The following is a 70,508-nucleotide window of genomic DNA, read 5'->3' on the forward strand; positions in this document are numbered from 1 at the left end:
GCAGATGCAAGCTCCATTCTCTTTGAACAGGTTCTTGATTGCTACTGTGATTCCCTGAGGACATCGTTCCCTGGCTCCTTCACTCTTCCAAAGTGGACTCTGCCAATGAGTCTCCAAGGAGTTCCCAGAAGTCTTTGGTCTCAGATCGGGGCAGCTCCGTTGATCCCTCTTGTTCTGGGGCTTCCGCCTCTTGGACTGCACAGCTACTGGTTCCTCCAGCTCTCCAGCCTGCAGGACGGCCACTTGGACTACCCAGCTCTTGGTCGTGTAAGACAATCTAATAAATCCCCCTTTTTAAATCATGCTTCCTGTTGATTCTGTTCCTCTAGGGAACCCTGAATAACACACCAACCTCATTCGCACACATTTTTTGCAAACTGCTGCAAATCCTGTAGCAGAGCTCCTGATTGCTTGACGGCGTCAGAGCCTTAATCTTCTGATAGCACGAGCATCCCAAACCCCGATAAACGTTGAGAAAAGTGGCAGTAACATTCACAGATGACTCTTAAAGAAAGCCTCTGAGCCCGGGGGTGCTGTGTCTGTCACAGACTCCCAAAGCTCACCTCCGGCCCGTGGGCCAGAGAACAAGGCTGAATAAGAACTCATTGAAATTGCAAAGCATCTGGGTTGTTTGAAAGTCTACTCAGCCTTACTATATGTCTCCTCTTCAATCTAGGCAAATGAGGCAAAAACCAATGATCTTGAGAGTAATAATTCAAGTATAAAAATTTATTAGGCCAAAAAAAAAAAAAAAAAGATTGTGGAGATGAGTAATGCTTGAACACATTCCAGAATCTTCTGTCCAAAGCAAACCCAGACTAGTGTGCAAGGTGATGATGGCATTGGCACAGTGAATGTCACAGGCCTTGGTATCGGAAGCTGACATCATTGCGTCTTTGTCCCCATGGGGCAGCACGGTGGCAGCTGGCTCACCCTGGCTGATAATCGTCATCCCCAGCAACCTGGATGGCCTCCCACTGGAGCTCAGTCCTGTCACAGTCTAACTGTGACCCCGGTTGCAGCTCAGGGTTCGGGCCTGTTGTGGCCTTACACCAAAATAAATTGAGAAAATAATAAAATAAAAATTAAAAATGACACAGCTTGAGTCTGCTTTTCAAACCCTCTGTCAGGGGGAGAGAAATGGCCCTTTGAAATTGTGGGAAAAAAGAGAATGTCCAGCCACCTGTGTTCTCAGAGTGGAGAGAAGCTTCCCTCTCCACCCACCAGAGACCCCCAAGGGGGTCACCCCTGCCACACTGGGCTTCCTGAGCATTATTTTAAATGGTATCACTAATTCCATGGTGGGGACATGAAGATGGAGGACTCGGGGCCAGCCTTTCCCAAGGGCCTAGTGGCCAGAACCTTCGACTGTGATGGAGATTTCCCAGCCCCTAACCCCTTTCTTTCCTTCTTTACTCAAAAAGCCTGTGTTGGTCCCCTACAAGGTAGTGGGTTCCATGCTTGGTGCATGCCCTACCAACTTGAGGGGGCAGCTCAGGTGCTATGGGTCTCAAAAGACTGAAGGGAAACCAAGGCGGGGGAACCCTGTGCACCTCAGGGCTTAGACTGGGCAGTGTGAGCACCCCAAGGAACTGAAACAGGCATTTCACTTGCACCCATCCTTTGGTTGCTGAGTAAAGTCTTTCTGAAAGTTGGCTCTTTAATTCCTAATATAATAATTTTATATAGCTTGCATTTGCATACATATATTTTTTTTTTTGATACCTAGGATTGAACTCAGGGACACTTGACCACTGAGCCACATCCCAGCCCTATTTTGTATTTTATTTAGAGACAGGGTCTCACTGAGTCGCTTAGCACCTTATTTTTACTGAGGCTGGCTTTGAACTCCTGATCCTCCTGCCCCAGCCTCCTGAGCCACGGGGACTACAGGCATGCATATTCATTTCAAGAAAGTTCTATCAGTACTTCTGTGGTTCCTCCTTTCCTTCCTCCCTTTCTTCTTTCTTCTTTTTCTTCCTTCCTCTCTTCCTCTTTCCCTTTCTTTCTTTTTTCCTTTTTTCTTTCATCTTTGTCTGTCTTTGAGTCTCTCTTTCATTTCATAACAAAAGTAGAAGAGATAATATGCCAAAAAAATCTCCTGACTGAGCCTCTGCCCGCTTGGATCTGGAATAAGGTGGGGTTTCCCTGAACCCGCCTCTCATCACCCATAGTCGAAATGGTTCCTCTCGGTGGTCCTCCCCGTCTCTTCACTCTCCTCCTGACTTCCGGGTGTGGCCTGACTTGAAGCCCTCAGGGGTGAGTTCATCCCTTTCCGTAGCTGTGTGCAGAGGACGTGGGGTTTCCCCGCTTCAAAGCCAGCCTCCACCCTGCCGGGTTTGAGAACAGGGCACGGTTCCCACCACACTTCTCCCAGCCTCCTCCCAACCTTGGTGTCCCCTCTTCTCCTTTTCCCTGACCTCGATGGTCACAGCACAGGGTCGCAACTGCCCACTTTGGGGTAAGCACGTCCTCTTCACTGCATCCGCTGAGTCCTGATGCCTGTGCGTGACCGCACAGCATGTTTTCACCCTCTGCAGTCTTGGGCTGGGTGTGTGGCTCAGCAGAGAGCTTGCCTAGCAGAGTGAAGCCATAGGCCAGCTGCCCAGCGCCGAGTGGGGTGGGCGCGGGCCACCATCCATAGCTGTACTCTTTCTTTTTAAGTCAATCGAGTCCCATTCTTGCAAACAAAACCCAACTATTTGCAGAACTCTGAATAAATCCAAAGCCATTTTTTCCATCTGGAGAGCTTTATGCTTTTATGCTTGAGGTACAATAGTTATATTAGCTAATATTTTTGAATACTTCTGTTATGGTTTGGATACAAGGCGTCCCCCAAAGCTCCTATGTTTCTGCAGGAATATTTAGAGTTGGAACGACTGGGTGGCAACTGTAGGCAGGTGGGGCCTGGCTGCGGGGGATGGGTCTCTGGGGTGTGGCCTGGAGGGTTTCATCTTCCCTGTGGCCCCTTCCCCTTCCTCTCTGCTCCCCGGCTGCCATGAACCGAGAAGCAAATCCGCCCTGCCTTTCCGCCATGATGTTCTGCCTCACCTTGGTCCCAGAGTGAGGGACTCAGCTGACCAGGAACTAAACAAACCTCAGGAACCACAAGCCAAAGTACGCTTTTCCTCCTCTCTGTTGTTCTGGTGGGGCACTGTGGTCACAGTGATGAAAAGCTAACAGAGCTCACTGTCTTTGGGTGTCTCCGACGGCTGGTAAATCATCTCTAGGTCGTCCTATGTGGGGATGGTAAGAGTTTGGGGGATCTGCCCACAGTCCAGCTGGAGAAGGGAACATGCGGATGGAGGGCCCATTGAGAGGGGGAAAGATACCTGGAAGGTGCTTTTATTTCCTTCCCACTCGACTCCTAGGGTGGAGAAGACTTCTGATGGGCGTCTTGCTCTTCAGAGTCTCAGGTGAGCTGTTGAGAGCTAGACAGTCACTACTGCCAACCTTGACCTTAGCTTGACCCCCAGGGAAAGCAGAGGAACTCAAAGACCCCTGGGCTGAAGAATGTCAATTTTATGAAGAAACCCTCGATTCCTATGATAGAAGATTTTGGGGGATTTGATTCTAGCAAAGAATGATCACATTTTCCTCAGATACTTTTTTAAATTATTAAACACAATGACTGAATTGTGAAAATTCAGTAAAGCACATGGTTGGAAATTTTTTTAAAAAATTCTTGTTTATGTAAAGTCCAGTAAAGTCAAATCTAATTTTTTACAGAACAAATGGGACCCAAGTTCTTCTATAAAAATAGATTTTCAGGGAACATGGGAAATTAACAATTTCCCTAAGAAATGTCTATTAAGAAGTCATCTTTTCCATTTGAATAATGACAAGAGATCAGGCATTCCTGTATTCTTTCTTTTTTCCCTTTATTAATGAATTAGAATACACAATTGATTTAGAATTAAATAAAATTCTCATAAGCATCATTCACATCTTCATTACCAGTCACTTGCACTTTGTAAAACTGGATTTCCATTTAAATGGCTTCATGTCAAAATGGGAGTTGACTGTGGCGGTGGGGAGCCCAGCTGGGGAGCAGCCTGACCTGGTCCAGCCTGGAGCCCGGCAGCGCGTGCAGCCAGCTGCGGGGTGATCACAGCCAGACTGTGGCAGTGGTTGATGGGCACGAACAGAAACTGAGGGACACACCAGCTGGACCAGGGAGAGAGTGAGGCACCCACCTGGCTCCCCAATCACGGCCTCCTGAGAGATTGCATCTAAGACCCTGGCTTCTTGCATTACTCACGCATCCCTGCATGTAAGGAGTCTTTTAAAATGTCAGGCTGTCCTCAGTGGATCATCTCCTGGTGTCTTCTGGCTTCTGTCCAGATTCACAGGGGATCCTCAGGACAATTGGGACCATAGACATAGCTTTCCACTCCCCGGGCAATCTGAGAATTCTTTCTCAGGCAGAAGGCAGGGGCTTTGGCTCAGACTAGGGCTCCGGGATGACCATTTTAAGGGATGTTTTGCTTCCTGATTCACTGGTTGCATTGAAAATGTGAGAACACAATGTTACCCGATTAATTTTTTCTTTTCTAATTCTGATACTGGTTGCAAGAAGTGACAGATTTCAGAATAACTAAATAATTTCTAGTGTCATTTTTTTTTCTCCCAATATTATTATCACATGTGAAACCTGATATTTTGAGACTTTTCATCACCCATCTGGTTCTCTAGGAATCTTTAAAAAGTGAAAGTACTTTTAAGAGACAGGAGAAAGACAGAGAAAGCAAGAGGAAGAATGTTTTAAGTGTTTGTTGATGTCCATCTTGCTTATTTTTTAGTATTATCCGTAGGCTGTAATTAACTTTGCATTATTATCCAGTCTTAATGACTTAGAAAATAAGTTAAATATTTTAACATAATTGGTGTCTCCATGCAGTGCTTAGATTGGGGATTGATTCTTTGCTGTAGATTGTTGGAAAGTCTTGGTGAAACCACATTTACACTGGAATCAAGTAAGCCTGTGTGGTTCAGAACTGGGAGAAGAGGAAATCCTCACTGGCTTGATAAGAGCTGATCTTAACTTCTGCTTCCTGCTTGTGTTCCATCCTTAGATGCTAGAGAATCATGTGGTCACAGTGGCCCTGATGGTTCTTGGGGACAGATATGGTTGTAAGAGTTTCCTCGGGTACTACTTTCTCCTTAGAACTAGTGGTCACATGACCTTGAGAGGCCACTCCAGACTTTCTTCTGTGATTTTGTACTTTTGGCTCTAAAGGAATAGTTTTACCCTTTCATCTTCTTATCCAAGTCAAGCTCCGAATGAATACACTATCTCTACGAGCCATTCTGTGAGCTGGGGTGGAGTTTTAAGTTTTCCCACAAAGTTTTTAAAATGTTTTTCTATTATAAATTTGCATGGGAATAGGAGTTCTGAATCTGTTTTCTTTTTCCTTCTCTATCTCAGTTTCACTACTAGGGATGCTCTTATTCCAAAGTGTACTCACTAGTGACAGTCCCAGACTGAACCATTTATGAGCAAATGCCTGCATGCACGGGTACTCGTGCATACTGCTACAAAGATGCTGACGGATATTAGCAAACAGATATGGCAGTGCATTTTTAAAAAAGACCATGTAGTACAGTGGTGCATGCCTTAATCCCCATGGCTCCAGAGACTGAGGCAGAAGGATTATGAGTTCAAAGCCAGCCTCAAAAACAGCAAGACGCTAAGCAACTCAGTGAGACCCTGTCTCTAAATAAAAAACAAAATAAGGTTGGGGATGTGGCTCAGTGGCCGAGTGTCCCTGAGTTCAATCCCCAGTATCAAAAACAAAACAAACAAAGAAATAAAAAACCATGTGGGATTCACTCCAGAAAGCAACAGTAATGCAATATGAAGAAATCTATTCATATACACGACCGCTTTAATAAATTAATCACCAAGCATCTGTTAATCTGAATAAATGCTGGAATGTGTCTTAATAAAGATAATACTGACATCTGATATTCCTATAATGGACCTAGAGCTATATATCCTTAACATGACAAAACCATACCCCACACAAAAGCACACATGCAAACTCACATATTCTTTTTGTTGTCAGTATTATAATATTAGATTTTGTAGAAAAATCCTAAAATAAAAATTTCTACTAGAGTCAATAGTAAGTCCTGGGTCCCTGTTATTGTCAATGTTATCTAAAATATTCTAGAAATACTAGTCAAAAGGAATTAAACTGAAAGAGGCAAAAATTATTATGACTTGCAGATGATATAGCTTTATTGCACCTCAGGGAAACTCCACAAGATCGAATGTGACCTTAGTTAAAGCTACAAAAAAGGAAAAAAAAAAAGTTACTAAAAAATAGCAACACCCAACACCCTACTTATTTATTCAACAACCCTTTTGTGTGTGTGTGTGGCATGAGGAATTGAACCAGGGCCATTTTAGCCCTGAGCCATATCCCCAGCACACACACATCCACTTTTTTTTTTTTTTAATTTAGAGACAAGATCTCACTAAGTTGCTCAGAGCCGCACTAAGTTGCTGAGGCTGGCTCTGAACTTGCGATCCCCCTGCCTCAGACTCCTGAGTTGCTGGATTACGGGCATACACCACGGCACCAGCCTTCGACAATCTTTTTGAGAGGTTCCTTTGTGCTGAACAGTGGGGACATAACTATAATGGGATGAGGTCATTGTTTTCCAATTACTTGCTTTGTAATCAAAAGACATAAACAATATACGAACAAGCAAGTGCATAAGTAGACAGATTCTCAGGCAGCGGTCAGTGCTGTGAGGGAATTCAGGACAATAATGCATTGGGGTGATGGACGCGGACAGATCAGGGCAGGCGGTGGGGAGATTCCTGCAGTACCCCGTCTGCGGGAAGGACTCTCTTAGCATGTAGAATGTGAGATAAGACATGAGGGATGGAAGTAGGCGGTCAGCAGAGAGCCAGGGGAGGGGATAAAGAGGGAAGCTCAAGGACAAGAGTGTGGCACCTAGAGCGACAGTGACAAGCCAGTGTGCAGGGGAAGGTGCTCTGGACCAAGCAGGACAGCTTGGATCTTATTTTGGCACAGTTGGATTCCACCAAAGGGCTTTAAAGGAATGTCACTGGTATGACCTCATGGGCTGCCGAGAAAGCTAACCCTGGAGGATATGTGGAGAGGGGACCTTGGGTGGAAACCAAGTGACCCATGGTCCAGACGAGGGGAGATGGCAGCGGAGCAGCTTTGGGAAGGCGCGAATAAGTAAGACGAGCATTTGAGATGTAGGAAGAACTACCAGTACTTGCTAACAGATTGATGCAGGGAATGAGTAGGAGGAGAATCAGGGTGTAATTCAAAGATTCCATTCACAATAGAAAACAAATAAAAACACGAAACCGCTAAGAATAAATCATATAGGAAACGTCCAAAATCTTTGTGAAGAAAACTCTGAAATCCTGCTGGATTTAAAGAAAAAGGAAAAAAAAAAAAAAAGATTTGTACAATGGAAACAACTTTGCTCTTACAGAGCTAATATCGACAGTTTGGAAAAAAAGCAGAGTTCACAAGACAATCCCAGCAGGACTTGGGGTTCTTGTGGTGGTGGTTGTTGTTGTTGGTGTTTAGTTTTTGAAATGACACAAATTATGATAAGGTTCATCTGGAAGAATAAACATCTTTTGGGGACTAGCTAGGATAGTAATTTGGGTTGAAAAAAAAAAAGCAACAACAGAAAATAGTCTCTACCAACTATTAAAATGTAAAATAAAGTCATAGAAATAGAAACTTGGAGTTGCTGTATAGGAGCAGGAATAGATAAGCAGATTAATTGACCGAATAGATAATTCAGAAATCGAACCCAATGTTGACTTATTTGTACACTACGAAAAGTGGCATATCTATGCAAAAGAGTTGTATTATTACATGTATATTGTTGGGTACTCCTTTTTTAAAAACATAAAGCTGTATACTATTTTACTCGTTCCTCATCAAAACAAATTCAAATGGGTCACAGACATAAAGGGGAAAATGAATAATTTTGTAATCTTAGACTGAGGAAGACCTTTCCATGCATAATATAATAATTAGAAACCTGTGAGAAGTGATTGCCAACTCAAACGACATAAATATGGAAAACTTATTTGTATGCCAAGAAGCCAACAAGCAAATACAAACCTCGAAGTTAAAATATAATTGAACTATCAAATTCGGGGGGTTTAAATTTCATCTCTATGTTCATGACTAGCTCCAGCCAAATATTTGAGTGGCTGAACTGTGTCCCCCTCCAAAGATATGTTCACATCCTAATCCCCAGAACCTGAGAATGAGATGGTATTTGAAAACAGGGTCTTTGCAGATATAATGGAGTCGAGGTCCAGTCATCCTGGATTGGGGTGGGCCCTAATCCAGCAACAATTCTTATAAGAAGAGAAAAATTTGGACATGGATGCACACAGAGGGAAGAAGACCTTGTGAAGAGGAAAGTAGAAATTAGAATAATGAAACTACAAGCTAAGGATTGCTGGAAGCCACCAGAAGCCAGGAAAAAATGCATTGAACAAATCCTTCCTTAGGATCTCAGAGGCATGGCTCTGCCAATACCTTGATTTAGGATTTCTGGCCTCTGCAACGGTGGGAAGAGGTATTTCTGCTGTTTGGGGCCACCCAGTTTGTGGTAATTTGCTACAGCAGCATCAGGAAAAGAGTATGCATATTAATATCTAATAGGAATATTGAATTTTGCCAAACAAATCTCTTCTTTAGTTCCATATTAATACATACATAAATAAAAGCCAACCTAACATAAATTGGTTATAGTAGTTAAGTCTGGAGAGTGAGAATAAAGGGCTTCTGCTTTCAACATGTCTGTACAGTGTGGTTATTTTCAAAAGCTGTATGTTTCACCCTTATAAGAGAATGTACTCTTAAAAGAAAGAAAATGCACACTGAAGGTCTGCTAGCATGCCACGAGTGGAATCCAACAAACTCAATTGTGTAAAATGCAAGGTCGTGTTATTGGAGGACGAATATGAGCAGCTAGCCAGCTCGGAGTCCCGGGGTCCAGATGCTCATTTTCAAATCCATCGTGGTCCCAGCTGGGCCTTGTTGCCATGGTGGTGGTTGTCAGTGCTGGTTAAATATCCATGGGGTTGATTTCTGGGTCCTGAGTCCGGCTGGGATTTGGGGATAATGACTCTATTCCTGACATTTCCCAGTTAGTTAGCACCTATTTTGTGGCTTCCACTGGAGGGGCTGGCTTGCAGAATTCATGAGAACCAGGGACCCAGCCTCTCTCTTCCCAAGACTACGTGGCCTGGCATTACCCACCATCCCTCCACATTCTTCTCTGGAACCCGTGGTGCCATAGTCTTGGGCCCTCCAACCCGTCCCCTCTGAGAACTTGGATGTCTAAAGGACAGGAACCAGTAGCCACTCAGCATACATCTGAGTTTGCCTTTCTGTAAGAGGTGCTAAGGAAGTCTGTGTGCCATTTTATAGATCACACCACAACTAGGATAAGGAGTACTTTAAAAGAATAAATCGTACTACTGTAATATGATTCAAAGTTTTAGTTCAACTCGTATAATTTTTTAATATTCCTGTCCTAGACTTGTTTTTCATAGATAACTGGTTATTAACTTGGTTAGTTCTACCCTATTGTCATGTGCCTTATAGGATCATTAGTAATTTACCACTCAATATTTTGGCCAATTTTTATACCGCAATCTCTACTTACCTGCTGTTTCGATTTACTTTTGTCCAACAATATTAAATGATAAATTCCAGAAAAAAGCAATTCACAAGTTTTAAATTGTGCATGGATCTGAATAGTGTGAAGATATCTCACATCCCACTTTGTCTCAGCTGGGACATGAATCATCCCTTTGTCCAGTGTATCCACACTATATATGCTACCTGCCGGTTAGTCATTTATTAGCTGTCTGGGTTATCAGATTGACTGTCAGGGTACGACAAGGCTCGTGTTGGAGCTGTCAATATGCAGTAGCCTTAAGTCACTTCTCCACCACAATACCTCTCTCATTCACCTTATTTCATCTCCTTACATAGGCATATGGGTACAAAAAGATATTTTGAGAGAGAGAGAGAGAGAAACCACATTTACAAACATTTTATTACAATATGTTGTTATAACTGACTTTATTGTTATTATTGTTGTTGATCTCTTGTTGTGCCTAATTTATAAATTAAGCTTTATGACATGTATGTATATATGGAAAAAAAGTTGTATATTTAGGATTTGGTACTGTTTGTGGTTTCAGGCATCCACTGAGGGTCCTGGAAAGCATCTCCTGAGGATAAGGGGAGACCTGCTATATATAAATATAATTCATTTTTCAGGATGGTTTTTCTTTACCTTTTTTAATCCTGGGTTCCGTCTGCCTCATAAATGGCCCTCTCAGTAGTGCTGCTAGGACAGAATAGGTGTACCTGAACTGAGGGTATATAAATTGATCACCTAGCAGGGTTTTAATGGATAACTCTATGATTATTAACTGACCCTCCAATGATCCCTCAACAGCAACAGAGGAAAGGTGTCCCTTTAACACGCCACTTTGGATCTAAAATATTGACAACTCCAACTGCTAACAACTCGCTTTTCTGATAAAAATATCAGCTTTGTAGAGCTTTGTAAATGCTTCCTTCCCCATGGTACTCCACCAACTTCTATCTCGTCCATGACCAAGCCCTCCAGAATCTTCTCCATCCCAGAAAGCTAAGGCCATTCCATAGCATTAGGCCTGAACCCTTCCTTCAATTTTCAATCATTCCAACTCACCAAAACCTGTGCTTGAATCAGAGGGACCCAGTAGCACCGACTCCACCTTCCCCAGATCAGCTGAGCATCAGAGCAAAGTCCAACTCTTAGCGCGGCCCATCTAGGTACAAGCCAAAGAACGGGAAGCCCTCCAGCCCCCAACAGACAGACATCCCTCTAGCAGGAAGGTCACAGGAAGGAGAGGCTGAACGCATCCACTGTCTCCTTGGCCTGCTGCTGCCCGACGTCCTTCGGGCTCACCAGACGATATTTAGGCGCCAGACACATACGCGTGGTGCCATTTGTGTGTCTGTGTTAAAGTTGACTTAATTAGGAGATTTTACCTCAAATGCACGCTTAAATGAATTCTCTTAGTGGTGAAACATTTTTGTCTGCTGCCTATCGCTGTCCTGAAAAAGAACAGAACACAAATCGCGCAGCAGCTCTGAAGTCATGTTTACACGCATTGATGTGCAGTAGGAAAAGAAACCGGGACTGGGGTCGAGTGAACTCCTGTAGGATAAATAGAGATAAATAATTCAGATTCTCATTATAATAGAGGCATATAGCTCCGGTGCATGGGAGCTGTCTGCCTTTGTGAGAATTGGTATGCCGGGGGAGTTCAGAGGCTATAGCATGTAATCTAGCATTAATATTAACATAAATCAGAGGCAGGAATTAGCAATATTTCTAAAGTCTTATAGGATAACTGAATTCACACTATATTGTCAAGTCCTCCTGGGCATTTTAGTAATCGGGTAATAGAAATGTTGAAGTAGTTGAGATGTTCTTTATATTACTCTATGAAAAGATCTTTAACACAATGTCTTTAGTAGACAGTTTTGATAGAACACGTTGAACAAAAAGAAATATGCCTATTTTGGTAATATGGGTATGTTTCATTAGCTCAGCCTGCAGCGATATGACATTACATTCTAAAAGGAATACAATTAATAACAATGAGAGATTTTTAGCTCTCAGAGTGTAGCTGGAGGAACGGAGCAGGATGTCAGGGCAATTAAGCAGACGCACCGCATTACCTTTGTCTGCACACCTTTAACATCACCCTGTCTCAATGTGTTGAATAGTTATTTCTTTAGTGGAGAATTTGTAATTTATTTTGATGTTTCCCATAATTCAGACCACTATTATAAAAAATGATTTTCCCTCTCTCTCTTTTTTTTTGCAGGTAAGAAAAAAAAATCTTTTAAAATAACTAGCTAGTAGAAATTAACATTTCTTTGGATTGGCATAGCTTCCATTTTTTTCTAGAAGGGGATAAATGACTGCGAGGGAGAAGCACACAATGACTGTAGGGATGAAAAGGATCAGAAGCGTCCTACTGGCGTGGCAGGAAAAGTACACAGCCACCCCGGAGCACGTGGACTCCGTGCATTCTGCGAGAACAATCCAGGGGAAAAAGTTGTACTTTGAGACTATTCAAGTAATCAGGCAGGATCGTAGTTTATTGAGTGTTAACCTTTATGTTTTATGTTAAGTGATAGTGAAGGTTCTGGAACATGGTGATTCCCCAGTCTGGGTAGCAAGACCTCCTTTATCTGTAAAGAGGCTTCGGTCCACTCCACAACTCCAAAACTGCCCTTGGCTCCACTCACTGGTCAGTTTTTTGTTTTTGTTTTTAATGGTAGGTGGACACAACTTTATTATGCTTATTTTTTAGCGGCGCTGAGGATGGAACCCAGTGCCTCAAGCATGCCAGGCAAGGGCCCTACCACTGAGCCACAATTGCAGCCCCGACACTGGTCAGTTTTAACAGCAACACAAGATAAAATGTGTTGCAACATGAAAATGCTGGTTTTTAGAACAGATGAGGAGGAGGCCAGTCCAATATTCCATTTTGGGGCTTCAAACTTTCAGACTCTAGCTGTTTGGTCCAAGTGGGGGAGTCTTTAGGTAACAGGAGGGAGAGAGAAGCAAGAGAGAGAGAGAAGAGAGGGATGGAGGGGTGGCGGGGGACAGGAGAGACCCACTCATCAGTCTGCTGGCCCGAATTTCCCCTGCTGGCTTTCCCTGGTGAACATCCACAGTGGGTAAGCAGGAGCCCCGGAGTCCTGGCGAGCCTGAGGCCTGGGGGCATTCATACGAACTCCATTTCCACTCATGAGTAATGTATTAAAATGTTGTAGCTAATAAATTGTTAATCTGAGAAGCTCCAGGTTATTTCTTCCTGGCACAGCGACTCAGTTAATGTAACACCAACCCGGCCGTCGCTCTGGCCGCCTGTTATTTTCTGGGCTCTGTTTCTCAAGGCTTCCACAGGCAGCCAGCTCCCTCTGCCCGGGACCCCTGCTTAGTTCCTGCATATATGCAGACGCACACACCTCTTCAGACAATTAAATCACACCGCACTGCCCAGGGACGGGAGACCTGCGAGTGTTGTGTGAGCGGCGCCCCACCCCCGCTAAGTATTATTGACGAATCCATCAAGAGCAGTGATGCATCGGCTTCCCCCTTACCTAGAAGGACACTAGGGCAACGGTGACATGCTGTCACCGTGGTAACTGCGGCTGAAGTGAACAGCCTGTTAGGATAGGTGACCTCTGTTGGCAGTGCGCCTGGAGATGTCGCACTCGCCCGGCTGCCATGTCATGGGGACCCCAAGGAGTGGCCCAGTGCCCTCAAATTGATTCATTAGGCCCTAAACGTATCGATCGCTCCAATTTGCAGGAATTTATTATATTGATATTGGACTGATTAACATTTTGTGCCAGACTGGTTCGATATGTGCTTGTAACAGCTTTTAATGATTAATTGACTTTTATGATTCCATCTCAGGGCTGTCAGTGAGCTGTGAACTGTGGGCAGGCTCGCTCCTGGGCTGTCTCTCCAGTGGCACTGGGCAGTGATTGAATACCTAGGAAATTAGTGTCCTTGCTGTCTCATTTTATGAAAGATAAATGCTATGACATTTAATGCAGACCTTAATTTAGAACAGAACTAAGCAGATCATTTTGCAATTTAATCATAAACAGGTAAATATCAAAACTTGTTTAGCATTTTACAAGTTAAGCACACAGAAAACAGAGGCAAAGTGGACCAGGCGACCAGGGAGCCCGCAATAGGTAAAATAAAATAATACGGGTTGGAACTGTGCAGCATTTTAATAATCACGTAATTTATTAGGGCCAACATCTGAGCCCGTTTTTCAGCCCAGAATATACTGCTCTCATTCACTCGGCGGTGAGCTGAGGGCGTGGCGCCTGTCCCAAGCTGAACGGATAGCATTTACCGTCCTGGCCTAGGTGGCCCCGTAATATTGCCTGGTGAGTTGCGGAAAATACATTGACTGATTTGCCACAAGAGTAAATAGCAGGATAAGGGACAGGCTCTAGTTTAATATGTGCCCCTGACATGTAATAAGGGGAATATCACATTGAGCATGGTTTATGTGTTACCTAAAACAACCATAAACATTATGAAAAGACGGCAGGAGGAAGACGAGATTTTATTGTGCTCGCTAACAACAGAGAAAGAGGAGTCGGGAGGCTGGGGGCTGTCAACTCACACCTCTTGCATTCATATTTAAAGCATATTTCCTTCCTTTCATTTTAATTAAAAGACTTAAGTTAGGGGGAAACTGTCTAAACATCATGTCAAATTATTCATGTTTGTACATATAAGGAATAAAATGAAATGGTTCTGTGCGCGGTTCTTCTTTCTTCTTTACTGTTCCATATTCTCTCTCTCTATTTGTGCCGAGTGAGGACACCTTTATTTGATGTGCAGTTGTCACTTGCTAATGTGTAACCTAACCATATGCAGTGTACATATTTTATGGCCCTAGTCGGAGGTATGTGTGCTCATTCCGCAGCGTCTTTATTTTCTGCAGTCCTCAGGGGTGAAAAGCATTGGGTGCTACCCAATCCCATAGCAGAGACAGAAGCCATCTTGCTGCCTCGCTTGGTATTGATAGGCAGGGGGTCTTAGGCCATCTCCCTTCCTCGATTTGTGGGCAAACTACCTTATATGATTTCTACTTGTGTTTGCAATGACGGTTTTGTTTTTGCGATTCTTATATCTGATGCAAATGAGGGATTGACTGGGCTCCTGGGTAGAGATGCACACACAGGCCCATCTTGGAAGAGATGCTGTCTCACCTGTGTAGACCGGAGGACCTTGAGCTCACTGGCTGTCCCAGATGATGAGTCCCGCTGGGCACTGGTAGTCCTTGGCTAGGCATGGCATGGTGATCCCCTGCCCCTGTTGAGTACAGGAAGCACTGGAACAAGAGCTTCTAGGACAAGGACACTGGAAAAGTTCAGAGTGCCTCCCTCCTTGGAAACCAAGAAAGCACAGACATCCCTGCTTTAGTCCCATCACGATCCCCAACAGCAAGAATTTTCCATATTCTCCCTGCCTTTGATGGGCTTCCCATCTTCTCTCTTGCTGGCCAGTCTTCAGTATTCTGTGTGATATCCATTCCTGACAAATCTTTTCCAAGCCAATATTTTCATATGCTGAAGGGTGACTGGGATTTGGGGTATTTAATTGAATCCAGCCCCACACAAACCCACAATAGCATGTGACACACTACGTATAAACCAGTTCTGTAGGGACCTGTGTTTCTTGCTTAGGGACCTGATTTCTCCATTGTGCCAAAAAACCCTATCTCCAAGCTCAGAGGGGAGAAATGGGTCTTTTTCCAATTGCTCCCTTTATTGGTGGAAAAGGGAAAAGAGAAATGAGGGGCTGTCCCAAGTCTCTGCTCTGGGCTCCTTCTGCTGAGCGGCAGTGGTGGAGTATCCTGTGTGTCTCACACACACACACACACACACACACACACACACACACACGCACATACACACACACAGTCACACACACACCAATACCACCCATCCATTGACTATGTGTTTGTTCTGCCAAATTCTCCCTTCAAGGAGCACCCCCACACTTTGGAGTGTCTTTCCCACATCACCTGCTCACTCTGCTCCTCAGAGTAGAACCTGGATTTCTTGACTTGGTCAAAACTCATTGTTTTTATCTCTCCTGCATTCATTCGGAGGGGAGAATTTTCAGGATTCACTGAATACTCTCCTGCCTAATTCTTTCCAATTGCTAATGGAATAGCTTTCTGTATCTATTTTATCTTCTGGTTCTGCTGTCAGATACCTGTCATGCTATTAGCAGGAAACCCATGAAAAATTTAACAGGAAAAAAAAAATGTTGATTTCCCCAAGTGGACTGCTAGAATACATTCTCCCTATATCCTGTATTAGCCTTCAAAATCCTTACCTCTTAGTAAGCACTTTAACTCAGAGAAAGGTACAGAAAGGGTTAGAAAGGATGTTATTCCAAATCTAGCACCTAAGGAAAATATTCAAAAGTTTAAACAAACAAAATCCAAAGTTTCTTATTTAAAAAAAATATTTTTGCTTTATACATTTTCCTCCAGATAATTTTCTTCTGTATTTGTAAGGCCTACCAAAGGACCATTATGTTATATTCTTTACTTCATAATCCTAAATATACAAAAGACCTGTATTAAACTATTTATAAATACTAAAAATCCTAGTATCAAACATTTTATATTTTTGACACTAGAAGTTCTATTATATATTGAAATTTTACTGAATTATCACTTCTAAAATTGATGACATCATCTGTCACTGATGTGAAATTTTATTTTATTTTGTAATCATAGGTGTATGCCTCTGATCTAAACGATAATGTCCCCAGGGGGAAAAAACATCCCTTCATGTAGTGTCTTGGGCTCTTCTAACAACTAGGTGACTTATGGACAATGGGAAATTATTTCCAGAGACTGCAGAGTCCAGAGTCCAGAGACTGTAGTTCCAAGATCAGGAGGCAGGCATGGCTGGGTTCTGGTGAGGGTCCTCTGAGTTGCAGTCTGCTGACTTCCCATATCCTTACACAGTGGAAAGGTTTGGAGCTAGTTCTCTGGTCTCTTCTTCGAGGACACAAACCCTTTCCCCTTCAAGCTCCACCTTGACATTAATCATCTCCCAAAGTCTCCACCTCCAAAAACCATCACATGGGAAATAAGATTTCAACATATGTATTTTGGGGAGGACACGAATATTGAGTCCATAACACTTAGGAAAACATATTTTTTCCCAGCTATTTCAAGTAGCCACATAAGTTGTGTTTTTAAAACTAGCCAAGTCTATCTCCTTATCTATCTTTATAAGGTCTCAGAAAGGAAGCGTTTATTGGCTTCTATGTTTTGGTCTTTGAAAAGATACTGAAATGTCAGTACATATTTAGTGTTTCCAAATATCTAAACTTGGTGGAAATGCCTAGAAAACATCTGGCTTGAAGTGATGTCTCATGTTTTATCTAAATGTTTCAGCAGCGTGCAGACAAAAAATAAAAAACTGGTTCTTTTTTCCCCAAATTCTTCATTCCTATCCGGCGCCAACGATTCCTTTGCCTGAGACCAGGGGGCAGCTTGGTAGTTGCGTTGATGTTTCAGTGGGGCCAGCCCCGCCTGGCTCGGGGGCAGTCTGTGCTTTTCTACGGAGGGTGTATTGCACAGTATGCAGGGGTTTTGAGCTGACAGGTAGTGCTCCCGGGGATGGCTTGGCAGGGTGAATGGTGGCTCCTGTCCTTACACTCCTCCCTCCCCTCTTCTCCCTGTTCCAATAGGAAGATAAAACCAGGTAAGTGAAGGGAAGCTCCTTTTTCCTCTCTCCCAGGTGTGCCTCTACCAAAATGAATAATTTGTAAGCACCTGCTAGGCTTGGGGAACAGAGGCCTCAGGTCCCCAGTTTGGGGTGAAGAGGTAGCTAGCAGCTCCTCTAGGAATAAAGGCTTAGTACAGTTCAGGATCTGGGTTTTCACTCTGATTCTGAGTAACTGGGATCACCCTATGTTGCTAGATTTCTCTCCTCTCCTCTCCTCTCCCCTCCCCTCCCCTCCCCTCCCCTCCCCTCCCCTCCCCTCCCCTCTCCTCTCCTCTCCTCTCCTCTCCTCTCCTCTCCTCTCCTCTCCTCTCCTTTCTTCCCTTCCCTTCCTCTTCTCTTCTCTTCTTATCTCTTCTCTTCTCTTCTCTTCTCTTCTCTTCTCTTCTCTTCTCTTCTCTTCTCTTCTCTTCTCTTCTCTTCTCTTCTCTTCCCTTCTTTTCAAACAACATACAAAATAGACAAATTCTTTTCTAAAAGGAAAAGCCCCAGAATTTCTGAGAAGGGATTGGCACCGGGTGATACCGAATCAGAGAGCATAAGAGAAACACCTGTGGGGTGATAACATACATCTTGGTCTGAGTGGTAGTGACAGATGCCGTAGAGTGAGGTCCTTCCACCTCCCCCAAGGAAAGCCTACAACCCTGTGGTCTCTCTCCTACGCTGGCGTTAGGCCCCACCCTGCTCTGAGCTTCCACTCTAGGATCATCAGGCCTTTCTGACACAGCTGTGCTGGGATTTTAATGATGAGCTTGTTCAAAGGCAGGAGAACATTTAGGGCAGGGGCTCCAAAGTGCAATGCAGGTTCCGAGAGCTCTTCCTGCAGATGAGTTCCAAGTTCTGGTCGCTCTGGGGACTAATGAATGCTGCACCCACACCAAGGGGCCCAACTTGGTGACCCAGGTGAGACATACGGATCCCGTGGGTGAAAGCTGTGCCTGCCGTCAAGCGAGAGGCCATGGTGTTCTACAGAAGCCCATCTTAGTTGGAACAGGCGTCTCCAGCAGGTGTGGGACAGAGGTCGACAGGGGACTTCACCCAGGTTCAAGAAGGGGTGAGGTAGGGAGAGGCGGGGCACAGCACCCCAAGGTGATTAAGCAAAGGGGTAGCCCCAGCTGTAAGCCAGGTTCTAAGACAGTGACGCAGGCTCACCATTTCCCAAGGGGGTGATTCGTGTGCCACCGATGGACGAGGTGATGAGGAAAAAACTAAGTAACACACAGGAAATGAAAAGCGTGGGGTGTTTTGCCAAGGACTGAGTTTTGGAAGATACCACAATATCTCATGTGACCTCCAACCCAAGCCACTGGGAATTGGTGGTCTTCACTTGGGCTCTTACTTCAGCTGAAATCTGACCTCCATCTGGCCTCAAGTCCCCGACCTTTGGACTGTGCCAGGTTGGCTGGGTGTGTAGGTGACTGGGACCATCGTTGCCCTGGATGCAGGGCTGAGGGCAACAGAACAAATGCAGGGACCCCTTCTCACCCAGGTTTGGATCTAACTGACCTGAGGATTTGGAGGGCTGAGAAACACAGAGCTGGGAATTTCTGAGTCTTGCGGCTGCCTAGGAAGGGGAGGAAGCCCCTGGCAGAGCATCCCCTTGCTTGTTCCTGTCTTACTCTTAGATACTAGACTCTGGTCTCTGCTGTTGAGGTCCTGCCCGCAGTGGCCAGGCTTCTGAGTGCTGACGGCCCTACCTACCATGCCCTGCTCTGCCTCCCTAGTAAGGTGCCCCAGCTACCTACCTGCCACGATACACTGATTCACCACCTGCAGGTCAGAGCTGACCCTCCTTGGAGACTGTTCTAGAAGCTTACTAGAGAGGTGTCCACTTTCCCCAGGCTGGTCTGGCCTCGAACCCCACGGCCTCTCAGGTCTGACACTTCATTGTTTGAGGATGCTCATTTCAGACACAGCCAACGCTATGTGGTCATAAGAACACGCACAACCTCCTTAATTAACCAGCTTCCTTCCCGTTTCTTTATCCAATGGACTCATCCATTACCTCTGAGGTTATAAAGAAAACCAGGCAGAGGAATTGGAGAGCAAGGTAAATGGTGGCAGGAACAGGGTGGTGGGATCTCTCGCCTGGGCTCATTTGTCTCCTGGCTCCTGTTTCTCCATGTGTTTCAATACCTGGCAATGAATTCTTCAAATCGTGCATTAACTATCACAAGTGCATCTTCCGCTGTATCAGACATTTTCAGGAAATATTACAGTTATAATTTCTAGATCAATAAAAGTTGATCTGGTTGACATAATTTACTCCACTTTGCATAGAGCTTCTGATAAGGTCCTTCCAAAAAGACTCTGAAGGAAAATAAACATCCTTAAGGTAGAGGGCATCCCACGGAGCTGAACCAAGTTAAAGAGATTCATGGTGGCCTGGTTGTATTTGGTTATTTACCTAAAATAGATGGGCAATTGGTAGTGAAGAATTTTTTTTAAAGTACTCTTTGATGTGACTGTGTCACTGTAGTGTGCTGATTTTAATTCCTTTGGGATTAAAATCCCAAGGCATGGGATAGCTGGGTCAAATGGTGGTTCCATTTCAAGTTTTCTGAGGAATCTCCATACTGCTTTCCAAAGGGGAGGTGGGGAGGGAAGAGGAGGGTGGGGGGAGAAGAGGGGGGAGTAGAGAGAAGGGGAGGGGCGGATGGGAAGGACAGTAGAATGAGACAGACTTTATTACCCTGTATACATGTATGATTACACTACTGGTGTGACTCAGCACCATGTACAGCCAGACGAATGAGAAGTTGTGCTCCATTTGTGTACAATGTGTCAAAATGCATTCTACTATCATGTGTAACTAACTAGAGCAAACATTAAAAATTTTAAAACGTACCCCTTGAGTTTCCACCCAATGTGATCGGCTTTGAAATTGTCAGACCCTGTAGAGATATATACAAAACAGGGACTCTGTTCAGTACTTTCAGAGTACTGAGCGTGTGAAGTTTGGGAGACACTTGAGTAAGGCCAGCAAAAAAACACATACCCACATGCATGTGCGTACACACAATACAAACACAGGCGCGCGCACACACACACACACACACACACACATACACAAACACACGTCTGAATACACTTGAGATCAGGCTGCTAAGTCTAATATATTAAAATTCTTTTGTAAAGCTCTAAAGAATTTTACAAAAATTCTTTTGTAAAGGTCCCCAAGGAAAACAGTGCTTTGGGGGAAAAGATGTGCACTTGCACAACACACAGACACTTCAGGTCCACGGAAGGACCAAGCAGTCCTAGGAGACACATGGAGCCCCCAGCTTGCCCACTGCCCCTGAAAGGTGGGAGAAGAACTGAGGCTAATTCTCTAAGACAAACCGAGAGGAGGACTGGTCCCCTCAGCCTGTCTACCTGTGTAGGTAGAACGAGGTCTAATCAGAGTTCTCAGGCAGTCTGCTTCTTCCGGAAATGGCCAGAGGCCTTCACTGAAGGGACTCTCGTGCCTTCTGTCCTGGGGGCCACACACAACTAAGCTACCCTGTGAGCTTCTTGGGGTGTCTCTCTGTGTCTTGAGGGGAGCAAGGAGGTACTAAGGTGGTCTAGGTACCTCTTCTGCCCCCTGGTGGAAGCCAAGCCAGTGGGGCCAGGCAGGGTGTAGGCCAGGGTGAGGGGACAGGGTCTGACCTCCACAGGCCTGAACAATATGCCCCCACCTGTCACCCTGTGCTCACTGATCAGGAAACTCTCTAGAACTTACCTTCTTGATTTTTTCTCCTGTAAGTGGAAATTCTTGCCCTATGTATTTTACAAAAATCATGGTGGGGAGAAAAAGAAATCTTTTCTTATAAAGATTCACAAGCAGTTTTGAAAATGAGTTCGTTAATAAAAGCAACGTGAACTGATAGTAGATGCAGAGAAGGGCAGTAAGCTAAGTAGTCCCTCCGAGGTTGAATGGCCTAACTGGGTGGCAACTGTGGGCAGGGGATGTGTGACTGGAGGAGGTGGGTCCCGTCTAGGGTGCACCCTAGAAGGATCCATCTTTCCTGCAGCCCCTTCCCCTCACTCCTTCTGACTCCTGGCCGCCATGAGCAGAGCGGTGCTTCTCCACTTCTTCCACCATGACGTTCTGCCTCACCTCAGACCCAGAGCGATGGAGTCAGCTGATCATGGACCGAATCTCTGGAACAGTCTCAAGTAAAACTTTTCCTCCTCTAAATTTTCTTATCAGGTATTTTGAGCACAGTGGCAAAAAGTTGACTAATATATTCAACTTCTATCATCTCAACCTGTTGTGATTTGGATCTTACTTTCTCCAAAGGCTCACCTGTTAAAGACTTAGTCACCAGAAGTGGTACTATGGGGAGGTGGTGTGAGCTCTAAGAGGTGAGGTTGCGTGGGAAGATGTGGGGTCGTGGGGGTATGCCCTTGAAGCAAATACTGGGTTCCTTCCTCTCCCTCTATTTGCTTCTAGGCATCATGGAGTGAGAAGCTTTGCTCCATCATGTGCTCCCCTGATGATGTTCTGCCTCACCCTAGGTCCAAGGCAATGGGGCCAAGTGACTATAAAGTGAAACTTCTAAAACCTTGAGCTAAAAACAAACCTTTCCTCCTTTAAGTTTATTTTCTCGGGTATTTGGTCACAGTAATGGGCAGCTGATTGACTCACAGCATAAAGTGTGAATCTCTTTAAATGGCAAGTCTTCACAACTGAGATTATTAAATACTAAAATGACTCTAATTGCTCAGAAGCCGCAGCGCCTCACTAATTCATACACTAACTAAATGAATGAGACTGAGACAGTCACCTGGAGTGTGATACAGTTGGTGTTCTTGTCTCATATGAAGGCATGAGGTCTTCCTAAGTTCTCGCTCTCCCAGCTATGGGCCATCTTCACCCAGAACAAAATGATAAGATGCTAGAGTTAGAAAGAATGCCTCTCTCCACCATTTGACAGGGAAGGAGTCAATGGTCCAGAAATGGAGAGAAGACTCTTGGTACAGTGGAGCATTAGGTCCAGGTCACTGTCACAGACTCTGGGTTCAGATGCAACTTACATGAGGATTTGAACTGAGCACAAGTGCAGGCTCAGTTCACCTGATGGAAAATTTTGCTGCTAATATTTCCTTCTTAGTACCACAGGCAGGCTATTCTTTCAGTGAGCTCTGAGCATGATGTGCTTTAGGCTGTGTCTAAGTGATGTATTTCTTCATCCAAAAAGTGAAAACTCAGATGGCTTGCACCATATTTTTGGAAACAGCTGGTTGATTGACTTGATTTTTAATTTTTCACAGGAATGTTTGATGTTGGGGAGACTGTACTGCTAAAGTCCTCTGAGGAAAGAAAAGATGTATATAAAATTTTTCCATAAATATTTCATATTTCACTTTAATGACTAGGAACAGAAATCCAGTGACTGAAGAGATGATCCTATTTCCCTACACACCAACTGAAAAGTCCATTTTCCAAACTCTTGGCAATCCTCTATGGGAATCGGATCACCTAAATTCTTCAGAATTCAGCTTTCTCCAAACTCTTCTGCCACATTTTCAAGGGGACTTCCAATTAATCTGTGATATGCTGCTACTGCCATTTTGAATAAATATACCTGAATATTTGGTCAAAATACTTAAATCACCTAAATGGCAATGAATAGGCCAATGATCTTTATGCTTCACACATAACAGAATACACAACATGTATTCATTAGGTATTATTTAATCAATATTAAATATTCATTATTTTAATATAGTAAAATATTAACATATGATCACTGTATGTATGTTATATAGTAATAAGATATTGATGTAAATTAATGAATAATAACTAACAAAATATATTAAATTGAATTGAATGATATTTCTCAAGGCTACCATATCTGAGTAAGTAAAGTTATTCAAAGAGCTCCAAGACACTGAATGAAAAGAAATTAACATCTACTGCATATGTAGTAGATGTTAGGCATGGTCCCAGATGCTTCCTAAGTGATCTCCCTTAATTTTTACAGCAATCTAATGGTAGAATCTACTTTCTATAGCTTGCGGATAGGGGGAATTAAGGCTCAGAGAAGTGAAGGAACAGCTCAAAAGTGCACAGGTAATAGCCAGAGGATCCTGACAGTTAACTTGAGAGTTTGATTCCAAAGGCTGTGTCTCTATCCCCTTAGGCTCCCTTGAGCTAGCCTCTCATGGGTCTGCAGGAGTGTCTCCCACCAGGCTCTCCCAAGTTCACAGTGAAGATGCATCCATGTCGAGCACAGGTAATTAGGTGCAGCTAAAGACATTGACCAGGAATCTCTCTGCCTCTCCCTCACTAACTCCAGAAGAACACATTGGATGGGTTTTCTGTCCCCTCACAACCAAACACAATGGATTTGCCACTTGGTGAGGACAAAGCTGATAATCACAACCAGGAGTTAAAAGAGTAAGGAAAGGCGTATTACTTGCAGCGTGTAAGAAGTTCACTGGAGGGACATCTCAAAGTACTGGTTTCCTGAACAAAGAAAGCAAGGGACCATTATTGGGGAGACTTCATGCATATTCATGTATTCATATAGAGTCATCAGCACACCTGGAGTTACTGAGCATGCTTGGTTCAAGGTCACACATCACATGGTCAAAAAAATGGTGGACAGAGATGCCTCTGGGTTGGTAATTTAGTACTATAATGGGCAAAGTTTACTCTAGGTCCCCTGAAAAGAGTAAGTCAGAGTGACTCAGCCGTCTCAGCTGGCTTCTCTCAGTGTCTCTGGATGGCCTTATCTGAAACGAGTAGAAATAACTTTGACCAAGCCAGTCACCAGTCTTTAAAGGGGCAGCAGCCTCTCCCACTGCAAGCAGGGGGGATTATCTCTAATAGTACCTGCCTAGCAGCTAACACCTGGCACGGGGACTCGGGTCCAGCAGGCTGGGCAGGATGAGAGCCTCACTTCCCAGCCTTGTTGAGAAAGGACTGGATTAGACCAGACTCAGTGTAGCCAGAGGGAAGGAACGATGAACAGCTCAGAAGAGGGACGCCCAACATGGGTGCACCTAGCAACACTCTGGCTCAGTCCCCCTTCACAGGAGTACTTGGCGTCACTCTGTCAGACTCAGGCTGAGCCTAAGACAGTTGGGCTAAGGAGGTCTGTCCCCTCTGACATTTTATTGTGAGCACAGTGAAGAAAGAGAAGGAAAGAAGTTAAATGTTGGGAATTCCGAGCTCCATGGGAGTTAACCCCCACCACAAAACCCATCCGAGGGGAGCCCTTGAAAAACCAGGGTGGGTCTCCACATGGGTAGGAGGAGGACAGGCACTGAACTGAGCTCTCCCCCAACACCTGGGCCAGCCACCAAGGCCCAATTTGTTAGCTCACTCTTGAATTCTTATAAGTCAGTGAATAGGAACCCAAATTTAGAAGAAAAGATTATCTAGTGATATACCTGCCATTATTCAGCATGCCGAACTCCTTCCTTGTTCCAGATTTGGCCAAGTTTCTAGAAGCTGTACAAGTGTTAATGTCATGAGCATTTACCTGGCACTGGCCAGGAGCCCTTCTGCATGGTGCCAGGAAGACGTGCCAAAGTGAAGACCAGTGACCTCCTGGACAATTTCACAATGATGTCCCATTCACTGTGGGTTTCAGGGTTGGGAATTCCTTGTCATCAAAAGATGACGCACTCATCAAAGGGGAGAAGTTCTCATGTGTGAAGGGTCCTCACCGGTAGACTGTGGGAGGTTCTCTAAGTGACTTACTTTCTCCAACCTTCAGCATTCTCATTTATAAGGTATATAAATACCATCTTTTTTCATGTACGTATGAAGATTAAATCAGATCATGAAAATCATTTAATAGCACAGTCTCTGTCTCCTATAGGTGCTCTTATTATTTTTTTAAATGCATTTTTATTTTTGATGGCACATGACTATAATCCCAGCTATGAGGGAGTCTGAGGCTAGAGGATCTCCAGTTCGAGGCCAACCTTGACAACTTAGAGAAAGCTTGTTTCAAAACAAAACAAAAAAAGTGCTGAGGATACAGCTCAGTGGTAGTTGCACTCACCTAGCATGCATGAGGCACTGTGTTCAATCCTTAGTACTGGAAACAACCATTTTCAGGTCTTCACAGTAACTCTGTGAAGTTTTTCCTCCTCTTTTTAGTGGCGTGATATGGGAGGCACTGACTCGAAGTATTTGGATGGGTGAGAGGGAGGGTGTTGGTGAAGGAGAAGAGAGGGAGGTCTCGTAGCCAAGATTTGCAGGTGTTAAATATAAACCCCAAATCGGTTACTGTGACTCTCCTGAGATTGGAGAAGGAAGTGGGTGGGTGGATCGGTGGGTAAGGAGTGGCAAAAGCAGGCCAGAAACCAAGGACTCCATCTGATGCATCTGAACAGATACTTCCTACGTGGGGGTGGGATTTACATAAGCATTTTCTTGAGTCCTGATAACAAAGCCAGGCCTTGAAAGGCATTTCACTTTCCTTGCCTATAAGCAAGGCCAGTACCTTCCAAGATGCACAAATCCCTCGTCAACAACAACAAAATGTACTCCCCATGTTCTGAAACCTTTCCAAATCACGGGCAGAAGAAAGAATAAGGAGATGGCAAGTCTGTAGCCAGTCAGGCATCCCAGCTGCCCTTTATATCAGGGATGTTTTAAATCTCATCACGCAGAGCTTCTTGGGCCTCTATTCAAGACCTGCATTAGCTTCTTAATTCTCCCACAACAGAAACTGATCGGTTAGACCTTCCTAATCAACCTTAACCCCTTCGGAAAGTACTCAGGGTTGGAGGTGCAGAGTTCAGTGGTAAAGCATTTGCCTAGATCCCCAGCACACACACACACACACACACAAATATATAGTTATAGATATATAGATAGATAGATACAGATATATATAGATATTAATGTTTGCCCCCTAAGAACCTATAAAATATATGCCCAACGCCCTCACAAGCAGCAAAGACCTGCCTGCAGAAAGAGCAGGGCATGTGACTTTTCCGATTAAATTGTCTTTTTAAAGAGCTGCATTGTTACTAATGGTATACTGTATCTGAAATGGATGCACTTTTGAAAGATAATGAATGACAGCACTTCCACACTGTCGGTACCCACCCTTCCACTCTTCTGAAAAGTGTGTGCTGTACACTATTGGCAGGGATCCTACAAAAGAAAAACTTTAGGCAATTTAAATACCTAACCATTCCTGATGGTTATTCAGAATAAAATACTGTACTTCTCAAGTGCCCCCCCAACACTGTTTTTAGTATCTCCATTTAAAGCCTGAAAATAAAATGCGTTTGCATGTGAATGATGTGTCCCTCCAGGTGGCAAGGTAGGCACTCTGCCCTGTAGCCTGCATCTCACTAGGTGGTGAAGGGGCCTGGGGAAGGTGCGCTCAGACACTTGAACCCACTTGTCCACACGTCATGCCCCCCCCCACCATGTGTTAGCAAGCTCCAAGATTCTGTAGCGGGTAAGGGTGAACAGGGAGCTGGGAATGTAGCTCAGTGGCAGAGCGCTTGCCTAGCATGTGCAAGACCCTGGGTTCAATCTCCAGGGCACCAAAAAAAAAAAAAAAAGTGAATGAGATTTTTCTGCCTAAACTTCAGAAATTTAGTTTCATTGGCAGGTGGAAGTATACCACTCATTGTCATCTAATCTGACCTTGAGACACCAAGCAATTCCATACCTGGAAGAAACACAGACTGGTGTATTCCAGTTAAGTTTAGAGTCTTCTAGGAACAAAGTTTCCAGGGGCTCCTGCATGTACACCATTCTCCCTGGTAGCCTTATCTGTGCAAATATACCATTCACAGCGCAGTAGGCGAAGTTTTTAAAGTCATATCAACAAAAATGCTTCATTCACAACAAAATGCTCAGATCGATTGCACAGCGGAGAATATTTTACCTTCAGGACACTGGACGTTTTTCAGTAAGCACTGAACCTGAATGCCTCCCTTATGCTTTATGTTTGAGTCCACTTCCTCTCTTCCTGTTCTAATTAAGACTGGGAAATCCCAGAGATGGTTGCTGTTGTTATTTTCCTGCAGCAGCCTGGGCTGCGTAGGCACTGCCACCCCAGACTCTCATTCAGCCCTTGCAGCTCCGGGTATACAGGAAGCATTTGGTGGACTCGATCCACACCCCAGCTGCACCGTTTTCAATGATCCTGACCCAGCTTCCTTGCTCCTGCTGAAACAACCCCCTTTTCTCCTTTTTAAAAAATAGTTCTTTGGTTTGAGGGGATTGACTTATTTCACTTAGCATGATAGTCTCCAGTTCTATCCATTTACCTGCAAATACCATAATTTCATTCTTCTTTATAGCCGAATGTTCTCTCTGATATGCAGATGCTGACACACAATGTGGGGGTGCAGGGGGATAGAAGTTCAAGGGATTAGACAGGGGAATGAAGGGAAGGGAGGGGGATGGGAATAGGAAAGACAGTAGAACGAGTTGGACGTCACTTGCCTATCTTCATGTATGAACACAAGATGAGTTTAACTCCACCGCATGTACAACCACAAGAATGGGAAGTTATACCCCATGCATGTGTAATACGTCAAAATCCACTCTACTGTCATGTATATCTAAAAAGAAAAAATTTTTTAAAAATGTAAAAATAGTTCTTTGGAATATCTATGTTTTCCCTGTCCTTCTCGGGTTATGGGTCCCAGAACAGAAGTCCCTACACAAGGAAGAAATAAGTAAGACTTCCTTCCTTCTGTACTTTTTAACTCCTCCCAGTCCCCAGCCTGGCCCTTCTGTCACAACACAGAGCAAATGCCCACCTCTCTCTTTTCTTTTCCCCCATATTTTTTCATGGTACCTTAGAGGTGTACCTATGATGGGGTTTGTTGTTACATACTCACACATGGGCACAATGTAACAATATCATTTGGCCCATGTCACTCCCTGGCACCTCCCCGTCCCTCCCTGCCTCTCCTCCTCAGGCCCCTTTCCTCTGCTGATCTCCCTTTGATTCTCAAGAAGATCCACCCCATGTTTCTTTTCCTTTTTCCTCTCTCGCTTCCACATAGGGGAAAAAACATAGGATCCTTGTCCTTCTGAGTTTAACTTATTTTGCTTAACATAATGGTCTCCAATTCCATGCATTTGTCTACAGATGACATATTTCTAATTTTTCTTTGTGGTTGAATAAAATTCCATGGTGTGTATCTATATATATACCATATTTTCTTTTTCCATTCACCTAGTGATGGACCACTAGGCTGGTTTCATAGTCTGGCTCTTGCAAATTGTGCTGCTATAAACATGGGTGTGTATGCATGGACTGTAGTATGAGGACTTTAATTCTTTAGGACAAATACCAAGAAGTGGTATAGTTGGGTCATATGGTGGTTCCATGCCTAGTCTTTTGAGGAACCTCCTACCGATTTCCACAGTGGCTATACCAATTTGAAATTCCACAGTATAAAAGCCTTTCTTTTTCTTCACATCCTCTCCAGCATTTATTATTATTTATATTTTCAATGACTGCTGAACAGTCATCTCTTGTTAGCCCTGCTGAGTCAGAGAAGAGTCCTTGAGAGCTTTTGACCCCAAACCCTCCATGGGTTTTTGTGGGGGGTGAAGAGTTGCCCTAATTTGGCTGATCTTGTTTGCCCTACCATTATCTTTGTTAGCTATGATGTCGGACACATGGAAACTGGGGTTATGTGCTGGTGTCCTCTGAAGATTGGCCTCCAAGATACCTCCTGAGAGCTTGCTGCCGTGGTGCATGCCTGTAATCCCAGCGACTCAGGAGGCTGAGGCAGGAGGATCACAAGTTCAAAGCCAGCCTCAGCAACTTAGCAAGGCCCTAAGCAACTCAGCCAGACCCCGTCTCTAAATAAAATATAAAAAAAGACTGAGAATGTGGCTCAGAGGTTAAACACCCCTGCGTTTATTCCCCGTATCAAAAAAGAAAAAAAGGAAGAAAGAAAGAAAGAAAGAAAGAAAGAAAGAAAGAAAGAAAGAAAGAAAGAAAGAAAGAAAGAAAAGAGAAGAAGAGCTGAACTAGAGAGATCCCCAGGGACAGGCTTTCCTGCGTGAGCGGGGGAGTCGGGTGAGAGCTTGGCTTCTGTGGAAAGCAGGTGCCTTCTGGGGAGAACTGCAGGGACCACCCTAAGTGGATTAAAGGAAAGTCCTGATCTGAGTTCAGTGTGAGCCTCCCACCCAAATGCCCAGGGTCCCGAGAGGGGCAGACTTGCCCTGGTCTTTGCTGCTCCAGCATCCCCCTTCCCGGGTTGGAGGCTGTCTTGTTCTTAGAGCTTTTATGAAACAGTTTAAGACCTTGAATTAGCTTTGGGCAATAGAAGCTGCACACTGACAGTTTTTCCCTTCTTCTTCTTCAAATTGGGCATGAACACACGTTGGTCTATCATTAGGCAGGGCTGAGCCCGGCAGGTCTTCCCACTGTGGGAGACTTATGCACAATGTGCTATCACACACGAAGGATCTGGCAAGAGAGAAGCAGAAAGATCACACAGCAGCTTTGGACTCTGTCCAGCTTACCATTCCCAGCCCATTTCTCTTCTTTTAAGCATCTGGGAGACTAACAAATGCAATTCTCTCCTCTTAGGACAGAAGAGTCGGGGGACATATTTCCAGGACCCTCCCATAGACAGTGGTGTGTTTGATGTCAGAAAATCAGCATGTTGTGTTTTAAAGTGGCAAACATTCAGGAATAAATGTCATCATGGTTGTGACTGTCGAGGGGATGTGGAGGGAAGGAGCGGAGGTGATGTTTGCGAATCTCTTTCATGGGTAGGAAGTCAGCATGTGTAGTTGACTTACATGCATCTCCAGGTTCTGGTTTTGTGGATTTAATCAGCTGAAGATTAAAAATAGGAAAAAACATTGTATCTGTACCAAACATATCCAGATTTTTTTCTCTTGCCATTATTCCCTAAACAATACCACGTAACAACGTTTGCATTGTATTAGGTATTATAAGTAATCTAAACATGATTTTAAATATGCAGGAGGATGCGTGTAAGTTATATGCAAAGTCTACACCATTTTATATAAGAAATATGAGCATCCACAGATTTGGGTATCCTTGGGGAGTCTTGGAACCAATCCCCCCTGGATACAGAGGGATGACTTGAGTTACTAGGAAGTCTGATTTCTAGAGAGATTCCTTCTCAGAATGGAGAAGCTTGCCCATAGCTTATGGACAGAACTAGGCAAGTTCAGGAAATGGGAAGAGGTGGGAAGAGAACATTTTCTGCGACTCTCCCCTCCCTAGGTGACTCCCCAGTGGTCCATTTCAAATTGCTGCAGCTGATATGGAATTGTTCTTACCTGTAGGAACTGAATAGAATAGAGATCATGCTCATCAGGTTACAGAGGACGCCAACCTGGCATGGCTTTTAGAGAGAGGACGATGGAAGGGGTGGCAGGAAGTCGACTCCACTGGATGGAATAGGGTTAGAATGCGAACCTACTTTGGAATATTGTGAAAATCAAAGCACATTGATTTGGAGATTATAAAGAAATCCATTGGGAACGAGTAGAGAGTAATGTCAGAGGATGGAAACACCCCATGGTGGAGGCATAGGGCGAGAACTTGAGGAATTCATACTCCTAAACTGAACCCACCCGTAAGGTAGGATGGGTCTCGTTCTGCTTTCGAGGTGCAGGACTGACATGGCCGGTCCAGAGAAGCACCCTACCACTCTCCAAGCAAGCATCCTGCTGTCTGTGCATCACCTCAGGAAAAGCCTCTCAGCCTCAATCCCACTCAGGAGGTATCTTTTTATTTTTGGTGGGCACTCAACCACTGAGCCACATCCCCAGTCCTTTTTTGTATTTTATTTAGCGACAGGGTCTCACTGAGTTGCTTAGTGCCTCACTTTTGCTGAGACTGGCTTTGAACTCTTGATCCTCCTGCCTCAGCCTCCCGAGCGCAGGGATTACAGGGGTATGGCACCGCGCCCAGCAGAAATCGCTCTTAATTTCTGATTTTGAATATTCTTCTTACTGCTACCTGCCATTTTTGCCTGGGGTTCTTGTCTTCCATTCGTGTCCTCACACTCTTCGCCAAGCTTCCACCTTGCTCTGTGATATTTCTTATTGATTCTTTTCCAGAGGAGGAAAGTTACATTAAAATTTAAGGAGAGGAGAAAAGAATCACGTGGGAAGGTGTGTACCTAACTCCTAACGCACTCCGAATATGGCTGTGTTTCTGAATTCAGATTTCCAAACCTCCAGGCGTTTGGTGTCACAAACCATGTTTGGTTCCGGGCTGCACTTAGTGGAAAGACAGAGAGAGCTGAGGGAAGCAGGGACGGGTGAAAACATCCAGGACTTCTTCCCAGCCAGAAACGTCATGTAGATGAAGCCAAGTCAGTACCTGAAACTTTAAACTCAGTTAAAACTTGAAAACACAGGAACGACCTTTATTTCAACACACTCTGAATATTACTTAGACGACCAGTCCTTCAGAGCAGATTTTATCTGCTCTAATAATCTTTTAGTGAGTCAATAACTTCTGCCAACTGGACAATAAGCAAAATATCAGCTTGCTTTGTTATTTTCCTTATAACTGTGGATTCTACTTCTCCTTCTTCCCCCATTTCCAAAGAAGGAAGAAAAGAAGAGCAACTTCCAGAAGCAGTGAGGTGGAGGAAATGAGGACAATCGTTAGTGACAGATGTCCTGCGTGTGACACTCGAGGTGGAGGTTAAGCCAGGCCAAGGAACTGAGATGGGGAATTTCCTTGGAACACGTTCACTGGGCACCAGCTCAGGTGACCACATGAGACCCTCCACTTGAACCATCAGAACAAGTCACCATGGTTTAAAACATTAACCAAAACTATGTGTTACTAAATTCTGGCAAATATATTGGTTTCATGATTATATCCCAGGCTACGTCTGAAGTGAGTCAAAGTTACCAGTTGAAAAACCAGTTTGAAAAATAAAAAAGATATATATATATATATGTATGTATATAATCTCTCTATAACTGCTTTATATGAAAAAGAATCTATAAGACTCAAAGAAGGTTGTATGTGAAATAAATTGGCTGTCCCTTATTCTCTAAGAATCCAAAGTCTGTAAGCAACGATATTTCCACCCTATTAATGTAATAAGTTGTTTTTGATACACTATCTTTGCCTCATTGACTCTTTAGAGCATTTAAGTGATAAACTGAGTCTAATTTCAGAATCCCTGCCTCGGGGGAAAGGGCAGCCTTGTATTGGTTTATCTAGTGGAATTCCATCCAATCCACCCCTGCTCAGAGGAGATAAATCCTGACCCAAGCCCTTGGCCCAAAGAGAAGAGGTGATGCTGTGTTCACAGGCATTGCTGGGGTAACACAGACCAAGGAGCTCCCAAAGAACTGGACCAGCGACACACACCCAGTTCCTTTAAGGAGAGACAGGAAAGCAGAGCACAGAGGGTGTTCTCTCTTTGCTGTGCTCTGGCCTCCATTTGGTGCAGAGAGGCAAATAAATCGGAATAAATTTGGTGGCACAGCCTGAAAAATATGAGAGGAAACTCACATGAACATTTCCAGGGAAGCAGTCCCTAGTAGTGATTATGAATGTCACTACCTATATCAGTGTGTTGGACAGAGGGAAGGCCTAGAAAAGACCAAAAAAAATATATATATATAGATATAGATATAGATATAGATAGATAGATAGACAGACAGACAGACAGACATAGATATATAGATGTGCGGGGCCCCCTCAGCAGCAACCCCAGAATACCAGAATTCTCACGGTCTCCACTCTGGCCACCCCAGCCAAGTTAATTTTTGAACAACTACATTCTGTCCAAGCATGGAAGTAGAGCCAGGGAGGGTTTTCTCCTCCCAATGTTGGAGAGGGCATGTGACTACGTGAATGAAGGAGAGTCTGGCACCAGGCATCCTTTCCATCCTCCTGGTTGTGGGGAGAACAGGTGGCCCAAATCTGTCTATGTGGTGGGGGACGGAGGCGGATGGAGAAAGGATGAATCTGAAAATATAATGTCCCGAAACGTGAATCTGAACCGCATAAAGAGGGGAATAAACTACAAGGTAATATTCCCAGAATTTTCCACTGAAATATCACTAGTGTCAGAAGAAATCTCGTGCGCTTGGATGAAGGGGCAGGTACTGGCCTGGAGCCCCCTCTGCCACCACACGGAGAGTTAGTTGGAAGTCTCGTTTCCTGCTTTTCCATTGCATGGTGATTTCGTTTTCTATTGTGTAATAGAGCTGTGGTTGTTTTCCTGTAAATGCACAGTTTGAAATTCTCCTCTAAGTTACTCCTTCCCTGAAGATCCCAAGATCCCGTAGGGAAAGATGCTTGTCCTGTGACTGAGGCCCTGCACCTCTCAGGGGGGTAACAAGAGCAGCTAAGGGACATGCCCTGGGCCAGGAAGGAGGCCACTGCAGCCAGCCCCCTGCAGGCCTGTGTCCTCGGCCCTCAGGGTCCCTTTGCCAAGATTGCTGCTCTGTTCTGCTTGCCAGAGGACAAGTGGCTAAGCAGCTCCCTACCAAAAAAAAAAAAAAGAGAGAGAGAGAGAGAGAGAGATTAGAAATAAAAAATAAAGAGAGAACAAAGAAGAAATTAAGTACAAAAACCACAGAAGAACGCTAGCTTCTGGCTTCTCCCACGTGCTGTCACCTGAGATAACCACACTTCATCTTAGAGGACTAGCGTGGACTCATGGCCCCGAGGGTCCTGGCCCCTAAGAAAAGAAGGAGCTGTGGTCAGAGCCCCAGTGTGACTGAGACCAAGGTGCCTCTCCTCACTCTGTCTCTCACCCCTTTCTGTCTCTCACCCCTCTCTGTCTCTCACCCCTCTCTATACACCTGTTTGTGTGTGTGTGTGTGTGTGTGTGCATTTGCATGTGCGTGTGTGCACGTTTACAGGTGCTGTGCACAGTGCATGTGTGTCTTGTGTTGGGTGTGTACTGTTATACGTGTTGGTTGTGTGTGTGTTGTTTGTGCTGCGCATAGAGTAAGGTGCGTTTGTGTTGTACGTATGCCACGTGTGTGCTTCACGTTAGGTGGTATATTTAGTGCCGTGTGTGGAATGTGTGTGGTGTGTGCTTGTGTGTGGCATGTGCATGACGCACAACTCTCAGGGCATAGTGCTGTGAATCTGGAGATCAATTTCCATCTGCCTTTGCCAGACACCCAGAGCTCCTGGACTCGGTAAATCCATTTGAGAGCTTCACTTTTCACCAGGAGATGGTAAGGAGGGAGCGACTGGCAGATTAAATAATCCCAACCTTTAGGCAAGATGCCAACTCCTACACAGGATCTGCCTCAGTCCTGTATTTTACCAAGTGATAATAATATTAGATTCATACAATAAACATGATGGTCACAACACGAATTCTAACTGCAGAATAGCAAGGGCGCAGACTCGTCGCAAGAGCAGGATGCAGCGTAAGAACATGAACTTCCATGGAAAATACATAAGAGGCTGGAAATCGTTTAATTATTTCGTTGCAGCTCATACTATGGAATGTGCAGGTAGAAACTGTATAACGAGGTCAGTGGTCTATCTGAGGCTCTTCCTACATCATAGTGAAGAATTGGCAGGAAGGACAAAGACTCCACTTAGTTGGAAATAATTCCTCCTCATTTCCAGTCCAAACCCCACAATTGAATTCAGCCTCTGAAATTTGGGGAAATTGCATGATTTTGCCTCCACTCTGACCTTTGGAATCTGGCTGATGAAGGCCGGCTCTGCCAGCAAGGCCGGTCCAGCTTCTTACTGAGCCCATCCCCTAGAAACCAGCCAACTGAGCCAGGCAACCAGCTACTAATCAGCCAGCGTCTGGTTAATCTTTACTGCTTACTAGTTCCCAGAGTTTTCGTGCCTGCCTTTTGGCGGGTTCGCCATTGTTTCACCTTTGCCCTGTCTGTGCAAGGAGGACAGAAAGGGCAGTCATCTGCAGGAAGGGTGGTCGCTTTGCTTTAACAAGGGCCAGTGACTGCAGCTGGGCCTCGCACAGAGGACACACAACTTGCTGGCTCTGTGCGGGCCAGACTCCACTTCTCTCCTTGCACTGTGACTAGCGGGGGGCCACGTGTGTACGGGTGGCCTTGGGGCACAGCCTCTGTCCCTGGAGACCTCACTGCTGCCCATAAAACCAGGAACCAAAAGGAGCCACAGAGTCCCGACTGTGGTCTCGGGGTTTAAGGCAAGGACGCTTTGCAGGGTAACTGTGTGTTAAGGATCCACTTTGGCTATCTCCCCTGGCAGGGTCAGTTGGAGGGAGACCTAATCACTCAGTAAACAGAGAGAAGAGAGATGCTTATACTTAATAAGCCATTGCAAATGGAAAAAGCAAGCTCCTACCCAACGTGCTTCTCTAGAAACAAATGGCTCGGATCCAAGCACTCCAGAGCGCCTTCTGAATGCCGGGAGGTCTCCAGGTCCCAGCGCCCCCAGAAGGTTCCCCTTCTCCTGGAAGTAGCTTACACCGGGGAAGAGGGAACGATGGCGTGTTCGTGTGCACGGGTGTGTGCGTTCGCACACCAGGGTCACGCTCTTTTCTTTTGTCTTAAGTCTCAGAGCTCCTGATGTGAGCACGGCCCTTCTCTCCAGGGAGCAGACAGGGCAGTTAAAGGGGAGGGTCAGACAAATGCTCAGAGCCCAGGTGCTGGGAGCTGCACCCACAACCCCGGGCCCAAAGGGTGTTCCCAGCCCCCTTCCTCCACGGCCCCTGAGCCCCAAAGAGCAAAAGCACCACAGAGTTTTCCGCGGTTCAGCAAGTGGCGAAGTTGGCCTGGTGACAGGAGGGAGGTCAGTGTCCCTGCCAAGGCTTGCTGCTCTGGTTTCTCATCTCTGTCCTGTGCCAACCATCCTGTCAGATGAAAGAAACTGTGGTTCAAGGGGCCAAGTCGCAGCTCGGGCTGGGAGCCTCGGCCACGACCCATCACCACAGACATTACCATCTCTTATTTTGTGCCCACTCTTGATACTTTCACTTAACATGTGGGAAATAAAAACACTAACCTGTCTCCTCAGGCTGTAAAAGGGAATGACTGGTATAAAAGCAGAAAAATAAAAGGATAATAGGGCACTTTGTAGATGCACCACACATAAACGCTAAGTAAGGTTGGCACGAGGTTATGGCAAGTCAGTCGGTGAGGAGCGAGAGGGCACTGGGCATCTGAGAGGACTCTCAAACCAGGAAACCCGGGAGGAATCACGGCCCTCCTGCCTTCAAGTTGTTACAGCTCAGCCCTCTCCCGGGAAAAAGGACTTCAAAGATTCCCACCCGTCACCAAAATGGGCAGTGTCTTGGGCACCAGCAACTCTTTCAATTTCAATTTGAATACATCAAAGAATCCAGAAAGAAGACAAGTAACATATACATATATATATGTATTTTTTTCTATCCTCTTTACTTAAGAGAGGATGAATCTGCTCTCCTTCTGAAAACAAAGAAAGAAATAGGGAACACGGAAATAGATCTGCACAATTTTCCAGCTTCTGATTAGAACAAGGGGCCAACACAGGATTATCAAATATATTAATTCTGCCAGGCACACTAGCACCTATGTGTAATACCAAGGGCTTAGGAGGCTGAGGCAAGAGGATCACAGGTTCAAAGCTAGCCTCAGTCACCTAGCGAGGCCTTAAGCAACTTAGACAGACCCTGTCTCAAAATTTTTTAAAAAAGTTTTTATTTTTTAAAGGATTGGGGATGTGGCTCAGTGGCTAAGCCCCTCTGGGTTCGATCCCCGGTGCCCACCCACCTACTTCATACCAGTTAGGGTGGCTATTATCTAAAACAAACAGAAAATAACAAGTGTCAGAGAGGATACGGGGAAATTGGAACCCTTGCACACTGCTGCGGAAAACAGTATGGAGGTTCCTCAAATATCTTAAAATAGAAATGCCATAAAATCCAGCCATCCCATTTCTGGGTATAAACCTAAAAGGACCAAAAACAAGAACTCGAAGAGATATCTTCATGCCCATGTTCATAATAGCACTTCATACAATAGACACAAATGTGATATATATATATATATATATATATATATATATATATATATATAAAAATGGAATGTTACGTATCCCTGAAAAGGAGGGAAATTCTGACACATGCTACTACATGGATGAACCTCGTGGACATTATCCTAAGTGAAATAAACCAGTTACTAAAAGGATGAATGTCCTATGATTTCATTACTATGAAGTCAAATTCACAGAAACAGAAAGTTGAATGGTGAGCATTCTGAAATGTACACTTATAAAGAAATATACATGTAAATATATATGATAAATATATGATAAGTAAAAATGATAAATTTTGTGCTATACATTTTGGGGGAGGACCAGGGATTGAACTCGGGGGCACTCGACCACTGAGCCACATCCCCAGTGCTATTTTGTAATTTAAAAAAAATTTTTTTTAGTTACTTATTTATATGTGGTGCTGAGGATTGAACCCAGTGCCTCACACTTGCTAGGCAAGTGCTCTATCACTGAGCCACATCCCCAGCCCTATTTTGTATTTTATTTAGAGACAGGGTCTCACTCAGTTGCTTAGTGCCTCACTTTTGCTGAGGCTGGCTTTGAACTCGTGATCCTCCTGCCTCAGCCTCCCGAGCTGCTGGGATTACAAGCATGTGCCACCACACCCAGTTTGTTACACATATTTTATCATCATAAAAAAGTAGATATGACATCATGTTCTATTCTCATGCCACATGTGAGAGAGGAGGGGCTGGAGGTCTAGTCCCCTCTGTACAGGCGCAGGTGGAAGGCTTCAGTCCTTTGCAACTCTGGGCCTGGACTGGTAAGATGCCTGGTTTTCTCCTGGAATCCAGACCACAGCCCAGTCACCTCTGGTTGCATCCCCAGGGCCCACCACCCTAGTGTCTGGGGCTGCCCACAGGCCATTCTGTTTAGAGGTATGGAGGTAGGTCCCCCCATTATTAAACCCCAAAACACAGGGCCACTGTGGGACAGAAGTGGAGGTTGGTTTGTGCCTGATTGGCACTCTCCTCCCTTTTCTTTGTGGTTTCTCTGCTGGTCTAGAACACCAGCCCTTCTGCTAACTCCCCATACTCCACCAAGACCCCCAGACCTGACAAGAATGCACGGCCAATTTGGGCCTCCTTACATTGGCTGGAACCCTCTGGGTGGCTGACCGACCCTATCCAGGGGTCCCGCTTGAGATTCCATAGCTTGTCAGGTTTCCCCATACCGCTGCTCTGAACTCCTAGGACAGCTCTTCAGAACCCAGCTCATGCCCTGCAGGGGATAAGACCAAATGTCTCGGAGCGCACGTCTATGCCTTCCTCCCTCCCCTCCCCCTCCCTCCCTCCCTCCCTCCCTTCCTTCCTTCCTTCCTTCCTTCCTTCCTTCTTGCCATCCGCTCCTGTTTGCAGACCTCTTTATTGATGTTCTTTTTAGAAAAACCGGTGCACCTGCTCAGGGCTCCTTGGTAATTTCCACCGCAGGCCAAAAGGAAAAAGAGAGAGCTTGAACGACATCAGGACCCTATTAAGGCCCAGTCGAGAGGATCCTTCTTCTTCTGGGCGCCTAAGGGAACGAGGAAGGGAGGCAAAACTGGTTGCCCAGAGGAGGGTCCCCAGGCGGGCAGGCGGGGGCTGCCCCCAGGTCCTGGTCTGTCGGACGTCGTCGGGGCGCCCCGGGGTTCCCAAGTGTGTGTGTATGTGTGTGTGTGTGTGTGTGTGTGTGTGTGTGTGTGTGTGTGTGTGTTTGGGAGTGCAAGTAAGAGCAGGGGCGTCGAGGCCCGGGAGAGGGGGAAGGTGGGGGAAGCATTCTTCACGCCCAGCCTGGACACCCCTAACCTCCACCCAGCGTCAACTTTTTGCTGCTTCCGTTAGATGGCGCTCAAGACTGTCTAACCACCTGTGAAAGTGCTGCCGGCCCGGAACAAAAAGAACCGCGGGGCGTGAGTGCTGAGTCTGTTCGAGTGTGAGAGCGCCGGGCACTGGGCGCGGGCGTCGCCTGGCACCACGCGTGGTCCCGTCACGGATCGGCCGGGCCCGGGAGGGAGCGAGCTGCCGGGAGGGCCTCGCGCTACTGACCGAGAACTTTGGCCAGATCCTTCCCTTTCCCACTCCAGCTCGCTCCTGGGCCCCGGCCTCGCTCCCAGAGGAGCGGGGCAGCCTAGCCGCGGCCTCAGCAAGCCCTGGACGTGCAGGGTGGAGAAATGGGACGTGGACAGGAGCTTCCGCCACGCGCACACGACAGCCCCTCTCTCCGCGCTGGCTTAGCGCCCCAGCTCCCATCCACAGCCCGGGGGCAGGTGCAGGTTTTGGTATTGCTGTTTGAACCGCTCCAGGGAAATTGCTGTTCAGTGTAAGATCCCATAAGCTCACGGCGTGCGTGTTTTCAACAACACAGGGCAAACTTTCTCGCCTCCCCTGCCGGTGAAGTCCAACAGCCTCCCTTTTATGAAAAAGGCCTTTGGGGACCCCGGAACCTCAGATGCGACCGCTAATTTAAAATAATTACAGAACGAGTGATCAGGGAGAAAACTTTCTGCCACCAAGTTCGTTTCTTCTCCCACACTCTCCAAGAAAAGTGACTTGACGGTCGGGGTAGGTGATCCCATCCCTTAGTCCTCTTCTTAATGTCAGTCTGAGCGCGCACCGCGGCGCAGAAAGGATGCGTCTCCCCACTCGAGAACAAGCAGGAGCGGAGCTCTTCTTTTGTGAGTCCCCTTGACTGTGAACTTTTCCGCGCGGTAGGTTCTCCTTTAAGAAAGTAGTGAGTCCTATGAATATTTAATGTGCAACTCGGGCTGGACCAGCAGAGGGGAGTCCATGGGCCCCGATCCCTGTGCGCGCCAGGGCCGGGGCGCGCAGCGAGCTCGTCCGCCCGGGTCCCGCCACCGCGAGAACCCGGGGGCAGGGAGGGCGGGGGGTTGCGCCAGGAAAAGGTTGGCAGAAAGAGGGCTGGTGACAGGGAGCCCGGCTCGGGGTGAGCAGGCCGACGCGTTCATTTCCATAAGAAAGCTGAAATCGCGGTTGGAGGCAGGATTTCTCCCCGCTGGCGCCCTTCCCCCATAGCCGGTTTTCTGCTAGAAGCCGGCTCCCGAGCTCAGAACCCTAAGTGTGCGCTGTGGGCTTTGATGGTGTTGATAAAATGTGGTTTCGAGTGTTGCCCCGAATGAGGCCGGTTTCCTGTCTGCGTGTGGAGTGGAAGATCGCGCAGGGTGAGTCCAGCGCTCGGGGGAGCGGCCAGGGGAGCCGGAGCACGCCAGTAAAGGCAGCGGGCGCAGGGAACCCTGGCAGAGGGCGTCCTCCCGCAGGTCTCTGAGAGGGGGAGCCCGGTTGAGACCAAGACCCCAAGCAAAGAAGCGGGGGCAGGGGTGATGAGGGCTGAGAGGTCGCGAAAGTCCTGGAATCCAGGCAGCCCGCGCAGGGGAAGGGCTGGCCAGCCTCGCCGCATCCTCTTCTACCACCCGGGAAACTTTCGCTCGCCGCCGCTGACCCTCTTCCTGCGAAGGAATAAAGTGAACTTGCTCAGCTACTTGATTCTCCTAGCTGTTCAGTTCCTTTTCTTTTTCTCATAGAGTTTCTTTTCGGGTTTTAGTGTGAACAGCAGCCGTGTGTCCTCAGTTCTCTAAAGCACGCACGCACATCTCCTAGATAATTTGTGATCTCCTCTGGAAAAATTACAAGCCAGATCTGTAAGGTTTATTCTTAGGTAGTTTACAAAAAGCAGGAAATGTGTGAGGCACGTGCCTGCAAATACAACAAAAGCACTTTACCTTCTGGAAAAAGTTGCCTGCAAATGGCTGGTTCCCTTTGCCCATTCGAGACCACCTGTACTTCTCTGCGAAACTAAATCGGGCCACTAATAAAGCACTAATCAGATCAGGCAATTAAATACCAATTATGACTATAAATGACTTTATTACTAATGATTGGAATTGAAGACTCAAACCCGGTCAAGGTAATCAAGCTGTTTCAAAATTCTGCTACCTAAGACTTTTACATCGCTCTTTCCTCAAAAAAAAAAAAAAAAAAAAAAAAAAAAAAAAGGTGGTAAGAAGACCAGAGATTATGTTTCAAGGAGTTCACCAGTAGATAGCCATGGACAATGTTCAATTTATTTCTCTCAGTAAAGTTTCTTGCTACTTTTGGTAAATAAAGAAGTCTTCCTTTCTGGCCCTTTCAGGCTATGTAAAGTGTAATCAATGATGGTGGTCATAACATACTTGGTTGGGATGTGGACCTGAGATAGGGTGGGTGTGTGTTCTCTGTCCAATTACTCTGAGAGTGCTCAAAACCCTAGAAGATTGTAAAGAACAAGTGTTTTAACTCTCCAGATGGGGTAATGGTTGTAGGGAATGCTGGGAGGTAAGGAAGTGAAGGATGTTGAACCCAGAGAGCAAAGGAGAAATAAGGATTCAGTCTACCTTTTAATTTTTCTTTTTGCTCATGGGTTGAAATGGCTTTGTCATGTCATGGGCCAAGTGACTGAAAAAGAAAAAGTTATTGAGAAGAGTTTATCAATTTAAAAGTGACTGTGGCTGGGTTTATTTATTAATGAAGAAGATTTGCTACTGCTTTCTTGCTCTCGATGGACAACCTCTTGTTATTCCAAATGGAAGTCCACACTCAGTTCCTTGATGGGAGGAGAAGACATGGGAGAGAGACGAACAAACTGCTGCTGGTGTCCACCACAAGAAGAAAAAAGGGGGCAGCTTGTAGGAGCTCCCCTGCTGCCCAGAAGCAGGCAGGCTAAGCACTGGGCAGTTGGAGGAGCCAGCAGCTCCTCTTGATGTAGGTCACCTCTGCTCACCGTCCCATGGTCTTTCAGGATACTGGATGTGTTTTGGGCACTGTACTTCCATACCGTCTTGCTCGGGACATCTGCCCAGCGCCTCAGCTCCTGGGTGGAAGTTCACAGCAACTGTACACATCTGGTTTTGATGTAGTTGCCAGGCTGGTATGGAAATGCCCAGGATGCATGGCAGAAACCTGAGCTGCTTGAGATGAACACAGTCCTCTGCTCAGCAGCCATAAAAGTTTTGATAGTTTCAGAGGACTGGGTGGCCTTTCTCCCTTGATGTGATGATGAACATGAGTCTCCTTTCCATTTCTACTTTGGCAGAGTAAGCAAAACTTCCCTGAACGGGGCATCTCACACCTAAAGTCAGGCGAGAAATAATACAGGGAAGGAAGGGACCCTCCGCAGGTAATGGGATGGCATGGGATTCCCTTGGAAACTCCAAGGGCCTCAAAACCTCATTGGAATGGGATGAACCCGGGTATTCACTCTTCAGTGGTTCCCAAAGAACAAACCTCTTTTGCCTAGCTCAGGCTGTTGGCAATCTATGTGCACCCTGAGCCCTGAAAGCAAAACTAATGCTCCTACTTTACATGGGCAGCTGACCCTAGAAGCAGATCTTAACCAGACAGCTTCATATTAACAGTAAATTCCCTCTGTGCCCAACTACCCAGGGGCACCCCAAGAACAAATTTACTGTTGAACCCGAGAACCCCAGGAAGAGGGGGCAAGAGGCTGGGACAGGGCTCCCCATAACTTCCAGCAAGGACTTCCTGTCAACAACTCCAGTTTAGGGCCTGCTCACCACTAAGTCGGGGATGGGGTGAGGAATGGCTTGGGAACAGGATGAAACAAGTCAGTTGTTCTTCCCGGGGTCAGCTGTAGACAAACCTGAGACAATAAATCCCCTGAGGAGGGGAAGGATGGAGAGGGAAGCTGGCCCTAGTATACTGGCCCTGTGGACCAATCTGGCCACACTCAAAGAAAGACCAGAGCGCCTCCAAAGTGCCAGGAAAACTGCAGAACACCAGAGGTTGTTTGGTCCCTTAGACCCGGCCACCCCCTTGCCTCCCCACATCACTCAGGTCTGAGGACCTGCTTCCTCAGGAAGCATGGTGAGGGAATCAGGGGAGAGTTGGAGACAGAGTTCTTCAACTTACACTTACTTGAAAATTAACATAGAAAGCAGAGAGCAAAACTCAGCTCCCAGACAGGGCCTCCATGGCATCAGAAAGCCTGTCCACTCCTAGTGCACCTTAATACCGGAGTCACCCCCTGTGGGCAGCCCTTACACATTTTTCAGGATGTCAGGTAAACTGAGAGAAAGAGGTTGATCTCAGCAACCCAAGGAAATGCAAATGAGTTTGTTTCCTTAAAAGAAATTTTACAGCTTTAAACTTTTCCCAGCCAGAATCCTCCCAATTTCATCACAGTCTCCTGTCAGCATCCATAACCTATTCCACTCTTTCCCCTTTCTTCTCTGTGGCTCCGAGCTGCATTTTAGGAGGGTTTATATAATGTTGTTCATGTCAGCACATCTCCCTGTTCCCACTCTAACCCAGCTCCTTGTATGGAATCGTACTTGGAAACCACACACATAAAATTTTTTTAAAAAATTTCTGCTATTCTTCCTGACTAGAAGAATTGACAAGACATAGACACATTAAGTTGCATAAAATACAGTGGACTGATCAGCCAAAATGCATCTCATTTGCACTTGTATGTAGCCAGGGGTAGGAGACCATGTCACTCATTTCTTCCCAAATCTGTCCGCCAAGCCGGACTGACTAGCTGGAATTTCTAGCAGGCCCGGTGGCAGGGCCATTTGTGAGGTGGGAGGCCGGGCTGGCCCAGGCCAGAGGGAGGTGAGGGGCGTAGGGGAGGTGTCTAGAGGCCTGGCCTGAGGGCTTGAAAAAGTCTGAACCTTATTTCTCAGCATTTGGAGGATGGGTGCGGGCAAATGGAAACCCAAGCTGAGCTCTGTAGCGATCCCTCTGGCTTGCCACTGGATTGCATTAAATAAAGGGGACACCTGAAAGCAGGGGGACAGCACCGACCATATTTAACACTCAGGTCCAACCATTTCCAAGAGTAGCCTCCTCACCACTCACTTTGTCACTGGGGGAGGATAGGTTCCCGCACCTGCTCCTAACCTTGAGTTTGGACTCTGAGTTGCTCACTGCTCACCTGTCCTGAGCTGAGCCCCAGTCCTGGCCGGGAGTCCCGAGGGGACTCTTCCTCCATCAGCATGGAGGGGAGCATGCAGCCAGAATCCAGTGGGGGAATAGGGTGAAGTTACGGGTCTTAGAGGGTGTTTCCCCCCCTTCTTTTTCTTTTATTCACCAATTCACCAATCACGAGGATTTAAACCCTGAGGGTCTCCTGGTGCTAAAGGGCCATTTTCTACCCACCAATTCCTACCGCGCAGTTGAACGCCTGGGCTGCGCAAGCGCTCGGGGTCACGGTCAGAGTCGTGTGGCGGCATGGGAGTGTGATAGCAGGACGGGAGAACCTCAGAAGGGGTGACCAGGGCGGAGTGCACAGGGCTGAACCGCTGGGCAGTGACCACCTAGCCTGCACGCGGCCTGGGGCATGCTTTCCTTCCTTGCAAAGACCGGGGTGACGCAGATACCCTGCCACCCCGCCAGCTCCAAGCTGCTGGAGTCCTCTCCCTCTCGCCCAGCAGGAGGGCCTGCGTCTTCAGGCCCCATTGCAGTCGGCGACTTTCCCAGGGCCAACCAAGGGCGAGGCAATCTGCCCGACAAGGCCATCGCCTCACTGAGCCGCCCGGGGAACAGCCAGCGACAAAGCCCTGAGGGCTCAGGCGCAGCCACCCACCGGAGCCCGGCGGAGACCTGCGGGGGAGCAGGGACCGAGGTCGAGAGGCCCGGCAGCCAGCCACACACAGTTGACAGCCCCCAGACGTCTGCGGAGCCCCGGGAACAATCCACGGGCTCTGCGTCCCGGGAGCGGGCTACGCCTACCAGGTGTGTGATCTTTAGAGATCCTTGGTGGTAGTTTTGCACGAAGCCTTTGTTACAGCTTTGTCAGCGTGTGCGCTTTCAGCTGCTCCCCCTCTCGGCCCCTCGGTTCCTCCTACCCCGCTGCGGAAAGGGCCTGGCGCAGGGGATCTGCCCCGATCAACTGCCCCCCTTCCTGCTCCCCTCCTGCAAAATGCTGGTCCCTGGCTTACAGTGTAGTGTGTCCTTCATGCCTGGGGTAGATAAACACCATCGGCACCGCCTGAGCCTTTGGGGCCAGGCTTTCCCGGAAGAACGGGCTTTCTGAATGTGACCCCGGGCTGCCACAGCACAGCCCCGGTGCTGGTGAAGGAGTAGCTCTCCTGCCACTGCAGGGGTGATGGGGTGGGCACCGCAGGGCGAACCGGAGGGAGGAAACTGCCCTCCCCCGCAAGGCAAGGATTCGAGGATTCTGACAGAAAGAGCTGGTTGAGGGGGACACAGCTTTCTACTAACCTGGCTTGAACTGGCCACAGGGCGCCAGGTTCCAGGGCTCTTGGGTGCAATTGCCTCCCCCAGACCCCAGATGAAGCATGTCTCTTTCTTACCCAAGGTACACTTTAGGCAGGCAGGCTCTCTGGAGGATGCTCTGACACCACTGTTCACATGCACCCCAGCTTACATGTGCATGTCCTACGTGGCCTCACCGTCTTCCTCTTTCATTTGTCTTCAGGTCTCCTCTCCAGACCTCTCCGCCTGCACCTAGTCATTGGGAGACAATCAGGTGGGTGCACCTGTCCCAGCAGAGGGATCTGTGTGTTACGTAACACACTCACAGGGGACTCCGCAAGGTACCATTTTGCCCCAAAGCTGCTAGCACTTGGTTTTTCTAGCAGGGGGTGTCAGGGTGATGCTTGTGGAAGTGGAGGCTTCATTCTCTGGGGGCTTTGATTCCCCTCCTTGAAGCCCCAGTTCAAGGCCCAGGAACAAAGGGGGAGAAGTAACTGATCTCTCTCTCAAGTCCACCCCCTCACCTGCAGGCCTTCTCTTTGATACACTGCAGGAAGCTGTGGGATCGGATACCTATGTAAATACTGTTGACCTAGGCCAGGCCCTCCTCACTGAACAGCATAAATCCCATTTTAGGCGCAGACTACTCAGTGCCTTGGCTGATCCCCACCTCCACTCCCCCAAGACTGCGGGGGAACCCAAGGCTGCCTAACATCCCTCTCTTGTTACAAAAACACCCAGGACAGGCCTGGGGGTGTAGCTCAGTGGTGGGGTGCCTGCCTAGCATGTGCAAGGTTCGATCCCCAGCAGCAAAAATAAACATATAAAAAAAAAAAAACACGACTTTTTAAAAATCCAGGACAAATATTAAATGGTTTTGGGGAAAAATTAAAGACATTTCACTCAGGGTTGAAACATTTTCAATGCCCTGTTTGGCAGAAACCTGCATGGTGTACAAAGTAGAAACAGCAGATTGGCTGGAGCGATCCTGAAATTTGAAAGATTTCTCCTCCAAAAACGTAAAATTAAAAATACTTTGTAGGTACTATTTTATTTGCTGATGGCTTTTTCACTATTGTAACCCAAAAGATCCTCAAGACTAAGCTACTAAGACATTTATTTTCATTTTGTTAGTTTCTGGGTGATACTATACTTTCTGATTAGTCCTTTTGAATTTATCTTTAACTCTGCAGGGGACTTTTCAACCTCTGTGATCCTTACAGTGGCAGTTTGGAACCTACCTGCCTGGCCCTTTGCTGTACCTTGACATTGCGCTATCTGAACCTAGGTAGTGACGGTGGTGGGTCTTGACGCCTCTTATTTCAGTGGTGGCATAAGAAAAGCTTTGAAACGAATATCTATTCTATTTCAGTGAGCAATGACTGTTCGGGCCAGCTAAGTGGGCTTACCTTCTGCTGAGAGGCAGTCCCCAGGGTAGAACTACAGTGTGATCTCTCAGGAAGCTCTTCATCAAAACACCTCCTGTCCTTTTTCAAAAAATAAATTTTTTTTTTAAAAAAAGTTTGTGCCTCCCTCTCAGTGTTTGTCCCGTTCTTTTGTAGCTACAATAATGAAACATGAGCCTCAGTGATCATTCTTTCCGTCCTTTTGTAACCATGTCTAGTAGTGGGAACTTACAAAGCCCCAGACACAATTCAGGTGTGTTCCATGCTTTTCGTGTTTAAATACCACTCACTGGGGCACACAGAAAATTCACACTTGGTTCTGCCTTCCTCTGGCCAGTTCTTCCCCAAACAATACTCCTCTGTCAACTTATAGGAGAAGACTCACTTGGAGAAAACTTCCTCAATTAACACAGCAGACTCAGGTGCTATAAATAAAGGCTCCTAGCTCTCCTGGTAACCAGAAAGCCCTCCCTAGCACGGTACCTGGGCATCGCTTTTCTCAGAAAGGAAGTAATCCAACAGGCGTCTTCCGCAGACATTTTTAAACTATGACAACAGAGGAGGTTTTACAGATCACAATTTTCATATATTCTCAGCCAGCTTCAGCTGTCTAAATTTTAGTTTTGTTCACATGTAAATGCACACACACCACCCAGGACTAAGTTACCAGTCGCTTTCCACTGGGCAACTCTGTTGACAGCAACCGCAAGCAACAAACTTCTTTTCTGAAGAGTCAAAAGGAAAACAAAACCCTTGCCATATATTTTGATTAGTTTATAGTGTCTATCATCTCCACAGACAGTTTTGGCCAGGAAGTTTTGCTTCTTTTTCAAGAAACAGGTAGGATAACCACTCTCCTTCCCTCTCCCAAGCACCAGCTATTTTGGAGGTTAAAATTCTGTTTCCAAAGGGACGGAAAGAAGAAGGAAAAGTTCTATTAATGAATTACATACATGGAATGTGGTTAGTCTAGGGCAATTGTATTTGTAAATAAATGGTTTCCTGTTTACTGTGTATGTTTTACTAGCAAAGGAACTCTTAATGCCTCTGAGCACATCCTAATACATCAAATAGTTCAACTTAAGTCTTGTTTCGGGTCCATTGTTATTGTTTTTGTACTCAGTAGAAAGGAGTCGGGTTCAACTGAGTCAGTTGGGAGGTTCCTTATTCCTAAGGGGCCAGGATAACCCGGGAACATGTCATTTCTGAAGTTCCCAGTTTACAAAGGTTGTTGGGCTGGGGGTTGGCTCTCTGGGAATGTTAGAAGAATCAATGTAGGGTTTCATTTTTGCCCCTGGATCTTTCTGAAGCTAACCACGGTCTCTTTTTGCAGCTTTAGAAGCGAAACAGGCCAGCGATCTCCTTGTGGGGGTACATTGGGCACAGTCCAGCGGGTTGGCATCTCTGCCTGACCCAGCCACTGGAGCCCGCACATAGCGACTCAGTATCACCCTGCAGGCCTGGGGCCACAGTCTCCGGGCAGGGATGGGACCTGGGGTGGGGGTGCCCATGACCTGATCGGAGAACAAGCAGCCCACCTTGGTGTCTGAGTTTCCCACCCGTGGGAAGCTGAGGCCTGAACCAAGAATCCAGGGCTATCCTTGAACTCCATGGCCGAGTGCGGTCCCTAACTTCCACAAAAGCCTTCAGCTGCCTCCTGTCCTATCCCTGTGCTGCCGCCCCAGCTGCTTAGCCTTCAGTACACTCCCACACAATGCGACCTTTCTGCACAAGAGGCCATTCTGTTTTAACCCCCTTCCGCACCCACCCCCATTCCGACTGTAGCAAAGGCGTGCAGGTTGGAACCTTCTTCTGAGCCAAGGCATCACCCTGTACAGGCGGCATCCTTGGGCAAGAGGCGCAAAGTAAGTCCTTCACGTAAATAAATCTCAGGCTCTGCTCTCTGGGCTGGGCCACTCTTTGAAGACCCAAAGGGTCAGGAGTCCAGCTCCATCTTTACTTTGTCCACAGTCCGAGGGCTCCAGAGCAACAGAAAGAACGATTTCTCAGACAGCCCGGGTCAGCCAGGCCCTCTGAACTCCATGGTCGGCAGAACCGGAGGCAGCAACTATTTTCTGCAGAAAAACAGCACCAGCCCAGAACGGAAAATCTGCAGCTATGGAGGGAGGACCACAGGCCTGTCTTACCTTCCTTTCCATATGCCTCCCCCAGGGTCCTGGCCAAAGCCTTGGAACTTGAGCCACTCCAGCCTTCAGCCACTGCCCCAAACTTCCAAGGAAACTTTCTGAAGTTTCCTTTGCCATTTCTCCTTATTTCTCCAGCCACTGGGCTTGTCCATTACTCTCCTAACTGCTCTTTAGACTCTAGGGCTCCCAAGGCCTTGGCATTTCCATAACAACACCACCAACACCACCAACACCACCATCACTACCACCAACAACAGTTATTGGACGAAGAAAGAGAACAAGATCAGAGGGTGATGGGACTACGGGGAAAGAGCAGAAATGTTGACGAAAAGGGATATTTCAACCTGTGCTTCAAAAACGCTTTCAGTTGACAATTATCAGTAACCCCGATAGACAACTCCATTAAAAAAAAGAAGAAGAAAATTTACTACTGCTCTTGAAAGCCGTTATTTTTTACATCGCTTTTACGGAGATAGATGAACAAAACATCGCGTTTCAAGCCATTTTGATCTGTAATTAAATGGCAGGATCGGTTTGTATTCTCCTACGGCTTTTACAGAAGTTGCAGTGATCCAAAGTCGGGTTGCTGTGTCAGAGTGGCATTTTTATTAATGAGAATACAAAAAGCTTGCATATTCTTAGCCCTGCTTGAATTTAGTTGCTAAGCAACCGGTGTATGGTAATTCATCCGCGAAATTTAAATCTTTGAGAAAGGATCGTGCGTTTTGCTGAATGGTCGCCACGAGGAAAACAACTTGTGGGACCCGCAGCAGCTGCCACCGTCGGGCCTCCCGGCCGTGCCGGGCAGAGCAGGGACCCGGTCGCCCCACGGCGACCGCCACCGCCCAACTTCCCCGCCCGGCCCTGCCCTCCCTCCCGGAGAGAAGCCGGCTTTTGACGCCCGACTGCCCCGGCCCCTCCCGCCTGCCTCTTGTGATCTCCAGCTTTCCACCGCAGGCAGGTCCTCCACCTGACCAAGTCGCCTGCATCCCCAGGGCTTCTCAGTCCAGGCTGCGGATTTCCGCACCCCCGCCCCTCGCGTGCACCCACAGGCACACACGCACACGCGCGCGCGCAGACACACACACATTGTGCAGCGAGAGCGCCTGTTGCCCTCTTCCCAGACCCCTCTGAGGTCACTTCCAGACCCGACTCTTCCTCCAGGAAGACCGGACTCATCAAGAAGGCAGCCCACAGCCCACCAGAAGGCCAGGCGGCCGCCGCTGGCCGGCAGTGACATCATAGGCTCCTGCTCGCCAAGCTCGCGCCCACATTTTAGGATACAGGAACAAACACGGATGTGAAATCAAGAATGAAAGAGAGAGTAATCTAATTAATAGGCCATGAGCCAGGCTAACAAAATCAAAGAATCTGATTACACCAGTACCCCTCTTGCTATCTCCGCTGCCCCCACCCCCAGCTCTTCCAGACTCCTTGCTATTTCCTTTCCTAGACTAGAAAGTTCAGGAGGTAAAAGCAGAGCCCTCCGATTTCCTTATTGAAATCAAGATCAAGCCTACTGTGGGGCTCCCGCAGCCAGGAGGTCATGGGGGTGACCTTCAGGCCCTGGGACCAGCAGCCCTGAGGAACAGAGGTGACCAAGTAACCTACAAAACTGGGAGGGCTGAAGAGGTGGCCCCCACACATGCCTCACTCCTAAGAACAATAGCAACACCTGTAGGGGTCACTTATGCAGGACAGGAGGAAGGGGTTCTCCACTCACATTTTAAGAGGATTTTTGTTTGTTTTCTTTTGTTTCTTACCTAGCACCACTCTTTCCCCTATCTAACCTTGCCTCTGTGTCACCAATAACCTCAAACTCTCAACTCTCATTCAACTCCTATTCCCAGCATAGAGTTCTGAGCATAGTCAGGTATTAGGTGTTATCACCAAAACACAGAATCTGCTCTAATCAGGAGAGTCAGCCACCTGCATTTCATGCAAAAAGAAAATTCTTTAATTTCTTTCTTCCTTAAAAAAAAAAAAAAGGCAGATCCACTTCCTAACTAATTTCAAGTCTGCATTCAGTGCCAATACTTGTTGCATCCATTTTAGAGTTGATTAATTACCCTGGAACTTGGGCAAACTAAACTCCATGTGGAGAGAACGTTTCTTCCTTCAATTTAGTCCTGAAAGCTACAGGTTATTGATGGATCTTGCTCTATTTACATACAAATTGGTACAAATATGCCCATCTCTTAAAATGCTTTTTGTATAGATATATAAAAGTGTCATTTTTGATTTAGCTTGAAGAGGTTGATCATTTATTACAAAAATAAACGAATAAATACAACAATATATTGTTGCTTCCAACAGGATAAATACTTTACAAATATATAATTTAAAAAACAAATTTAATTGTTAAAATTATTTAAAATATTACACTTATCGATAAAACTATCAATAGTATATACTGCATTTAATATTAGAACCAATTATTCTCTGAATGTTGAAAACCATTCATACAAAACAGATTATGAGCATAGTAATGAGCACACGCTGGAGGCTACAGGGAAGCAGAGGGAACCTCTAAGATCGATAATAGTTCTATTTTGGAACAAAGAAGTACAGTCCTTGGCTAAGTACTAAGAAATTAAAAAAAAAAAAATCAGGGCAACAACAGCAAAGTGACTATTTTAAATACACCTTGAATGATGGATCACACGGACTTGCCAGGACAAGATGATTGGGTGAATGAGATGACCAAGGCTTGGACAACTGATCAAGAGCCACAGGATACTGTCAACTATAAATGGGCCCAATTTGGGATTAGTCAGTCCCATGGAACAGAACTTTGTCACTTTCCTTTGGGTTGGAAGGGGAGGTGGGGGATGGATTGAAATGGAGGAAACAAATGGGTACTTTACGAAGCACAAGACACTTGCGCTGCAAAGGAACACAATGACCAAATTCATTAAAAAGATCTGGTGATATATAACAATATTTTCATTATTTACATGTGTCACAATATAAGCCTTAGCACAAAACCTCAGTTATATCTCCTCTCTTTTGTGTTTCAACCATGAATTTCATCTTACAAATACATTCAAAGGTTGAGTTTAAAAAAAAAAAAAAGAGTCCAAGTATTAGCTCACTTTATAAGATGCAAAATAATGAATCCAAAGGGGCTTGCTTGCCCATCTTCTCCAATTAAAAGTTACTCTGCTACCCCCAAATCAGGGTTTCTTCCAAAATAATCAGCAAAGGTTGCTTTTTAATAGAAAACAGTGTGAAATCTAATGTTAGCTCTTTTGTTGTCAGCTAAATCAAGTAACAAGATACCTCCTAAAATTTTAAATAGACCCATTCCCTGTCTAATCAAGCACCACTATCCCTGCAGAAAAAAGCAGGATTCCATCTGATGTGCCAGTAGTGACCACCACATGCAAATGACCTGCCCAATCCTCAGCTTTCCATGAGGCCTTCTTTCGCCCCTGCAGACCCTCAAAAAAGGATGAACTTCACCCCACCCCCACTCCAGGTTGCAAATTCACTGGGCTGGGTGATTACAAAGGCAAGAGAAATGAGAAACAGGAAGGCAGGGAGAAGTAAATTGTAGTTTCCTGTCTTCATTTTTTTCCTCTCTCTGTTCAATAAATATGGCCTTTTTCAGATTTCACAAATCAAAATGATTGTGATTTTTAGTACGATTTGGTGTTTAAAATAATGCCACCCCATACACGGCCATCTGGCTGGGCTTGATTTATGAAAGTGACACAGGGCCTGCCTAAGAGAAATAACTGTTCCTTGTTTCTCTCACAGTTTTCCGGGATTTTTTAACCCCTACATGGATATCACAGGCAGAGGGAGTGAAGAGGAGAGAAGTAGGCAGTGAGTGACAGTTAAGTGAGATGGAGGGACACTGGTCTATAAAATCATTGCTTGCTCACCCTTAAGTAGTTAAACAAACAAACAAACAAACAAGCACACTCCAATACATAGGGACTCAACCCAGCAGAGTCTCTGCATCTTAGTACCCACAACCTAAGGCATTACTTTCATTTTCCCACATTGTAAATATTGATACATTAACTTGATGTGACCATTCTGCAGGGTTTATCCAAAAAGTGACCCCAAAAGCTAAACCCCTAGCACCAGTAAAGAAGACAAGAAGTCGCATTGGAAAAAGACTGAACCACAGAAGTCTGAGCTGCTAATCACAAAGATGGTCTGCAGTATGGACCAAAAGCAGGGTTTGGGAACTATATTCTTTCATCAAAGAAAAAAAAAAAAAACCCAAACAACAGAAAAGCTCAATAATTTAAATTTAATTACATATAGTTATGGGAATTGATATCAAAATATTTTATAAACTTACAAGCTATTCTTCACAACTATTAGTCTTCAGAAAAGAGAGGAGACTTAAGAATATGTTGTGGGTAGAGAGGAAAAAGGAGAGACTGAACTCAGGGGGGATGTATTAACCACTAATGACCAGTTGGCACATTTTTACTGGTGATATAGTCCAATCATTCAATAAAGAACACAGGTACCTTCAAGAAAAGAGCTAGCGTTTATAGATGATCTCAACTAAAAAGCATTAAAGACACCCAGTAAAATTAGGGAGAGACAAGTATTGTGAAATTTATGGATTAACAAGGAATGACCACTATGTTAAAATGCCAGCTGTTTCAGTAATGCCTATCCTTTACTCTCAATTTCCAAATTTGCCTTATGTGGAGCAGGCGATATTTCCTTAACACTATTACTTAAAAATTTGCATAAGTAAAAAAAAAATATTTGCTAGAGAACTCTTTTCTTCCCACACAGTGTTTACGCATCAGACACAGACTATTTCATTCTAACAAATTTATTTTCTCGATCAGCTCTTACGGAATCACTACTCAAATTAAATTACAATCAAATGATCACATCAAAAGATACCCTTATTACCTAACAACTGTCCATATTTTCATTTCATTTTGATTTGTGCTCGTCTGAAAAAAACAGGTAATACAAGATCTGGGGAAAAATAAATTACCGTTTTGCAGCAGTTCATAAGTATTCTGAATAAAATATTAAAAGAAGTCATTTAATGAAAATATAAAGCAAATATTTTTAGATCAACAACGGATCTAACAATTCTATATTGCCGTCTTTTGAAAAGTCTGTTTATTAAAACCTACCAAAAACACTGCTTGGAAATGGCAGTATTATATAATCACATCCACAGCACCCATTCAATCAAAGTTGGCAAAGGATTGAGGACAGAAGTCAAGAGAAGTGCAGCGGCTGGTGCTCAGTCTTTCTAAATCCCTTTATCTGAGTCAGTCCAGAAATAAAAAATAAAAAATATTAATAAAAAAAATATTAGCGGTGGAATCTTTAGGCATGATGGTCCACCCCGAGCGGCTGCCGGCAAAGCCGGGATCGGTGGCTGGGCCTCGCTGGGCAGCCTCGCAGGCTGGGCCTCCGCTCCCTGTCAGCCCAACCGCGCTGGACTCGGCCAGCCCCGGGCCTCCCGCCGCTCACGGCTGGACGTCGGCTCTCCCTTGCCCATGCTCTGCTCTTTCGCGATGCTTTTATTTCCAAGGTTACTTTGAGGATACTTTCTTTTGGCTTTGCTATTCAGTCTGTTAATTTCAGAAGCTGTGAATGTTTTTTCCTGGAGACTGTTTCTCCCCCTCCTTCCCATTTCATAGTCGAGTTGCCTCTTCCCAAACGACTTTAAAATGGCCAAGAAAAACAGGGTCCTGGAGCAGAGTCAGACCCCGAGGAAATCTGGTGCTTGCTTTCAGGTCGCTCCGAGGAAGGAAAGTTTCCGCGCAGCTCTTGGGCAGCCCTTAGGGAGGAAGTGGAAGAAAGAGGGGGATTCTCTCTCTCTCTCTTTTTTAAGAGAGGAGGACGAGGCAGGTGCTGTCCCCGCTGCCATGTAGGACATCTCAGGGTGGGTACACCTTAAGAGTGCAGTTTTAGTGCTGTGGGCATCATCACCCTTCTTTAAAATAAAAAACAAAACACCACCACAGCACAGACGAGATCTCACGGTTGCCCCTTTTTCCTCCAGGTTTTGTTTGTTACGTGTGTATATAAAATAGTCTGGGTATTTAATATGCTTTTTCATTTTTTGGTCCCTCTTTCCTTGGACTTCAAAAAAAAAAATGTCTCCTTGCTCTGTCTCTCCCTCGTCTTTTCCTCCAAGGGCGGGCATGCCTGTCTGTCTTTGGGCGGAGGGGAGGCGGCGGATGCGCCCGGGCTGGAGCCCGGTGCGGCCCAGGTGCAGGGTCGGCGCGGCGGCAGCGGTGGTGGCGGCGGCACGGCGACGGCGGCGGCGGCGGCAGCAGCGGGGGCGGTGGCGGTGCTGACGGCGGCTGCGGAGGCGGCTGCGGAGGCGGCGGCCCTCTTCGCGCTGCGCCCTTGGCCTTCACTGCACGCTCGTCTGCAGCCCGTGGTGCGGTGGTGGTGTGTCGGCGCTCACGGTGCCTACCTGCGAGTAGACGTCGTCTGGCGTCTGCTGTTGGATCCCGGGTGGTGTCATGCGCTTTTCTTTCTGGCGCCGGTTGCAGAACCAGACCCGCACGACCTCTTTCTCGAGTTGCAGGCTGTCGGCCAGGTTGGTGATCTCCTGCGCCGAAGGCTTGGGGCACTTGAGGAAGTGGCTCTCGAGCGCGCCCTTGACGCTCACCTCGATGGAGGTCCGCTTCTTGCGCTTGCGGCCCTGGGCCGCGATCTTGTCGATGCTGGTGGGGCTGCCAGTGCTCGAGTCCGCCTCCTCCAGCCACTTGTTTAGCAGCGGTTTGAGCTTGCACATATTCTTGAAGCTCAGCTGCAGGGCCTCGAAACGGCAGATGGTGGTCTGCGAGAACACGTTACCGTACAGCGTGCCCAACGCCAGCCCCACGTCCGCCTGCGTGAAACCCAGCTTGATGCGCCGCTGCTTGAACTGCTTGGCGAACTGCTCCAGGTCGTCCGACGTCGGCGTATCCTCGTCCGAGTGCGGGTCGTGGCTGTTGAGTCCCGGCCCCGCGCCGCCGCCTCCACCGTGGTGCGGGGGTCCCTGCGCGTGGTGCGGGTGCGGCGGGTGCGGGTGTGCGTGGTGGTGGTGGTGGTGATGGTGTTCGGCCAGCTCCGGTGTGTCCCCGCGCACCAGCCCTGGGTGCACTAGGCTCTGGGCGCCGCCACCCGCGCCGCCGCCGCCGCCTCCGGGCCCTGGGGGCGCGCTTAGCATGCCGTTCACGGTGAAGCCCCCGGGCTGCGAGTAGAGCAGACTCTGCGGCGGTGGTTGCTGTCCCCCGGCCATGGACGGGAGGTGGGCGGCGGCGGCGGCGGCTGCAGCGGCAGCGGCTGCAGCGGCGGCGGCCCCCCAACCCCCGGGGTGGCCCTGATGCGGGGGCGGCGGTGGGGGTCCTAGGTGCGGCGGCCCGCGGTGGTGCAGCGCTGTGCCGGCGTGCAGGTCGTCGCGCCCAGCGCCACCCTTCACGTCGGGGCCCTGCGGTGGTGGCGGCGGCGGCTGCGGCGGCTGCTGGGGGCTGCCGGCCATACCCACCGCGCTGCCCGACCACGGCGAGCTCGCTTCTACCGCGGCGGCGGCGGCAGCTGCGGCGGCGGCGGCGGCGTGGGGCAGGGCCGTGACCCACTGGTGCGCGTGGCTCAGCATATGGCCGCCGTTGCTGGCGGCCATGGCCCCCTGCATGAAGTCACTCTGGACCATCTTGACGGAGGACGGGTCCCCCCGGTAGGCGCCCGAGGTCACGGCGGCGCTGCCCGGCTGCATGCCGCCGCCGCCGCCCCCTGCACCTCCCCCGCCGCCGCCGCCGCCGCCACCTCCTCCGCCGCCGGCCCCTGCCGCGTCCGAGTGCACAATGGAGCCGGCCGCGAGCAGGCTGTTCCCCGGCAGGTAGGGGTTAGAAGCCGCCGTGGCCATGCCGCTCCGCTCCCGCCACCCCACCGCCGCCACCACCGCCGCCGCCGCAGCAGCAGCCGCGGCCGCCGCCGCCGCCGCCGCCGCCGCGCCCCCCCGCCTCCCGCCGCCTCCCCCCGCTCCTCCTCCCCCGCCCCCGCCCCGGGCCCCCGCCGGCCCCGCCGCCTTCGCCGCCGCCTCCTCCTCCGCCGCCTCCGCCCCCGCCGCCGCCGCCGCCGCGGTCCCGGGCTGCAGCTGCAAGGCCGCTGGGCAGGGCGCGGGGGTCGCCGGCCGGCCTTGGTCAGCAGCAACAGCAGCAGCAGGAGCAGCGCTCTGGGGAGGGGGACTCGCTTCTCGGGGCGCGCTCCGTGGCCAGCCCTTTCAGGGGGGGTCGTGGCCACCCCCCAACCCCGGCGCGCTCGGCTTGCTCCAGCGGGGCTCACCAGGCGGGGCGGGGACCTGCACTTGGGGCGCTCTCCCGGGGCGCGCGGGTACCCGCTCCTCCTCCTGTCCTCCGGCGAGCGCGGACTCTGCCCTGCCGCGGGACTCAGTCCACCTGCTAAGTGAAGGTTCAGGGAGACAACAAAGAAAGAAGCTGTTCCTTTCTTCCTTAGCCAAATTATGGATAACCAGCCACCGGCCCGCTCCTTCCCGTGTCCGCTCTCTTCTTTCCTCCTCAGGAACACATTTCACTCGTTCTCCCTTAGAGTAGTAAAACTTTTTTCGTCCTTGAAGGCGTGGTGATGCTGGCTGCTCTCGTGTGCGGAGAGGGGAGGCTGGTTCCTGTTCTCCCCCTCTGGTCCTGTCGTTTCAAGTTTTGTTCTGTCCTAGGAAAACTTCTTGCGATGGTGCATTTCTCTGGAGTTGCTATTGCCGGAGCTCTAGGTTGCCTCTGAAACAAGAGTCCTTTTTCATTCTCCTCGCAACAGTCACAGTCTGATGCGACATTTTTCCTTTTGGGCAGAAATTAGGAAACAAATATAACAAGGAAAAAAATTGAACAGGAAAAAAATGATGTCGAATTGCTCTGTTACCTTGTTGCTGACGGTTGGGGTTGGTGTTTTATTATTTTCCCAGCAGTTGTCTGGAGGAGGAGGAAGAAGAGTGCATTGGTGGAGGTGGAGGTGTGTGTGTGCATATAGGGGATCCTTGATACACAACCAACTCCAGTGGGCACGTTGCACCGCTCCCAGAGTGCACCGACGGCGGGCGCTGGCGCTGGCCGTGCCGGAGCAGAGTTGCAGCGGGAGCTTGCTCTGCGCCCTCGTTCGCGCTCTCTCCCTCTCTCACTTTCCCTCTCCCTCCCTCTCTCTCCTTCTCTCCCTCTCTCGGGCGCCCGCTCTCGCTCCGATCTGACAGTTCGCTCTCTGTCCCTCCCTCTCAGAGCAGGGACTGTAGAATGTTTACCCTCCGCCGCGAGCGCGCACCCACCACCACACTTTCCCAAATACAAGGAAGTCGAGCACCAGGGCCCCCGCTGATTGGCTACCCGCTGGGTGATTGGCAGGCCTGGAATGACTGGCTCAGGACGCGCGGCCCCCCTTCCGGCCGTTCCGATTGGTTGCTTTTTAATTTAGGCAGAGCGTCGTAGAAGCTGGAAATCTGTCGTCCCCCAGCCTCCCTCCCCCTCGCCACTTTCCCCTCCCTGCCCCTCCCCCTCCGCCCCCCTCCGCCCCCTCCGCCACATCTTAACTCTTAGTGTCCGGCCCCAACGTTGGCGTTCCCTCGGAGGCTCTAGGCGTTCACCATAGGTCTGGGAGGGGGGAAGAAAAAGGAAAGAAAGAGAGGGAGGGATGAGGCAGGAGGGGGGCAAGTCAAAAAGCAAACCAAGAGGAAAAAATTCATGAAAACCAGTACTCAACGCACCCCACCTAGTACTGCGCTGTGTCGCACCCCCCGGCCTCCCACCCCCCGCGTCAGAGATTTGTAAAGCGCGCGGCACGGATGTACCATTCAAGATAATACCTATAGACAGATGTGTCCCCAGTGGTTTCAAAGTTTCCTCTTCCCTTCACCAGCCGGCCCCCATCTCTGTCTCGGCGGGGGTGGGAAGGGGGGGCTTGCCTCACCAAGAGCTCGGGTCGTGGCCACGCTCCTTGGAAATCCGCCACCGCAACTTTCTGCAGCCGCCGCGCGCCGGCGGCGGCCCTCTTTGTTTAAGTTCTCGGATGCCATCATCTGGGAAAACCTGCAGCCCAGGACCAGCGCGGTGCCCGCGCGTGCGAGACGGACCGCTTGCTGCCGCTGCTAGCGCTCTCCCCCACCCCCTCTCCCTCTCTCCTTCTCCCTCCCTCCCTCCCTCCCTCCCACCCTCCTCTGGGATTCATGCAAGTAACGTGCGTGCCCTTGTGAGTTTGGAGGGTGCCGGTCAGCGGAGCCACGCGATGTATTTGAAAAGCAATCAGTCCGACCTTCCCCCATAGATTCATCGTAAGTGTATTCGACCCCAATGCCTTTAGAATTCCTGTGGCAGCAGGAGTCGGCCCAAAGATCTGGGATCCACTAGCCGCGCCCTCCAGCGCTCCACCGCGTACTGTGTGTGTGTGTATGTGTGTGTGTGTGTGTGTGTGTGTGCGCGCGCGCGCGCGAGTGTGAGTTCAGTGTGATTGTTATTAGTGGTGGGGTTTTGCTCGCTTGCTATTCTTAGGCATGATGGTGCTTTTTTCTTTCTTTTCCGTCTCGCATGGGTTTGCGTGGTCGATGGGACTGGCGGCTACAAACGCTTTCTCAGTCCCAGCCCCGCAGAAAGAGTTAAGGAAGATGGGAGGGGGAGTACGCCGGGTAGGCGGGAGAAGCGGGGGTGGGGTGGGGTGGAGTGGGGGGACGCGGCCAAGCGGAAACGCTGCACAGAGGAACCTCAGCGAACCAAGAAAAAAGAGAAAGTGGCAACGAAAACAAGGGCAAATTGAACCCTCCTCGGGGATTTCCAATGAACTAACCCAATTCGGACATTCAATAAATACATGGTTCCTAATGAGTGTGCGTGTGCGTGCACCCCGCACCCCAGCTGTGGGTGCGCCAGCCCTGCAGCTCGCAGTCCCAAGACCCAGCGGCGGCCCAGGACGTAGCTTTGGAGCGCTCGGTGTGCTCCGATTATAATGTGAACGGGTCTGCCCTTCTCTCCCGATGCACAATTCCTCTGCCGAGTGCAGTTAGGTAAACTCAGCTAAAGCCGGAGCTCTCCAGTCCAGCAGCAGCAACGTAGGCTCTGAGTGATCTCAAGATTAGCTGTAGACGCGTAGAATTTATATAGGATCTCGTCCAGCTCCTGCTTGCCGGGTGAAAAGATACCATCGTAGGTAGGTTGTAGCAAAGCCATTATTGTCAAGGTATAGATCTAAAAGGCAGCGGTAACTAAACCCCAAACAGAACGGATTTTTTCTCTTCTGCGTCCCCCAAAGGTTCCTTTTTATATTTATGTATGCGTATATGTATATATAAAAGATGGAACACAGATTTCATTGAATAAATCTGAGATCTCCAGGTGCAGACGTTTGAATAGTCAGTGCCAGCACCCCGTGTTTTCCTTTCCTGCCGATTTTGCTTGGATCCGGCTCAAAAACCAAGAGAGTCTCGTGGTTTTGTTTACACTGAATGGGGAGGATAGGAACAGAGCCATGGGGCCGCCTTTCATTAATATACAGTGAGGATTTTGTCTAAATTACTGCTATGAATTTCACAGTACACGCTTTCAAAAGCAGTCTCAGGTGGCCTGATGAAACGTGATAGCGCCTCTGCAAACAGATCCACTTTCTTTCTTTCTTTGCAAGGAGGGTGTGCATGCTTATGGGAAGCCCCCCAAAACGCTGTGCTCCTCGATAACAGAAATGCACTTCTGTTTCGAGGTCTGTCCCCTTCCCACTCCCCCCTTTCCACGTACTTAGTTCTCGAATCCTTCCCCAGCCTCCCACCCCCGCCCCACCCCACCCCATCCACCCCCTCCCTTTGCGTAGTGTGATTGTTTTGTCTGGAAAAAAAAAATCCAAAGTATATAACAAGGGGAGAACAGTTAGTGCTGATTTTCATTTGCATACATTTTCATATATTTTGGTGAAAATAATAGACTAGTGAGAGCTGGGCTTAGAGGAGTCAGTGCAAAGGGAAGGCTAAGGATGCATCGTTTCTGGAGTTGAGACTATGCCTTTCCTGGCACCCCCCAGGCACCTTATTTAAAAAAATAACAAAAAACAAAAAAACACCTTCTTTTATTTAAAAAAAAAATCTAACCTTGGAAGTTTGCTCGGTAAGTGTTTTTCATTTTCTTTCCTTTTTCTCCCCTTCCTTTCTGGTGTATTTATTTATATTCTTGTAGGTTTGGGAGCTTATTTTCATTGCTTGGGACAAGAGAGGGGTCACAGAGCAACTGTCTGAGGAAGGAAGGGAAAGTACGTTGAGGGGGGAGTAAAAAAATCCAACCCTGCTAAAATATTGCGTAAAACTATGGACTCATTCCAAAGATCCACACACAGCAAGGCACTTTACTTTTGGGGGTGGGTGAGGAAGAGAGTGCTATTAATTTTAATTGTGAACATGGGAAGGGGGGAAGCCTTGGAAAAGAAGTGATTATTAAGCCTGCAGAATCTAAATATTTCTTATTTGGTCTTTCTTCTTCTTCTTTTTTTTTTTTTTTTTTTTTTTTTTCCCTCTACCTCTTCTTCTTCTAATTCAGAGAATCAGGACCAGAGGGGAAGAAACCCCCTTCTGTAGCTGGTGGTGCTGTGCAGAACTGTGTGTCCTGGGTCTGGGTGGGTGGGGAACTCATGCTGAGAGCAGGGGGATGGGTGAGGAGGGGGCTTGGCAAAGGGAGGGCAGGGAGCTGGAGAAAGAGGAAGCAGATAGGGGAGAAGAGGCAGGAAGTCAATGCACCCCTGGTTAATGCTGTGTGTGGGGAGCAGGCAGTGAGTTTCAGCCTACCGGCTTGGTAGTGAAAGCCCATCAGAAAGAGGGTGATCAATCAAAACTAACCAGGACATCCCTGTGCTTTATTCCCAGAGGACATTAGAGCTTCAGCACTGAAAACTAGATTTTACTGTGTGTGTGTTTTTTTTTTTCAAAATTTCTTTCTTTCACTGCCTAACTTGTCCCTCTCTGGATTTTGTAAAAATTGAGAGCAGTAGTTACTTACCGGTAACAATAATTGGATAAATATGACTAAAGGAAATAGCTAGGCCAAGTCCAGGCTGGTGTGAGCGTCTTACCTTAGCGAAATAGGCCAGAGAGGATTGAGAAAGATTCTTGGTTTTGTTCTTTTAAAGGACATTGGGACTGGGGTGACGAGGGGAAGAATCCAATGGCTGGAATTTTATTGCACTTTTGTACACAGAACACCTTACCATTTAGAATTGGTAATTTATTTGGAAACAGTTGATGCCAAATCAATGAAATGGTTTGTAACGAGAGAGGAAGAGGTTTCGGTTGGGGAGGGGGCTCAGAATCACCAGTTTTCCACTCCTTGTTTATGCGCCTGGCAGCGTTGCATTTGACTGGGGTTAACTCTGTGTGCTCCATTGGACCAGATGCCATATAGAGCCGCTCCCTGAAGATCATTTGTTTCCTTGATGGGGAACATTTCTGAGCAGAGCATATTGGTTGCCATAGAGAAAGAAATAAAAGGAAGAATACTAGTCACATTAAGCTATATGTTTGTGCACTGGGCTTTAGATAAAAGGACCTTGGTTCAGCCAAAGAGAAGAAGCCAAACTAGAGATTTCTAGTGCCACTAAAACTAGCCTTATTTTGTTTTGGACTTTTACAGTTGAAACATATAAGCTAATTTTATTGGTTGTTGTTAATTTTATATGACACGGTTTACTGAACAAAATAAACTTTGCTCAGGAGTAGCACTATTGACTAGTCAGCAGGGGGCGCACTGAGTCGTTGTAGCGGGTGCTGAGTAAAATGTAGCCGGTTCAAAAGCAAATCTGCTCTTCGAAACTTGCCAAAGGAACAAACACCCCTACCTTTCTATGCATATTCACAACGAGGAGTGAATTCGTTGCATAACTCAGGGTTTTAAAATACGAGGAGAGGACAATGACTTTCCCATCCCCCACCCTCTCGTGTCTGTGAAACGGCCCAGCAAGAGACACAGTGCAGTAATGATTCCTCCATTTCTCTCAGGAAAAGTATCTATAGGTCTGCCTATAGAAATGGGCTGTGAAATCGAGAACACTTTTTAAAAAGTATCATTCTGGTTACTAATAGGCTGCTTAAGAAGCTGTTTTTTTCTTTTCCTGGTTGTAATTTTTGGGAAAAGGCCAAGCAAACAAAACGCATTCTAAGGTATTATCTGTTAAATAATGGACATTCTGTAACCTCATACCAGCTTTGAGTTCTAAATAAAACCCAGGGTCCTGAAGATGTGGTCAAAGCCCCTAGAATCTCTTTCACTTCATTTGATACTGAGTAGCTACTTTCATTCTCCCTATAGCCTGTGGCTTTAGAAAGATTTTGGATCTACCCTTGAAAGGCTTGTTAGAGAAAAGAAAATACAAACTAACCATGGGTTAGATAGAGATAACTGTGGGCTTGTAACTTTTAAGGACAACGTTACTTAACCCAGTTGAAGAAAAGTTTTAATAGAGCACAAAGTTTCCACCTCAAAGATTTTTTAGATACTGCCAATGAAGACTGAAGTTAACTGTGGTAAAGGATGAAAGAGATATGTGGGAAACTTCCTAAAATAGTGAAGGGCAGATCCCGACTGGTTCAGAGGAATTAGTCAGTTTGTCACTAGCAATTTTCCCAAGGAGATTTAGGGAGTGTGACTAAGAAAGGAAAGGCATGAGCGACTGGAAGTGTGAAGCCGAAGCTGGCTTCCCCTGCTCGGTCCCCGATCCACCTGTGAGAGTGTCACAGACCTGTTAAAAAGGGGCACATTAAGTGATCACTGCACTGTCTCCCTGCAAGAGGGGCAAGCCACCACATAATTTCTACTTCAGCTCCAAGTCAGCCGGGTTCCAACCACCAGAAGATTTTTTTTTTTTTTAAAGTAAGATTTTGTAAATCAGTTGGGATTGAAGAGGCATTTCATCTAGGCGTGTTGAAAGATTATGGGAACAATAGAAGCAAAGGGGACACCATCAAATGTATTTTAATTCTGTGATTTTTCCCCCTCGAACTCTCACTTTTAGAATCAGGAAATGTATGTCAGGTTTGCATTAATAAAACAAAGTGGAGAATTGAGGAGACTGTAATTTGAGCCCAAACTTTGCTTTTTCCTCACTCTCTGGACATTTCAGACAAAAGACTTCTGGGGGGGACCCTCATGAACTGGACAGATGTCTCAACGCTCGACCTTACTTTTCATGCCCAAGGCTGCTCAATGCATTTTAAAAATATTAGCGAGAAAGGAAACTTTTCATTCAGACATTTTGGAAAACACTTGTGAAGCAACCATTATGCACATTTAGGGCGAATTTGTGTGTTGGTTACTTTTCGTGAGATCTGTGATTGTCTAGGCTACTGCTTAATTTCCTTTTCTCCAGATGTACTTAAAAAGAACCAGGGAAAGAAAATAAAAATGCTTACCTCTAATGATATCTATAGTCTTAGGCAACTCGTGTAAAAGAAACAGAAAATAAGAATGCTGGGTAAAGCAACAAGTTCATTTAAGAAGAACTCACACATTATAGGGAGCGCTTTAGCATTCCATAATGATTTGGGGGTGGAAACGTTCAAGCTGGGTATGAATTAGGATCCAAAGTGCTGGGCAAAGCTACAGACTTTTAATTGTTGGGGATGGTGAAATTGCTTTTGCCAAATGAGAGCATGAAGAACATTACCTGGGTCAAATGTACCAAACACAAAGTGGGTATTTACTCATCTGCTTCCATTTGAGAATGATAAGGTGCTGTGATACGACTGCAGTTTGGAAGCACATTTTCATTAGCATTTACAAATTAAAATGTTAAGCATGCTCACAATCCGCATTGTGTGTTTTATACAAAAGGAAAGGTTCTGTAATGGCAGCTTTTGGGTGGAAGAGAGAATTTGTTACATTGGCAGTGGATGAGTCCTTGTCTGGTCTTGCTAAGTTTTTTGAAGTGTACTCCTTGTCCCCCCTCCCTCTCTCTTTGTATCATTTTGATAACTGATTTATGTGATCTGTAGGAAAGAAGCAAAAACTCTTTTTGTGTTTTTTTTTTTTTTAAAGATAGGTTAGAAGTAGTTAAAAATTCAAAGACACTGATTCCTCACCCTAAAGTAAGAAGATTTCTTTCTGATACTTTAAGGATGGCTCTAAACTACAGTGCATTTTAGATTGTGGAAAATAATTTCAGAAGGCACAGTAAGTTGGTAATTGAGTTTGTGCTTTTGAAACAAGCCATTCCCAACAGTTTGCCCACACTAGCTGCATGTGTGCACCTGACTAGTGTAGTAATGAAACCTACCAATCGCTGGGGAAGCAGGAGCTGATGGACTCGTCTTGCCTGCCCCTCTCCATCCTTCCTCCTCTCCACCCAACATAATGGTCTTCTTCAAATTTAAATTCATAGAGCAAGGTAATGTAGAGCCCAGCTGATTGACCAGAGATGATGTTGATAATGATGATGATGATGATGGCGATGATGGTGATGATGATGAATTCACAAAAAATGTGGCAATGTCCTAGCTAGAAAAATATTCACAAGGTCAACTTGCTGTGTGTGTGTGTGTGTGTGTGTGTGTGTGTGTGTGAAAAACAAAATATTAACTCAGCTTTACCAGAGGGGTGAGTGAAGTTTTTGAGCTTGTGGGGTCCTAATGGAATTGAACTGCTCTTTCCTTTGGGGGATACTCCCTGCGCCAAACATTCCCTATACATTTTACAGTGTTTCCTCTCTGAGTGGGAACCAGGCAGTCTTGAGGTAGATAAGAGAGTCTTTGTGGCATACTGTAAAACAATTCTTGCACTCTGGTCTCTCTCTCTCTCTCTCTCTCTCTCTCTCTCTCTCTCTCTATTAGATTTTTTGACATTTGAACTTAGCTATTGTCTGAGGAGCTGGGTGCAGATTGCAGCATGTCGGGCTGAATGTTGCTCTTTTTGGCATTTCTACCTAACGGCGCTTCTGTGGGGATCTTTGCTGCAGAGTGCGGAAGCTGCTACTCTACAGCTCTGCTCCTTTCCTGGGCCCTGCCCCATCTGGGGTACACACCCGGGACTGGTCAGCCTCAGGGGTGTTTTCAAGAAAGTGTGGCTATTGTTGTTCACTTTAAATAGCAAGTGCATTCATGGATATTGGAAGCTTCAGATACACCATGTTTTGCAGCAATTATCATTTCAGTACTGAAATATCTGGTAGAGATTTTGTTGGTAGGATTGTGACCTTACTCAGTATAGCTTCCTGCAGTTCAAATTTGTTAGCCCCTACTTAAAAGTTATGTGTACAGTATTGCTTTAAATGCTCACCCCTGTCCCTAATTTTTCTGTAGGCAACCTGGTTAATAAAGCTCCAGGGGTGAACCCCAGGCTGAAGGTGGCACTTGATAGACTTCAAATGTCAATTTAGTATTAAATCAGGGTGCAAAGAGCTTTCAGAAGTCAAGGTATATATTGTCCAAGTGGTTTGGGTTGTTGTCCCTGGTATTTGTAATTCACGTCACAAAAACAACCAAGTAAAACTTCTCGTGGAATAATAATGACTGTTCAAGTATCCTAAATTCGAAAGCACCATGATTTTATTGGAGGGATCTGACCAGAGGTTCCCTTCCAGGGTTAGAATGTAAGATCAGAACTTTTTCCAAAGGGGTTTGCCTGGGAGACTCCAGCGTTCCCGGATGCCATTCCACAATGGTGGGGTCCTCCTTTCGCCCCCCGACTCCCGCCATTTCTGTGATTTGTGGTCACCAGCAGAGACTTGTCCCGAATCGGTGGCAATATGTAGGGCCTCGGGGCTAAGCTCAGCCTCCTTAGATCGCATTCGAAAGAACAGCATTTTATTTTATTTAGAGCACGATTTGTATGATAAAACTAAAGCGATCCCACACTCCGTCCTTTCTCCCTGAGCACTGTCCAGGAAGGGTTTTCGGCTTGTGATTTGAACATGTGGAGCGGCCTGCACAAGTCGAATCAGCATTACTTTCCTGTGCAAAAGAAAATGGGAAAGAGGTTAAAAAGGGCAAAGCGAGGAGAGGGTAAGGTAAAGGAGCGCGGTGGAGGAAAGAGCAGGACGGGATGGAGGAGACTGGGGACAGAAAGGGACCGGAGAGGGACAGGGGGGCGGGAAAGATCGGATAAACGCTGAGTCACCCTGGCAGGTCATTGGGTACACAGGGGCGAAATCTGCAGCCCAGGAAAACCGGGTGCAAATCGCACCCATCTGCTGGGCCTCTTTCCCGCCCGGCCTCAGGAGCGCAGGCTTGGAGCTCGGCGCCGCCTGCTCGCCTTTGTCGCCGGCTCGGTGCGCGGCCGCGGGCTCCCGCGGCGGGCTTTGTTCCGGCTGAGCAGGGCAGGACCCCTCGCACCGCCGCGTCCCCGCCCTCCTCGAGCTGGGGACAGTGGGGGTGGGGACTGCGCGACAGGGAAGGGGACCAGTGGAGCGTCGGCGGGCGCCTCAGAGCCTGGGATTTCGCTCCTTGGTTCCTTTTCGTAATTGAGCTGTTGGTCCCTCGGGGAGGGGGCCGGCTTGAGCGGGGGGGAGGGAGAGCTCTCAGCCCGCAGCAAGGGCGAGGTGCAACTCTGCGTCCTCTGTCCCCGGGTTGGTATTGTATGCATGTAAGCATGCAAGGATGGGTGGGCGCGGGCATGGATGGATGAGGAAAGCCGTGGCACTGGGGCCCGTGTTCCAGGCTGCTTGCCGGGGTTTTGACACCCGCAGGGCGTCTCAGGTCGGTGCGTACGGTTAACCCCTAGGGCCTACTCTCAAGGTACTTTGGGGCCGCGGGTGGGCGCTGCGGACGCACCCTGGGTCCGGACGTTGCCCATGGGCAGCGCGCAGATCTTCTCTGTGGAGGCCTGTGGCGGGGGACAAAGAGGTAGACACTCGGAGCAAGCAGAGGGCAGGCGCGGACATGCACCCGTGCACACACGCACCCACGCGCACACCGGGTCCCCGGCCCCTCCCCGTGAGCCCACATGCTTCTAAGTCCAGGGCTCTTCATCTGGAAAGCTCTCCCCATACAGAGCTCGCTCCCTCCTCTCGCCAGTAGCATTTAGCTAGCAGCGTGTGAACGTGTGTCACCCTCTCCCCAGCCACCCCCAAAGGTGTGGGCAGATTGAAAGAGTTGCTGCTCTGTTATTGTTTGTCAAACAGGCCCTTTCTCTTGGGAGAGGGTCGAGGGGCATGTGGCGGATCCCGGGCCAGGATTACATTAATCAAAGCATTATTTCCCCAGAGAAGCCGAGCACAAATGAGAGTAAATCCTAATAAAATTGGATCGCGGAGAAACCGAACGCTTTAAATAATCTGTGCTGCCTGATCAAAATCTCACACTTATAAAATGTGGGTCTTCAAACAATTTGGCTACCCCTGGCCTTGGCTTGGCTGCTGGGTCTGGGTCAGGCTGGGGTACCGTCACTACCCAAAGCTCAGTTGAACTTCTGAAGACGGGACGTGGCCACCCCCGGTGTGGGAGCTTCAGAAAATTAGGTCTACCGAGAAGGCACTTTGGTCCTGTACGTCCCTGTGGGGTACTTGCAGAACCTCTGGGCCGGAACAAGTCCCCACTGGTGCCTCAAGAGTTCTTGAACTCCGTTCATCTGGGAACGTGGTCACCACTTTCCGCTTTCATTGAGGTTTCAGGGTGGGCAACATTTCTGGGTGGAGGCGAAAATTCCCACCCCGGTCGAAGGCGAGCGGGATCCACCGGAGGGTCAGGGGCCGGGCACCGGTGGCGCGCGCGGGCAGCTAATTCCCGGGTCCCCCCATTCCTATACCCCGGACGCCTGCCCAGGGCCCATCACGGACTGGCGGCCTCGGGTCGGTCCCCTAAGCCAGAGGAAGGAGTGTGAGTTTGGGGCGATCGGTGGGGAAGCCGAGGGCTCAGCTTGCAGGCGAGACTTCTGGTACTTTCTGGTCATTCCAGTCAGAAAGCAACACTCGCACTTCTTCCTCTTACATGTCCCCCAAGTGGTAGGAAACTTTCCGACGCCTCGCTCGGCTCTGCAAGGAGAGGGGAGGGGGAAAAAAAAAGCTCCCCTCCCAACTCCCAATCCGATAGTAATAATGGAGTCAAGCAAAGTCACTCAGCCAGGAGGCAGTCTCCCCCTGTCACCCGAGGCCTCTTCCTAGCCGCAGACAGGAAAGCGGACTGCAACGCCACGCGGCCCCTCGATGGTGACAAATATGACAACACCGTCCCGACCCTACCGGTGAGCACCAGCATCGGGTCTCCACCTGACCCTTCAGAGAGGTGCGGAGGGAACCAGCTCCAGTCTGGATCCGGGTCCTTCGCCCGACCCCCACTCGGCACCCCCTGGCTGGCGGCTGGGCCCAGCGGGGCGCAAACGCGGCGGCGCCCTCTGCAGGCCAATGCCGGGAGGGCCGGCGGGCTTGCTCTGGCCGCGTGGGGTCCCGCAGCTGCCCACGTCCAAGCCCCTGGCGAGCATAAGCACAGTCGCCCGCCTGGTTCGCGGCACCTGCAGGCGTCGATGGACTGGCAGCGCGGGAGGGGAAGGAGGGAGAGAGAGCCACAGAGGGAGGCGTCAGTCCCCAGTCCCCGATCCCCTTGCCATCCCCTGTCGGCTGCTCGGTTCCCACCCTTTCTTTGGTCCGCGCTGGGCAGCCCCTGCTAGCGCCGGCGGTCGCGCGCCTGGATCCTGGCCCGCGCGTCCCGGAGCCCCGGAGGCCCCGCTGTCACTCCGCAGGAGCAGCGCCGGGCGGGGCTGGGTCGCCTCACCTCCAGCGAAAGCTCCTCCGAGAGGCCGGTTCCCTTACGCTCTGGCGAGAGGAGCGGCTTGGAGCAGTGTGCGTGTGTGCGTGTGCGAGGGCGTGTGCGCGTGTGAGTGCGGTGCGCGCGCAGGGCAGGGCAGGGCAGGAGGCGCTACAGGAATGCTTTGGTGCAAGCGCGTCGTTTTCAGCCTTGGGATTTAAATCTGCAACCTTAGAGCGTGTTATTTTTTTCTCCCGGTTCTTCACACGTGCCTCTCCCTCTTTCGCTTAAGTCTTCCCATCTGATTCCCAATGAAATCCCCCTTGTGGTCCCTTGTGGTCTGGGGATGTTCTGGATACCCTGCCCCACGTGATCCCGGGTAAAGCCGAGAGAGACAATGTTAGCTGGAAATGCCACCGAGAGCATTTCCATCTTCCAGCTTGCTCTTTACTCTGGGCTTCACCCACCAGGAAGCCGCGTTTTAGGGACTTGTGCATCTGCTTTCTCTCTGCCTTGGCCTTAAGAATTGAGGTTGTTTTTATTTTTGGAGGGACAGAGAGGAGCCAGAAACTGGTCTTTAGCTGACCAATTGTGGTCCTGTTGTGCGCCTTTCCAACTTATTGGCTCATTTCTAGTGATGGGAAATTTCGTGGTGGGGGTGGTGGGAGGTGGTGGTAAAGAAACCCACACCTTTTCAATTCTAAAATAATGATTCCTCTTTCCTGCAGTCTGTGATTTCCATAATTTCATACAAAACAGGGG

The 70,508-nt window shown here is 47.6% G+C and overlaps 2 protein-coding genes and 2 long non-coding RNA genes across 6 annotated transcripts; 1 reads left to right on the forward strand and 3 right to left on the reverse strand.

Annotated features, from left to right (window-relative positions):
- Positions 1-39,219: 39,219 nt before the first annotated feature.
- On the forward strand, positions 39,220-47,293 carry LOC124963046 (predicted GPI-anchored protein 58). Of its 3 annotated transcripts, none has more exons than XR_007104632.1 (5): positions 39,220-40,004; positions 44,778-45,078; positions 45,785-45,835; positions 46,755-46,849; positions 46,934-47,293. XR_007104632.1 is itself a non-coding variant. In XM_047522478.1 (5 exons), exons 1-5 carry the CDS (start codon positions 40,439-40,441, stop codon positions 46,978-46,980), a joined length of 564 nt encoding a protein of 187 aa, XP_047378434.1. In that variant the 5' UTR covers positions 40,060-40,438; the 3' UTR covers positions 46,981-47,293. The 3 variants fall into 3 exon arrangements, 2 of the variants coding, with proteins under 2 accessions (XP_047378434.1, XP_047378433.1); XM_047522478.1 differs by lacking the exon at positions 39,220-40,004 and adding an exon at positions 40,060-40,508; XM_047522477.1 differs by lacking the exon at positions 39,220-40,004 and having other exon boundaries at positions 40,060-45,078.
- Positions 41,349-48,702, reverse strand: LOC124963048 (uncharacterized). Its single transcript, XR_007104634.1, has 3 exons — positions 46,971-48,702; positions 45,660-45,813; positions 41,349-42,451 (listed from the first exon to the last, which is right to left on the reverse strand). It is a non-coding gene; the product is annotated as an uncharacterized LOC124963048 (long non-coding RNA).
- A 2,480-nt stretch (positions 48,703-51,182) lies between these two features.
- Positions 51,183-57,086, reverse strand: Pou3f3 (POU class 3 homeobox 3). Its single transcript, XM_047522476.1, has one exon. It carries the CDS (start codon positions 56,976-56,978, stop codon positions 55,479-55,481), a length of 1,500 nt encoding a protein of 499 aa, XP_047378432.1. The 5' UTR covers positions 56,979-57,086; the 3' UTR covers positions 51,183-55,478.
- A 38-nt stretch (positions 57,087-57,124) lies between these two features.
- Positions 57,125-59,222, reverse strand: LOC124963047 (uncharacterized). The gene is made up of 3 exons (XR_007104633.1): positions 58,920-59,222; positions 58,648-58,707; positions 57,125-58,038 (listed from the first exon to the last, which is right to left on the reverse strand). It is a non-coding gene; the product is annotated as an uncharacterized LOC124963047 (long non-coding RNA).
- Positions 59,223-70,508: the final 11,286 nt, after the last annotated feature.

Source organism: Sciurus carolinensis, chromosome 13 (genome assembly GCF_902686445.1).
Source record: "Sciurus carolinensis chromosome 13, mSciCar1.2, whole genome shotgun sequence".
NCBI lineage: Eukaryota > Metazoa > Chordata > Mammalia > Rodentia > Sciuridae > Sciurus > Sciurus carolinensis.

Excerpts from the sequence above, each read along its gene's own strand:
- LOC124963046 (XM_047522477.1), top strand. The coding sequence starts at position 44,684 with ATGCTTTCCTTCCTTGCAAAGACCGGGGTGACGCAGATACCCTGCCAC. Across the intron at positions 45,079-45,784 it reads GAGCGGGCTACGCCTACCAG|GTCTCCTCTCCAGACCTCTC; the intron begins GTGTGTGATCTT and ends ATTTGTCTTCAG. Across the intron at positions 46,850-46,933 it reads ATTGCGCTATCTGAACCTAG|TGAGCAATGACTGTTCGGGC; the intron begins GTAGTGACGGTG and ends ATTCTATTTCAG.
- Pou3f3 (XM_047522476.1), bottom strand. The coding sequence starts at position 56,978 with ATGGCCACGGCGGCTTCTAACCCCTACCTGCCGGGGAACAGCCTGCTC.